General features: G+C 43.8%; 2 protein-coding genes across 2 annotated transcripts; both read left to right on the top strand.

Moving 5' to 3' along the window:
* The first annotated feature begins 14,646 nt into the window (after nt 1-14,646).
* Nucleotides 14,647-19,519, top strand: LOC125431278. The gene is made up of 2 exons (XM_048494043.1): nt 14,647-16,251; nt 19,406-19,519. The coding sequence occupies exons 1-2, from the start codon at nt 14,647-14,649 to the stop codon at nt 19,475-19,477; spliced, it is 1,677 nt and encodes a 558-aa protein (XP_048350000.1). The 3' UTR covers nt 19,478-19,519.
* Nucleotides 19,520-26,826: 7,307 nt separating this feature from the next.
* Nucleotides 26,827-50,533, top strand: KATNAL1 (katanin catalytic subunit A1 like 1). The gene is given in 8 exon segments (XM_048495542.1): nt 26,827-27,062; nt 34,867-35,042; nt 38,299-38,459; nt 39,969-40,038; nt 40,040-40,150; nt 47,065-47,192; nt 49,012-49,117; nt 50,346-50,533. Coding segments are annotated over 7 exon segments (912 nt in total). The 5' UTR covers nt 26,827-27,062; nt 34,867-34,880; the 3' UTR covers nt 50,520-50,533.
* The last annotated feature ends 21,556 nt before the right edge of the window (nt 50,534-72,089 follow it).

Genomic DNA, 72,089 nt, shown 5'->3' with positions numbered 1-72,089 from the left:
GGAAACCACACAGCACCCAACTGGCAAAGATGCTTTTTATATTTTGTACAACCAATTAATAACTATTCCTAGATTTCTTATGCAGGGCAATAAATTAGGATTACCCACTCCCATTCTTTTTGTTTCTTTTTTCTATCAATTGTGTAAATAGTTGCAAGCTCTGATTTCTTCAAAGTGGGTGGCCAGAAAAATTGGAATGTGCTGAGAGTCATGAGCTGTGATGTCCTTTGAGCCACTACTACCAGATGCCCAATTCTATCGAAATTTGCCCTCAAGGGCATGTGACTGTGATAACACATCCAATTGGATGCATCTGATTTGAACCTTAGAACCAGTCATGATGCTGGGATTTCTGGAAGGTGCTAAAGTCTTGAATACAAAACCATGGGCCCTAAGGCCCTGTGCCTTACACTGGGTGCCTCCACAATCACAGCTAAGGTCCAGAAAGTTGGATCTATGTTCCCTTGACTGAACCCTGATACCATCAGCCACATGTCACGCTGCTGAGAATTCAGTTTCCAAGTGTGTGGGGCATTGTGGTGCAGAGAGAGAAAGAGCTTCAGAGTTCTCTTTGCCTGTCTTTACTCTCTCCTAGAGATACCAGCTGGAGGGGGTCAGTTTTAAGCAGTGACGCTGGGAACGGGGTGGAAAGAGTTAAACTCCCTTGGCCCCATGGCCCCAGTCTGAACATGTGCCCCTCAAAACTGCTATTTCAGTTAAAGACCACTGGATGTTCCAGTGCTGTATCAGATTTGACCTTGAATTTCATTGAGCTTGGTGTTTGACTTCCCTGCTGCCTGGAAAAAACATTCATAAGAATACAAATGCTAAGCATGCTAATAACCTTCCCCACCCAAGAAAAATCTCGGCTTAATGTCTGGCCATTTTGTGCCTCCATTCTCTTGTAAATATAAAATAGTAGATATAAAACAGTATTTAATATCTAGTATGGCTGTCCCAGAAACATTATCTTGCTCACTCTCATGACCTTACCTCTGCAGAAATAAAAACCAACTTTTTACAATCTGGCGCTTGAAGCGTAGTTACCTATGAAATGGATCTCTGCCATAAGGATGTCAAGTCAAACCCTTCAGAATAGTGGTGCTGTGTGGTTTCCAGGCTGTATGGATGTGTTCTAGTAGCATTTTCTCCTGACGTTTTGCCTGCATCTGTGGATCCTCTGAAGTTTGGGAGACTGTGATCTGATACCATTTGGTTCCTCTCTCTTTCCTAGACTGCTGCTCCTTCCATTCTGGAGTAGGGTCCCAGCCTGTTGTGAGATTGGGCAGAATGATGTTCACATCTGAGTTCTCTGTGTACACAATTTTGACTGTTTAACAAATGCACAAAGCAAAGTGGATATCATTGGAAGGTGAAGGTAAATAAACCTTGGTGTGGTGGTCACAAAAATGGAAACCAGATCAAAACTACCAACATTGGGGAGAAGAGGGGGGCTGCAGCAATTGTGGCATGAGGAAAACATCTCCATAGTCACAGCACGAAACGCCCAAGCTTCATGCCTTCCTGACATGAGCCGGTAAATTACGAAAGCAACAACCTGCTACGAGAGATGCCTAAAGGAAACTGGGAAATGCTGGGGCTGAAACGAGAAAGGCAGCACCACAACGGGCAGAGAATGAGCGGAGCAGCAGTTCTCAACCTGGGGGTCGCGACCCCTTTGGGAGTCAAACAACCCTTTTACAGGGGTCACCTAAGACTCTCTGCATCAGTGTTCTCCATCTGTAAAATGGATAAATGTTAGGGTTGGGGGTCACCACAACATGAGGAACTGTATTAAAGGGTCGCGGCATTAGGAAGGTTGAGAACCACTGGAGTGGAGTGAAGGGAGGAACTGTTGGTATAAGCAACTTCTGCATGCCTGGCCACTGGGGGGTGCTGTGTATCTCACTCTATGCTGTTGCCTCTCTTGTTTGCCCTCCTTGTCTGGGTCAGGAGATCGCCCACTAACTTCCTTTCTTCCCCATGCTGGTTTCACTTCTGTCCTAGCCTTTGGCCTGAGTGCATGGTCAATGGCAGCCTGCCACAGTAGGGCTTTCCCACTGTAGCACTCTCTCACTTCCACACACGTGATGGCGCAGTAGAGTGCCCACTTGTTCATAGGGAAAGTATTCCTTAGATCAGGGTTTCTTTCTATCTACCTTTTTCCTGGAACAAAGCTGTGAACTGGAGATGCTTGAATAAATGTAAGTTTTACCTTTTAAATTTATCTCTTGGGAAGTTTTTATAAACTGCACTCACACACACTACTGGGCAGATCCATTCTAAACAAAATCTAACAGGAACATGAAGCCGTGGGTACGTGAAACTGTGGAGGGAGGAAGCAAATCAACTTGAGGCGGGCATAACTCACTTGTGCTGTTGCGGATTCCAGGCAAATTGGACAAAAAGATCAAAATTTGCCTGCATTGGGAAAATTTGTGGGTTTGGCCATAAAAGATGCAGTGGGGTTTGGACCATTGTGTAAATGAAAAGCACACCTGGATTGTTTGGCGAATATGTTGCGTAATTAAAAATCTGACCTGATGGGCTTGTGTAAGGAGACGCAATCGGCCTTAGCGTTCTGTTATCATCCAATGGTCCAACTGCTTCTCTAGCTGGCTTCCTGCTCCTAATGTACTTAAAAATTTCATATTATTGGTCTTGATGTGTTTAGCGATATGTCCTTCAAAATCCTTTCTTGAATCTCTAATTGTTTGTTTACATTTCCAGGGTTTTTTTTCATTATTAAAAGCATGCTACTGGTTGAAATTTTCTTTGCAAAATCTAGAAATAGCGCAATAGGTATCTTCTCCTTAGTCTAAACAATCTTCACAGGACAGAGAAGGCTTTAGAAAAACTTTTAAAAGCTCTTAAAACTAAAATGGTTTAAACTCTTCACTTGAACTTCCAACAGAAGGAGGCTTCAAAAACGTTGTATGAGAATTTTTTTTGTCATCTGCTTTCAAAAATACCCCAAAGGGGTGGAAATATTGCTCCATACTAATTTAGTCAAATGCAGACCTCACTCATCTAGAAGTTACATTTCTCATAGTGGAGCTTATAAGTTGAGGGACAGAACTTAAGGGCTTGCTAATATGTATGGTTTGAGTCAATGGTGGGATTCAGCAGGTTCGCATCACTTCGGCAGAACCAGTTGTTAAAATGGTGCTTGTAAACAACCAGTTGTTAAATTATTTGAATCTCACCACCAGAACCGGTTGTTAAGTTAGTTGAATCCCAACACTGGTTAGGGTTAGGGTTAAGTCTAGGGCAGGGGATCGGATTCAGGTTAGGGTTACATTGCGTTCTAGAGAATGGACTAGGACTAGGGCTATGGTCCGTGTCAGGTTTTGGGTCAGGTGTTAGGGCTCAGTTGACAATTTAATACTGAATAAATTCTTTTTAAAAACCAAGTTAGGGTTAGGGTTAAGGCTAGGGAAGGAACTCGGGCTCCAGTTTGGGTTAGTTTGAGCTCTAGGGTGAGGACTAGGGCTATGGTCAGTTTCAAATTTCAGTTTAGCATTAGTGTCACAATTTCTCACGGCATGATTTTTTAAAAAACAAAGTTAGGGTTAGGGTTTAGTCTAGGGCAGGAGATTGCATTCAGGTTAGGGTTATATTGCGTTCTAGGGCACAGACTTGGATTAGGGCTATGGTTCGTGTCAGGTTTTGGGTCAGAGTTAGGGTTTGGGTTACAATTTATGACTGTATAAATTATTTTTAAAAGCCAAGTTAGAGTTAAGGCTCGGGCAAGGGCTCAGATTTGGGTTAGGGTTACATTGAGTTTTAGCTCACAGACTCAGACTGGGCCATGGTCATTGTCAGGTTCGGGTAATAATTTATGACTGAATGATTTTTTCACAAAAATATAAGTTAGGGTTAGGGTTAAGGCTGGGGCAAGAACTCGGGCTCCGGCTTGGATTAGGTGGAGCTCTGGGGCAAGGACTAGGAGTAGGGCTATGGTCAGTTTCAGATTTCGGTTTAGCATTAGTGTCACAATTTATCATGGAATGATTTTTTTAAAAAAAGAATGTTAGTGTCAGTGGTGGGATTCAGCAGGTTCACACCACTTCGGCAGAACCGGTTGTTACAATGGTGCTTGTAAACAACCAGTTGTTAAATTATTTGAATCTCACCACCAGAACCAGTTGTTAAATCATTTGAATCCCAACACTGGTCTGAGTACTAACACATCTCAGTAGAGGGTGGATTGTTGTGCAGTTCATACAAGATAAGTTAATTCTTGGTGGAGATTGGAAGGAAATACGATAGTCATTCATGAACAGAAGCACATCTACAATCAGTTTGAAATCTAAGGTTAGGGAATGTATCCAGGCACAGATGTACAAGGCTGCTCTCTGTAATGTATAGTGGCTATTGTATCCCAGAGTAAGGGAATATTCTTTTCTTCCCACTGTACAGAACAACCGCTTCTGTTTAGGGTATTTCCTAGCAACCAATACTTCAGTATAGGCAAACTGAAGAATGCAAGATTGCCCCCATAGATATATATCTGACCATGTACCAGTGATGCTAACCTTTTTCTTTGTTTTTTTTTGTAGGGGCCTTCACATAAACCAACTTAAAAACTGAATGTGACTCTTCTAAAAGACAAGGTTTGAAAACAGAAATGCTAAAGGAAATCAAAGGGTTCTTTGAGATCAACTCACCCACAAGCCCTTCAAAAGGAACGTTCTGGGATTCTTTTAAAGTGTACATCAGAGGGAGTGTAATTGCATATGAATCTTATAAAAAGAAAAGTACAATCCAAAATTTAATTAAATTGGACGAGAAGAAAACTGAAACCATAAAAGCCTGTACTTCTTTGTCTTTTCCCAAGCTTCTGAGACAAACACCAAGGCAAAAGTTCAAAATCGATACAATTTAAACAGATAAATACAAAATTTGCAGCAAGGTTGGCCATAATACAAACTACATAATTTTAACGCTGAGCGCACTCACTGGATTTTTGTCCCCCTTTCCATTTAGTTGAGGGGAAACCTGTTTGTACAGAAAGGAGCTGTGAACAGCACTGACTGGCTGGCACTTGTGCCAATCATTACGCCACCTCCACTCCCTTAGAGCAGATTTTAATTGCAAAGAAACTACTTGACTTTGTTTTGTTTCTGTGAAAAGCATCAAAGAAACATTTTATCAGACAAGCATGCAAAGCACAGGGGTATTAGGAAGCCTGTCTGAAATGGTGGGAGAGGGAAGGCAAAGAAGAAGAGGCGTTTGATTCAGAGGTTACAAATATTTGAAGAGTGAAGGTAAGAAACGCAGCTCCCTCTGCAGTAGAAATACTTGCCTCCACTCCTATTTGCCTTGACCAGATGGCCCAGCTAGCCAGCTCTTGTCAGAAGCTAGGCAGGGTTGACTCTGGTCAGTACTTAGATGGGAGACTACAAGGCAGTCCAGAGTTGTTATGCAGAGGCAGACAATGGCAAACCACCTCTCAATATTTCTTGCCTTACAAGCCCTATGTGCCTTGATGGCACTTTTCTACCTTCACCACTCTTGCTTATCTGTGCATATTCAGCTTAGATTGCAAAGAAACAAGTGTCCCAAGAAGAACCAAATGATACTTCCTTACATCTAGTGCAACTTTCAAGACTGCTGGAGGCTCATGCAGGGAACTCAGTGTGAATAGAGGAAGTAGAAAACTGTGTCAGAACTGTCGAAGCACCTGGGCAGGGCAGCTTCACAGCCAAGCAGCATAAAAACATTTATGGTACCATCCTAAGCAGACTTACAGCTCTGAAGAAGAATGTAACTCTGCTTATCAGTGTCCCACAACTGGATATCCTATATAACAGTGGTTCTCAACCTTCCTAATGCCGTGACTCTTTAATACAGTTCCTCATGTTGTGGTGACCCCCAACCCTAACATTTATCCATTTTACAGGCGACCCCTGTGAAAGGGTTGTTCGACCCCCAAAGGGGTCCCCGACCCACAGGTTGAAAATTGCTGAGATAGAACAAGCATCATTGTTTCCCATATGTCGGGAGTGGTAGGCAGGAGACTAGCGCTGAAATCAATGTGTTCTTGAACTGGATGGAATTGGCAAGCATGTGAAATTGAAGAGAAGCCTCCATATCCAAAGCCAATCCATTGGATATTCAGGGGAGGAAAGGCAAGTTCTCAGGTTATGAAGTGGGTCAATAAACCTTCCAGGTAATACTGCTGTCAAAGGTGTGTTGGGGGGGAGGGGGGAGGCAGAGCAAGTACCCTGGATGCCACTCCTCAAGGGACTCCAGCATACACTTGCAGTCTCCGGGAGAAACTGCCCCCCTCCCTGAACTCCACATGGAATTCAAGAGCAGTGGAATGCTGAACCAAGCTAGTGTTTACTGGATGTGTCCTATTCCAAACTCCTCAAGGAGTTTGGGGTGGGGGGCACCTGTTGCATGCTGGGCTCAGCTTGGCCATTCAGGCGTTGAGTCTGCCGTTAAATGCTTGATCCAGCCAGGCTGAGCCCAGTATCGAACTGAGCTCTTGATCTGACCAGCTCCACCTGACCAGAGGTGAAGCTTGAGGGATGGAACCAGCAGTATAAACCTGGAGCTGGTCAGACTGAGTGCTCAGTTTGATGCTGGGATGAGCTAGTTCAATGCAGCCAGGCTGGCCCCAGCATCAAAATGGAATTTGGGGGCAGGGCTGGGTGCCGTTTTCGACAGATATGCTCCTGACTGCAGTTGGCCAAACTTGCTAATATGTTTTACAATTTAAACAAATTGCAGCGAGTGGTCTTAGTTGCCACCTGCAAATCTTTGCAGGATCATGGTCTATTGAAGGGGAGTCCAGTTTAAGTTAGAACCGTGGTCCATAAGCTTGTGTGCAATGGATTTTAATTGAAGTGTGTGCTTTTGTGTGAAGTTACCCTAGATGCAACAGAAGCTAGGAGAAGAGGGAGAATTTCCATGGCTGAAACTGGGGGAATATAAATTGTGTTCCTCTTGTTCTTTCCCCAGCTCTCCACCTATAGTTCCCACAGTAAAAGTCCCTATCACTTTCTGCTAGCGGTGGAGCTATTGTTGTGGAAGAGTAGTTTCCAACAAATGCATACCATTGATGAAGACAAATGGAGCCAACTGCAAAATCAGACATCCGCTACCTTTTAAGTTGCAATTCTGCCTGGATATAGTGGGAAGTGAGTGGAGTTTGGTTCTCCCCTACCTCTTGAATACCATTGCTACTAATCCAACACCACATTTATAACATAATGCAAGCCAATGGAATTTCTGTATCTTCCTCATATAGAAGATTTTAGTAGTGGAAGATGACAACCCTCCTTGGAAAGTCTGATGAACTAATTCCTGAGACTATGCATGGAACATTCTTGGGCTACGCAGGATTCCTTAATTTTATGTAACATAATATTAATCATATTACTAGATATACAAAAGAGAATCATAAAGTTGGAAGAGACCACAAGGGCCATCAAGTCCAACCCCCTGCAATGCAGGAACACATAATCAAAGCAATCCTGACAGATGGCCATCCAGCCTCTCTCCAAAGAAAGAGGTAGTGCATTTCACTGAGGTAGTGCATTTCACTGTCCAACAGCCCTTACTGTCAGAAAGTTTTTCCTGATGTTTAGATAGAATCTCTTTTTCTTCACCTTGAACCCATTACTCCTGGTCCTAGTCTCTGGAGCAGCAGAAAACAAGCTTGCTCCCCTCACCAACATGACATCCCTTCAAATATCTACACATGGCTATCATGTCACCTCTTAATCTTTTCTTCACCAAACTAAACATACCCAGCTCCCTAAGTGTCTGAAAAATTAGTCAATTCATAAAATGGCTATGAAAATTTTCAGTAGTCAGATTTTTTTTTGAAAAAATATTCTGATAATTCACACTTTCCAAAAGATTTTAACTAACAGAATGCACTTGGGAAGAGATCTGGAGGTGGATATGTTGAGATGGATACTTAATGGTCAGAGCCTGTTTGTGTCATATTTGGCTCCTGATTGATGGGCTGGGAGTAAAGCAGAAAGTGACCCATTGAATCCCACACTTTATCTTCATCTAGTGCTGCCCTTTTATTTTTCTCTGGATCATTCATTTGATCTTCTGCACAGTACTTTAAAAAATATTTTAATCCCAAAACGAAAGGTAGAAAGGGCAGTACAATCCTGAATTTGTGTGTGTGTGAAGAGGATAGTTGTGGCATGGCTGTCACTGTGCCTCCTAACAGGCTTGCTGTAGCAGCAGTGGCGTAGTGGTTAAGAGCAGGTGCATTCTAATCTGGAGGAACCGGGTTTGATTCCCCGCTCTGCCGCCTGAGCTGTGGAGGCTTATCTGGGGAATTCAGATTAGCCTGTGCACTCCCACACACACCAGCTGGGTGACCTTGGGCTAGTTACAGCTTCTCGGAGCTCTCTCAGCCCCACCCACCTCACAGGGTGTTTGTTGTGAGGGGGGAAGGGCAAGGAGATTGTAAGCCCCTTTGAGTCTCCTACAGGAGAGAAAGGGGGGGATATAAATCCAAACTCTTCTGTACCATGGACAGCAAAAAATAAAAATGGCACAGTCCCTTTCCCTGTGCAAACATCCTATGCAGTACAATGGGCTCTACCACTGATTTTGCTGGTGTAAGTATGCGCCTGCAAATGATCGAAAGGGCTCAAGAAGCTGACTAAAGCTGGCTCTGCCCTGGGGAATGCCACCTTTGATGCCAGTGCAGGCTCCAGTGCTGGAGGGGCACTGGTGCTGTGGCTGTGATTGCACTTGGCATCATGTTGCCAGACCGATCCCCAGTTTTAGCGTAAGTGCCCTGCGCTGGTATAAAAGTCCCTTATTTCTACGTAAAGGGTATTTATGCCAGTGCAGGAGTCATGCTGCCTCCTAAGTGGTCCCCTCCCCCTTGGATTGCACAATAAGTTTCACACGGGGGAAAAATCAGGGGTGACTTCCTAGGAGTGCTGCTTGTTAGAGCTGGAAACAGCTCGATCAAATTATACCATACAGGATGTATTTTTCAAAATTAAACATCGAAAAGTAAGAGACCCTGCAGGCAACATTAACAGCTTTGTTGTGTAATTTTCGAAGGCAGTGAGTTGCGCAGACATGTTCCGCAGACTTCTTCCAATAGCTGTGGATATGATCCCTCTATTTGAAAACAAGTAATAACACCTCTGTCCTATGCCCAAGGCACATGGCGTGCCACGCTGCACAGGAGCAAATGTTAACAGTTTATAACAAACATTCTGTGTGAGAAGGCAGCTATGACGACTGAATCCACTGCGGTGCATTTTGTTCTTGCTAATCCCAGGAAGAGAAAATTATAGCTTCAGAAGTATAGCTCGTCTGATTCAATCCTTTCTTTGCGTCAGGGCTGCAGTTTTTCAGAACTTCACAAACACAATGTTGTCTTGCCACATGCTACTAGGAGCTATGAAGTCCTTGGATTGCTTCCAGAAATGGCAGCTGACAATATTTCTATTTTATTTTGTTTTAATTGACATTTATTACCCACCCTTTACCACAGTCCCAGGGCAGGTTACAATAAAACATGCAACATTAAAATCATGACAGTAAAAGAACAATAAAACACCATAAACCCCCATTCTAAAAACACTATAAAACCCAATTCTAAAATTCCCATTCTAAAACCACAATAAAACCCCATTCTAAAAACACAATAAAAACCCAGACACAATCTAAAATCTCCCACACCCACCCACAAAAAGGAGGGGTGTATGGACATCTTGGGGTGGGGGGCTCTTGGGGGAATGTCAGCCAAATGCCCGAGTGAAGAGGATGGTATTTGCCAGGTGCTGAAACTCCAATAGACCGCTACTTGGTAAAACTAGGTGCTTGCCAAAGGTGTGTGGGTGGAGGCGGGGGATCAGATTCTGTTAATCATAAAATGATAGAATAGAAACATAGAGTTGGACGAGACCACAAGAGCCATTGAATCCAACTCTGCCATGCAGGAATACACAATCAAAACACCACTGACAGATGTCCATCTAGCCTCAGTTTAAAAACATCCAAAGAAGATTCCACCACCCTGAGAGACAGCATATTCCACTGTTGAACAGCCCTTACAGTCAGGAAGTTCTTCCTCATGTTTAATAGGTGAAATCTCTTTTCCTGTACCTTGAACCAATTACTCTTTGTCCTAGTCTCTGGAACAGCAGAAAACAAAGCTTGCTCCATCTTCATCCGCCTGAGCTGTGGAGGCTTATCTGGGGAATTCAGGTTAGCCTGTGCACTCCCACGCAGACCAGCTGGGTGACCTTGGGCTAGTCACAGCTTCTCGGACCTCTCTCAGCCTCACCTACCTCACAGGGTGTTTGTTGTGAGGGGGGAAGGGCAAGGAGACTGTAAGCCCCTTTGAGTCTCCTGCAGGAGAGAAAGGGGGGATATAAATCTAAACTCCTCCTCCTCCTCCTCCTCCTCCTCCTCTTCTTCTTCTTCTTCTTCTACATGACATCCCTTCAAATATTTAAACATCTCTATCATGTCACTTACCTTTCTTTTCTCCAGATTAAACACATCTAGCTCCCTAAGCCACTCCTCATAGGGCATGAAATCTAGATCTACCACCATTTTGATCACCCTCCTCTGGATCTGTTCCAGCTTGTCAATATCCTTCTTAAATTGCCGTGCCCAGAACTGGACACAGTATTCCAGGTGAGCTCTGACCAATGCAGAAAAGAGTGGTACTGTTACGTTCCTCAATCTAGACACTATATTACTATTGATACAGCCCAGAATTGCATTTGCTTTCTTGACTGCCACTTCACACTCATGTTCAGTTTGTGGTCTATGAAGACTTCCAGATTCCTTTCACATGTACTATTGTCAAACCAGGTGTCACCCATCCTATATCTTGCATTTCATTTTTTCTGCCTAAATGCAGTATCTCACATTTACCTCTGTTGAAGTTCATTTTGTTAGTTTTGGTCCATCTCTTTAATCTGCTCAGGTAATTTTGAGTTCTGACCTTGTCCTCTGGGGTATTAGCTACCCCTTCTAATTTGGTGTCATCTGCAAATTTGATTAGCATGCTCTCTATTCCATCATCCATGTCATTGATGAAAATAATGAATTGCACTGGGCCCAGGACAGAATCCCGTGGCACCCCACTAGTCATTTCTCTTCAGGATGAAGATGAGCTGTTGGTGAGCACCCTTTGCGTTTGGCCAGTCTACTACAAATATATCTAACAGTAGCATTGTCTAGCCCACATTTTACTAGCTTGCTTGCAAGTATATCATGGGGCACCTTGTCAAAGACCTTACTGAAATCAAGGAATGCTACATCCACAGCATTCCGTTCTTTTACCAAGCTTGCCACTATAAAAAAGGGATAAGATTAGTCTTACATGACTTGTTTTTGAGAAACCCCTGCTGACTTTTCATGATCACGGCATTCCTGTCATGGCCAGCCCTCCGCACACCATCTGACAGTGAGGGGACAATCTATGGCTTTGAGAGCGAGGCAAAAATCTGCTCACCTTGGCCTGTACCAGAGCTCTTAATTTGGCCTGGAATCCTTCCTCCTCCCACACAGTGCTGTTGGTTTACAAGGCAATTCACTAGCTTCTTGTGTACATCCTCCCCACGTCTCTATGTTATATGTTGTGTCACTGGCACATATTAGCTTATCTGTGACTTTCAATCCATGGCAACAGCCATTGGTTGGCAGTTGCTTATTTTCAGTCTTTGGCTCAATCGTAAGCATGGCTTTATTGTATTTTTGTAAAGGTTCTGAATTTAAAGCAATTGAAGAAATGTGTCATATCTGCAAGACCGCATTTCTCAATAATTCCTCCAAAGGGTACTTTGCGCTGCAAATAAAACTCACTGGTGGTCCCTGGCATGAAAAAAATCTGGTTGTCCTCAACCAGGGACTGCTTTTCCGGCCTTGCTGTATTCCATTATTTGGGCTGTGCATACTTCTGCAAACTACACATTATTTTATATTCTGAAGTATCTTGTTTCTTGGGCTTACTAAAAAAATGGAACTAAAAGCACATTAGTTATTGGCTGAGTTACTCTGCTGATGGAAACCAGAATGAAATGAAATCTTGCTTGGCCATGATCAGCCTCAAGTTATTGCCATAGCACTAGACGAAAGCGGGGTTCTCAAGAGCTCACACAGAAAAACAGATTGAATATGAACAGTCAGAGCTTTTCACATGTGCTTGAGAATTTTTGCCCACACGATCAGTCTCTTTTCCACATTATTGTCTTTTCCAGTGAGTGGGTATTTCAGAAACAAACTTGCCTGAAGATCTCAATGACTAAAGTTTTGTCACAGATTTGCTTTGAAGTCCAAATGAGGAAGGGGTGTGTGTGTGGTTTATTCATGCACCTTAATTTCTGCCTTCATGCCCCCATCTTGTGTGAGAACGAGAAAGGGGTTGATTGTTAGTTCTGTGGGAGTCTTACCTTTCATCCTTCACACCTTCAGCAGAATGATGAGACATGAACACTTTTGCAGGATGGGAGATATTTTCACCACACTATTTTTGGTTCATCATACTGTCTAGCCAATATCTAAGCTTGTAAGAGTGGAACTGCTTTTCTTCTACGAACTCTGCGCTAAAACGACAGTTGTTTGTTTTAATCACCAGCCTAGAGGTGAAACACTCCGTGTCCTAGTCTCTGAGGCAACTGAGAATTAACACTGTTTCGACTTTGCCAGAGATACAGCTCTGCCTAATTCAAAAGCTTGCATCAATAAAAGTTTGGATCCAGCAACAGGTATGGAAACAACCCGTCTGAAAAATGCTGAAGGAACAGCCCTGTATGTATTGTGCAGCAAGCTCTTACCTTGTAAGGCATATAGCCTCTTTTTTTTTCCTAAGTCCTTTCCTGTTACAAAATGTTAAAAAGCCCTCTGAGTACAGTGCCCATTGCTTCACAGTTCATCTCTTCCCTGCCTCAGAAGGCTTGCTGTCTGATTTCTCGCTCTGAGGAGATTAGATAGCCTGTCTTGAGGGAAATAAAAATGACAACCGCAGTGTGCTTTGCACACTGCTCAAATGGTTTGTTTTTCCTTCCCTTTCCTTTGAGGCCTTAAAAAGAAAAAAAAAGGAAGGAAGCTTGAGGCGGGAGGCTTGGCAGGTGCAAAGCCTTTTAAAGCAGACATCTGTTTTAGCGGCAGCTCTGACTCCACTGCAGGAGAGCAGAAAGCTTGAATCTCTCCACCCTCCTTTTTTCTTTTTTACTTTCAACTGTTCTGCAAACGTCCTAGTTCCTGTAGAAGGGTTGCACTCAAGGCTGGCATTTTGTTCTGCATGTTCAGACTTTGCACTGTCATAATCGTACAAGAGGGTTACAGAAGGTGAGGACTCCTTCCTGTTAGACCAGTAACTGTTTCATGCAGCTGTTCTTTTGCTTCATAATAGGCCAACACATATTCAGGCATTAGACTGGTAACAAATAACAATGAATGGGGGAAGATGTTTGCAATTTTTTTTAAAAAAATGAGGTGCAAGTGATAAATCCGGCTGTTGAAATACAGTTTCTTTTAGGCTATTGTTACTGCTGAGGATGATCTAATATTGGTTTTCTTTTGAGGCCATTTACAGCTTAGGCAAAGTGGGGCCCCAATACCCAGTTCGGAAACTGATGGCAGAATAGGTGACCATGCTGCACATTGAAAAATGCCACTGATTTCTGTATTATTAAAGACAAAGTGGTCTGCATTTATTGTACATCAGAAAGAGACACAATAGGCGTTCGCCATTCGTGGATTTGTGACTTGCAATGGCACTTATTTACAGTCCATCTACATGACACCAGTGATGTATTTGCCTAGGGACGAGGCGAGGGTTACCCTCTGTTCCCACCCCCCTGGCTCCCAGCCGGCAATCCCCTGCCTCCAACCCCCCCTGCCCCGCCGCTTCAGTGCTTATAAAAACAGCTCTCAAAGGACGGGGACGGCAGTCACTTCTGCTCTCCCCAGAGGGGAGGGCAGAAGGGATTGCTGGCTGGGAGCTGGGGGGGGGGGGCAGCAGCTGGGCTGAGGGGGGCTCCACCCCACTCCCAGGCGCAGTGGGGGGAGTGGCCGGAGACAATTTGTCTCCAGGCACCATTCCCCCCCCATACGCCTCTGCATGACAGAGTCTGCAGCCTGTTTTTACTTTTTACATAATGTCATCATGGTAATGACATGGTTATATTTTGTGGGAAATGTGGTTGGTGTCAGGAGGCCTAAAATAAAGGGATTGCTTTTGCTGCATTTCACTGTTTCACAGTTGGGAGGGGGTTAAAGGGTTACTGCTGTCTTAACTGTATTTTCTAGCTGCTCTGGGAAGTCTACGAATCGCAGGTGTCTTCAAGGTCACTGCCTGTGCTTCCCCCTTGCTATCTCTATGCATTTTCTGTGGAGCCCTCGTTCCCAAGGAGGGGGGTGAGGGTAGCCGAAGTGTTTTATGAGCTGTGTGTTTTGGAATTCGTCATTCTCAGCTTTGCTTCGCAGACTCATCTTAAAATAAAGCTTCTGTCCTACAACACGAGTTTGTCTTTTATTGGGGGTTCTGACATTAAGCTGAGAATCCCCTTTGAGGCTGAATTCCACGCGGACTTGCTTGCTGGAATTTCACCTTCTACAATTTTTATTTTTATTTTTTGATTTTCTGACTTTATTCTTTCTGCCTGAGGACTCCTGTGTGTCAGTATGTCGACCTCGGCTGCTACCGGAGGAGATGATACTCTGAGAGTTGAACCAGTACTCCCCCTGGAGCCTGATCTCACCGGGTCAGACTCACTGCCTGATCCCTTGGAGGGGCCTCGCGTTTCGGCTGGATTTACAGTTGCATCCGGAGGAGAACTGCCTACGACCAGCTATCTGGAGGCTCCCACTCGATTTCTGTCTGCTCCGTTGGACGCCTCACAAGGAGTTACCGTGAGGCGTCGCAGAAATGCTGAAATGCTCAGGGATTCCCTGCCGTGGGGAACGTCCAGCGCCACGTGGGCGACAGCTCCCTTGGCTGGGAACTTATCGGGGTCCGACCGTGCAGCGGACCGCGCTGATGCCTCTGATACTGCAGCCTGGAGGATACTGCAGGCTTCCGAGGAAGCTTGGGGCCTGGAAAGAGAGGAGTTTCGTCGCACCATGCAACAGATGCAACTCACGGTGGGACATTTGCAAGCCGCTGTACTGCAATTGCACCCTCCTGCCCCCGTGCCTGGTCCTGCGCCTGTGCCAGGTCTGGTACCGGCCGACGGAGCTGGTGTCCTCCCGGTGCAACCTGCCCCGCCTCCACCTGGGCTGCCGGTTCAACCACAACCACCTGTTCCGCCACCTGCTCAGCCACCTCAGCCGGCCCCTCAGCAACCTGTACCGCCTCGTGCTCCGCTCCTGGCTCCGGTGCCCGGGTTGATGGGAGTTCCTCCAGTCGGGCCATTGGGGGGTGCGTTGGCACGGCCGCCGTTCATGGCCAGAGTTCAGTTTTCCTATCGGTTTAATGGAACCCAAGATCTGTTGCCTGCTTTCCTGGTTCAGGTTAACACTCACATGTTACAATATGGGAGGCAGTACCTGAATGACTTTGAACGTGTGTGTGAGGTTGGCTCGAATCTGGATGGGCCCGCTGTGAAGTGGTACGTGGGCCTCTTCCAGCGCCAGGCCCCGGAGCTGTACAACTTCCAGGAATTCATGATGGCTCTCCGTCGCCGTTTTGAGAGCCCCTTTGTTGGAGAGCAGGCTAAACAGGAACTCATGGACATGCGTCAGGGCAAAACTCCATTTGTGGAATTTGTTGAGACCTTCCGTACCGTGGCTAGCCGGATTCCTGATTGGGACGACCCCGTCAAAGTGTTTGCCTTCAAAAAGGCCTTGCACCCTGACTTGCTAAACTGGTGCCTCATCCGAGACAACCCTCAGACCCTGATGGAATGGATTATTCTGGCTGGCACTGCAGATGCTAGGATGCATGAAGCAGCCACCCTGGGAGTGTCGTTGGGAAAAACTCCAACGCTGCCTTCACGGAAAGGGGTTTCCAGCCTGAAGCCGGCAGGCTCCAAGCAGTCCCGTCGCCAGCTCACTCCGGAGGAAAATGCTCGCCGTCGCCGTTTAAACCTCTGTCTCTATTGTGGGGAGGGGGGCCATTTTGCCTCTGCCTGTCCTGCCAAGAAGGGGGCCCCCTCCGCCTCCTCTACTCCCGCAGCTAAGTCGTCTAAGTCTGGTAAACCTGCGACTAAGGGAGGGGCCCGTGCCGCTACGGGTCTCCCTGCGGATATGGAGCAGCCGATTCCATGGGAGCCCCCGCAAGTTGAACGGGTGAGTGATCCTATCCTGCTGCCCCTTGTTCTGACTATGGGTCTGGGTTGCCCGAAATTTCTTGTGCAGGCCCTTGTCGACACGGGCTGCTCTCACTGTTTAATCCACCCACGTTTAGTTGAAGCTTTGCAACTGCAGCCAGTACTTTTGACTGAGACTATTCATTTTGATCAGATGGATGGCTCCCCTATGGGGGGCGGCCCAATCACGTCCCGCACTCCCAAACTTTTGGTTGGTTGCAAAGAACATTGGGAACGTCGCAGTTTCATTATTGCTCCCATTTCTCAATACCCTGTTATCTTGGGACTCTCCTGGCTCACTGATCATGACCCTCACGTGCGTTGGTCTCGTAGGACTTTGACTTTTACGGATCCTCCTTGTGGAGACCACATGCAATCTGAACCTCCCGGCCACTTGTTAGGTGCGTCTAAGGGCATGGCGTGCAGCCTTCAGCCGGCCAGCAGTGCTCCTGTGATTCCTGCCCCTTATCGGGATTTACAACGTGTCTTTGAGGAAACTGAGTGTAATGTGCTACCTCCCCATCGGGAGACGGACTGTAGGATTGAACTGATTCCTGGTGCGAAACTCCCCAAGGGCAGGATTTATCCAATGAGTCCCCTTGAGGATGCTGAATTGAGGGCTTTTTTGGACAAGAATTTGGCTCGGGGTTTTATTCGTAAGGCACGCAGTGCTTATGCTGCCCCTGTTTTATTTGTGAAGAAGAAGGATGGCACGCTTCGCCTTTGTACAGACTACCGCGGCCTGAACGCTGTATCTAGCTCTAATAGATACCCCTTGCCGTTAATCAAGGATTTGTTGTCTAACCTGGGCTCTGGCAAGATTTTCACTAAATTGGATTTGAGAGAGGCGTACTATCGCATCAGGATGGCTGCTGGACACGAGCACCTGACTGCCTTCAACACGAGATTCGGTCAATTCGAGTACTGCGTCCTCCCGTTTGGCCTCAAGGGGGCGCCAGCCGTGTTTCAAAGTCTGATTAATGGTGTTCTGCATGACTTATTGTTCAAGGGGGTGGTTGTCTATTTAGATGATGTTTTGATTTATACTCAGGACGAAGCCTCTCATGTTGCCTTGGTTAGGGAGGTCTTGACGTGGCTTCTTGCTAACTCCCTGTTTGTGAAGCTTTCCAAGTGTGAATTTCACAAATCTCAGCTTGACTTTTTGGGTTACCGTATTTCTGCTAATGGATTACAAATGGACCCTGCCAAAGTAGCTGATGTGCTCGCCTGGCAGCCCCCCCGCTCCCGTAAACAGCTCCAGTCCTTTCTGGGCTTTGCTAATTTCTACCGTGACTTTATTCCGAATTTTTCCTCCCTGGCTCTGCCCCTGACTGACCTCCTGCGTACTAAATCACGGGGTGCTGCAGCAGCCCGCCCTGGAGCCAGTTTGCCCTGGGATCCTTCCTGCCAGGCAGCTTTTGACAATCTGAAGGCTGCGTTCACATCTGAGCCTGTTTTGGCTCATCCTGACCCCACTCGGCCCTTTGTGTTGCACGTGGATGCCTCGGACAAGGCCCTCGGGGCTGCCCTCCTCCAGAGGGACCCCACTGGTCGCCTTCGTCCCTGTGCCTACCTTTCCCAAAAATTTTCTGGAGCAGAGCTGAATTGGACTGTGGGGGATAAAGAAACCTGTGCTATGAAAGCTGCTCTGTCTGTGTGGAGGCATTTTTTGGAAGGAGCTGAACTGCCTTTTGAAGTTTGGACTGACCATAAGAATCTGGCTGCTTTATGCACCCCGGGTCGTCTGACAGCTAAGCAGCTGCGTTGGGCTGATTTCTTTGCTAGATTCAGATTCACGGTTCATTTCTTTCCTGGCAAGACCAATCGGTTGGCGGACGCACTCTCCCGGTTGCCACGGGGGGGGGGGGATCCTCATCTCTATCTGTTCTTCCCCGCACAATCCTCTCACCCTCCCATTTGGGCTTAGTTGTTACCCGGTCTCGCATGCTAGCTCAGGGCAAGCCTGGCCTGTCTCCTCCAGATCACCTCCTCTCTGCATTCCTGGAGGCTGGCATGTCTCCGGTTGCAAAGGAGGAGGGGGGTGATGGGCTGTTCCTGCGGAATGGTCTCTGGTATCGTGAATCTCTGCTGTTTGTTCCACCCTCGTTGCGTTCTCAAATTCTCCACCAGGGACATGATGTAAAAACTGCAGGCCATTTCGGCTTTGTGAAAACTCTGCACTTGCTCAGGAGGCAGTTTTGGTGGAGAACTATGCGTAAGGATATTGAGGATTATATCAAAGGATGTCCTGTTTGTGCCATGGCTAAGACGATTCCTGCAAAGGCTCAGGGTCTATTACAGGACATCGCTTTACCTAGTGCTCCCTGGCAAGTGATTTCCATGGATTTCATTACGGACCTGCCGCTGAGTCATGGCAAAACGGTGATTTGGACTGTAGTGGATTTATTCTCGAAACAAGCCCACTTTGTTCCTTGTACTTCTATTCCCACTGCCCAGAAATTGGCTGACCTGTTCATGTTGCATATCTACCGTTTGCACTCGTTTCCAAAGAAGATAATTTCAGATAGGGGGAGCATGTTTGTGTCGTGTTTCTGGAGGGCTTTACTCAAATTGTTAGGGGTGGAGCAGGGGGTCTCATCTGCCTTTCATCCACAGACCGACGGCGAGACCGAGAGATCTCAACAGACCTTGGAGCAATACCTCAGGTGTTATGCCAATTATCAGCAAGATAATTGGGTTGATCTGTTGCCCTATGCTGAATACGCCTATAATAACTCTGTTCATAGCAGTACGGGCAAGACTCCTTTTGAGGTGGTTCATGGCCAGGCAGCTCCCCCCTTGCCTCATTTGCTGGTGTCTGACTCTTCGCCTGCACCTGAACTTCAGGATTGGATTCAGTCTGTAGCTCAGCAATGGCCGGGCATCCTTCGGGCTCTTATGAAGGCTAGGGAGGCCTACAAGCGTCAAGCGAATAAACATAGGCGTGATTTCCCGTTGGTGGTGGGTGACATGGTCTATTTGTCCACTAAGAATTTGCGCAGTGTGCACAGACCCTCCAAGCTGAGTGCGAAATATGTGGGCCCCTTCCGAATTGTCAGGGTCATTAATAAGGTGACCGCTGAACTGGACTTGCCTAAAGCTTTGAGTAAAATACACCCTGTGTTTCATTGCAGCCTGCTGAAGAAGACAAGTTCCCTGGATGTCTGGCATCCAGAGATGAAAGTGCCTCCTCCGATTCTGATTGATGGCTCCAAGCATTATGAACTGTCTGATATTCTTGATTCTCGCTTGTATCGGAATCTTAGCTTGCAGTATTTGGTCTCCTGGAAAGGTTGTTTGCCTGGGCAGAATCAATGGATCTTTGCTCATAACATAAAAGCCCCCGGCCTTATCAAACGGTTCCATCAACGTTGCCCAAACAAGCCGGGAGAAAAGCCTTAAGAGATGCAGTATGTCAGGAGGCCTAAAATAAAGGGATTGCTTTTGCTGCATTTCACTGTTTCACAGTTGGGAGGGGGTTAAAGGGTTACTGCTGTCTTAACTGTATTTTCTAGCTGCTCTGGGAAGTCTACGAATCGCAGGTGTCTTCAAGGTCACTGCCTGTGCTTCCCCCTTGCTATCTCTGTGCATTTTCTGTGGAGCCCTCGTTCCCAAGGAGGGGGGTGAGGGTAGCCGAAGTGTTTTATGAGCTGTGTGTTTTGGAATTCGTCATTCTCAGCTTTGCTTCGGACACTCATCTTAAAATAAAGCTTCTGTTCTACAACACGAGTTTGTCTTTTACTGTGGGTTCTGACAGTTGGTTTGCAGTTCCACTGCCTTCCAGTATTCACAGATTTTGCCATTTGCAGTGATCCCTGGACTAGATCCCACACAAATGATGAAGGTCTAGTGCATACACATCTAGGGTGCCGGGGCAACTGTGTGATATTCATCTCATTATTCCTTTGCCATGATTGATCATTGGGAGGTGTTGGTACATTAACTGCATGATTGCCAGGAATGAAATACCCCTGGCCTGGCCTGGCAGCTGTACGAAGTTGGCAGAGACAAGAACTGAGAGGTGGGAGGGGCATGATTATCGTCCCCAAAATTTTCCTGTGGAGGCTTGTAGGGATCCATCCTGTCCCCTCCTCTATTCAAAGTTTGTATGCTTCTGAGGAGCAAGATAATTTGTAGATCTGGTGTTTGGTGCCACAACTATGCTCCTAACAGCAGCACTATTCTTTTTCAATCCCTGCATTTCTTTTCCATGGCTGGCAATGACAAGTGCAGAGAAGAAATGTTGGTCAGAGTGGGAACTTGGGTCTAAAATCATAGATGTAAATATTTCACAGTTAGATGAGCAAGCTGTGACCCTTTTCAAGCTTGTGCATTAGGGCCATAGGGAGAAATGTGAGAGTTAACATTTCTTTCATACCAACCTCCTCCAAATTTTATATCATCTCATGAGAACCTTTTGCCGGTGACAATATTGATGGATTCTCTGATTTCCTGAAGATTTCCCAGCAATGATGGCAAAACTTCGGAATGTCACACTTCATACATTTCCTTCTTCATCAAAGATTTGTAAACAAGCAAAGACATTTTAAATTCAGTGTGCTTTTTAACATTGACCTTTTCTTTCTTTCTTTCTTTCTTTCTTTCTTTCTTTCTTTCTTTCTTTCTTTCTTTCTTTCTTTCTTTCTTTCTTTCTTTCTTTCTTTCTTTCTTTCTTTCTTTCTTTCTTTCTTTCTTTCTTTCTTTCTTTCACTGAGCTGCCTTTCAGTAGTTAATTTGAAATATTTTAGACATTCAAAATTGCATTTTTAGTTGCTTTTTGAATTTGTACTTCATTTGGGAATGTGGTCTGAAAGGCGGCTTATAAATTCAACAAATAAAATTAAACCAATCCAACAAGAAATCATTTTGCTTCTGCTTCACCCTGCATTATACAATGCTCATATTTTCTCTCAAAACAGCATTTTTATAAACACTTGTTTCTTTATTTTCAAGCCCTTCTGAGAGGTATCATAGCTATTTTAGAAATCACATCAGATTACTTTTCTAAGAAAGTTTACTAGTATCAATTTTTTTAAAAAAATTGTTTATACTTCCGAGATAAGCCTTTACTTTGGTATACAAAAATATTCTTTGGATCCACGAGTAATTTCAGTAGATCAAAGAAATTTTCGTCCACATGGAACATTAAGCCTCCTTCCTGCTGCAGCTCAATATGGCTCCCATATGCTGCTCCCGGGAGACAGGGGCCCACAGGAACAATACAGGATAGAGTTGGAGGACTCCACTAGGAAGGGAGAAATGAATGAAATTTACCTGTGAGAAAGGGTCCCAGCTTGCTGCTTAAAGAGGTGAGTTTCTACCTCATTATGGATCTTGTTCTTCACCAGTACTTTGCAAGCCTCTGTATTTGGACTAGAAGTACACAAAGAGTCATAGAACAAGGAGAGGGAAATATGCAATTCTAAGAAGCAAATAAAAAACAACCAAACTGCAGCAAAATACATCTGCTGCAAATACCCCCTTGTGAACTGATAACAGAACCATGATATTGGAACTTGAACACCTACCGCTTGCCTCATACAATGTAAACATTATTTACAAGTTGTGTTTCTTGTTAAGGTCACTAGGTGGCATGGGACTACCCAATCGAAAGCTTGCTCAATGTTTTATGCCAGTTTGGATGCTCCTAATAAAAGGTATCACATTCCACAGGTTTCATTCTTGATTTTGGATTTTGTATAGAACAATATAGCTGTATGACTTTTTAAACCCAGTCCTATGCCTTCGAATGTGTTTTCTCTTTTCCACAGTGCAGTAATTCAATGCTACTAGGGTGTTTATCGGTTCAATTGTTTCTACTGCTTTCTGAGATCGTCAGTCAAGGTGTGTATCGAATGTCTTCCTATGTCCTCCGTTTCAAGGGGTTATCCTTCTCTCCCACCCCATGAATAACACATACTTGAGCTATTTAAAGTTCTTGGGACATATCAAACTCCACCCCCCCCACCCCTGCTACACACACACATTCTTTCTAGCCTTCATGCATTTGTCAAAAATATGCTGATTTTGAATATTAAAAGAAATGTTTCATAGGCAGGTCGGAAAAATCCTGATTTTGTCAGAGCTCAGAAGCTAAGTATTTATTTCAATATTATTTATTGATTTCATCAAACGTATATGCTGCTCTCCCCCATACGGCTCATTTGGATGGGAGATGTCCAAGGAATACCAAGGTTGTGATGCAGAGGCAGGCAATGGCAAACTACCCCTGAATATCTCTTGCCTTGAAAACACCATCAGGGGTGATGTGTTGACTGCAAACAAAGATGAAAAGATCAAAGATCAAAGTGACAAGAAATAAATACTATTGGAAGACCTCCAAAATTTTCAGAAAAAAATCATCCACGTTCAGTGCTAAGCATAGTGTTTTGCAACGATATGGTGGGAGTTCTAGCAAAAACATGCAATTCATTTTTGTCAGTGGAAAAAATCTCCACTAGTCACCAAGAATTGCCTACATCCAGAGAGTGCATTCGCAAGGATTCTAGCAACAGGAACATGGTAGGAAAAGAAACAAAGTTTATATTGCCAGCAAAAGCAGACATTGGGGTTTCCCCACTAACCGTGAGGCTTTTGGGGTCTCCGGCACCATAAGCGTAAGCATGCCTGTACAGAAATCTCTGCTGCGAAGGAAGCGTTCACTTGCTGCGCAGGAGAGCAGCAGTGTATAATCGGCCTTGGTGTAGTGGGGGCGGGGGGGGGGGAGCTGCCATAAGGTGTGTGCTATTTTCAGAACCATGTTTGAAAACAGCTTTTCTCTCAACGGTATTTCAACAGTGGTCCCTTTTGAAAATGTAGGCCATAAAAGAACCCTCTGCTCTTGTCTGTACTTCCATAAATCATCCATTTGCATGGTGTATTCCTTTTATTATTACCTAAGAGTTTGAGAATAATTTATTGGGTCCTTAATCACAATGCTTTTGATAGAGGAAGGCAGCTTTGAAACCAAGTTGTGGCAAAGTTCAGATCACAGGGTTGACAACTCCAGGTTAGAACATTCCTTTGTGGGTGGGACCTTGGAACACTGCTGTTTGGGGAGGCAAGGGTCATAGGGCAAGGCTATAACTCTATTGGGTCCATGGCAAATGGCAAGTTGGGGGACAGGCAGGCGAGCAAGAGAAGCGGCAGAAGGCTGAGAGAAGCAGTGGGGAGGTGAGCAGCAAGTTGGGGGTGGGCAGGTGAGCGAGAGAAGCGGCAGGTGGTCAAGCGAGAGAAGCGGAAGAAGAGCTAGAGAAGTGGCATGCAGGCTAGCAACAAGTTGTGGGACCCGCAGGCCAGCTTCTTTGGAAGAAGGAAGGCCTCTCGCCTTCAGTGGGGCTTGATCCTGAGGATTGTGATTGAGACAATGGTAGGCAGGCAAGAGATGGGGGGGGGGTGTGTGCAAAAGGCTCCACCACGTGACCCAGGTGAATGGCACCTGGGTCAAATGACCCCTCAACCCCTGGATACACCATTATTCAGAACTCTTCTATGGGAGAAAAAGAGATTATTTGAGGACTGCCCGCTGGGGAAGAGCAGGATTCCCCAGCTTCCTTTCCAACCGTGAAGCCTCAGCCTCAGTTTACCTTGGTCCCCCTCTCTCTGGGTTCCACAGGGCAGACCGGAGGTCCTGGAGGAAAAGCTGCTCAGCCTTCCTCCCCCTCCTGTTTAGATAGCGCAATCTAGACAGTGGGGCACTCGTGGTACAGAGAACCATTCTCCACATCTAAGGTTTAAAAAATATTTATTAAAAATAAAAGTCACAAGTATCTTTTAGCACCGCACCAGATTGAGCAAGGGTTTCCAAAGCAAAGGTGATATAAACACAAATCCCCTTGTTAAACATAGGGTAGGCATATAAAACTTAGAAGGTTGCAATTCTCAAAGCATTCTCATTACCTGGCAGGCTGAGTGTGCTCCCTGGAAGAGCACATGGTCCCAAAATGGCTGCTCCCTTCAAAGCCGAGGCAAGAGGTCTGCTCCCCAGCAGAAGGAAAAAGAGAAGAAGCCTCACCCCTTCACTCCCAACAATTTATCAGATCCCAGACCCCACCCTCCTTTGACTTGGTCAGGCTGGGTCAAGATATCTTTCCCCCCTAGGTCAGGTAGCACTTTCTGATGTTTCTCTGGAATTTCTAAGTCCTCCAGGTCTATGATACCTGATGGGTGGAGGGGAGGAAAAAAAGAAAAAAGAGGAGTGCGGAAAGAGCCATTTCTCCACATACCCCTTAAAGCAGGGGTCCCCAAACTTTTTAAACAGGGGGCCAGTTCACTGTCCCTCAGACTGTTGGAGGGCCGGACTAAAAAAAACTATGAACAAATTCCTATGCACAAATGATTGTAAAATGTTTGATTTCACCTTTCAGCCTTTCTGTCATGGTCTATTTTTAGAACAGTGACCAAAGTATGTCAAGTACAGGGTGGGCTCCAAATATTGTTGGGGAGGCTGTGGAATACCTTCCCCTGTAAAAAAAAAAAGCAGAACTTTCCCAATGAAACATTCCATCTAACCCAGGATTAGGTATCTTCCTGGGTTCTTCCTCCCTAGCAGCCAGGGAGCGATTCACCAGCCTGGCTGATGCCAATGGGAGTGAGGCGGAACAGAAAGCCTGAGAGCAACACATGGAGTAGCTGAGAGGGAAGGGCGGAGCAGGAGTTGCCACCTGTAAGGTTTCCAACTCTGGGTCAGAAAATTCATGGAGATTTGAGGGTGCCATCATGTAATTGCAATCAACAGCCGTTGGGGCCGGTTCTTCCTCTCCCTTGAGCCCCCACTGCACATGAATGGAGCCATCGCAGCCATGCCTGGCGGGCCGGATAAATGCCTTCAGGGGGCCACATTTGGCCCCCGGGCCATAGTTTGGGGACCCCTGCCTTAAAGGATCATTAATGTTTCTTCAAATACACCCATGCTTGATCAGACCAAGATCTGTTCTGAAATGTGGCCCGTCAAGACCCATCAAAATTAGTAGGGCTTAAATTAAAAATAATGAGCTTGTTCCTTTGTTTCAATGGCAAATAATAAGTATGACTAATTTTAAGTTGCATTGCTCCATTTTTGTTCTATAGATTTTCCTCTAATTCTGTCCTTCAGATCAGGCAATAGCATTTAAAACAGTTTATTTTCTCATATCCTGCTTCAGCTCCTTACAAAGCAAGAACAACAAGATATAAACAATACACAGCTCCTTACAAAGCAAGAGCAACAAGATATAAACAATATACAGTTAAAAACACAAAGTTGAAAACAGAGAGGTAAACATGTTGCCAAATCCTTCAGAATCCTTTGGCAATTGTCTCTAGAATAAAACTGCCTTACGTTCCTTTCTTGTTCATGGAATTCTTGAAGATTTTAAGTGGGGCCTAAGAAACATGGAGTTAGGGGTAGACAGAGAGCTAAACAGGGATTTGATGGTGCAACTGGGTCAGAGGTGGGGCTGCACCTCCCATTGGCAGATCCTGATCCCTCACTGATGCTTGGTCGAATGTTGAGGGAAAATGAAGGGAAAAATCACTGTCAGATTGATGGCATGACATCAATTCAAGTGCAACACTGGAAGTGATATCATCAAGTTGGGGCAACACTCTAGGGGATTTTACTGAAAAGCTATGGTTCAACCACTTGACTGCAGCTTCAGGACACCAATCGAGCACTTTCATGGCTGCTTCGGGGGTTTAGATAATGAAATGTAGGTCAGTGTCAATGTCATCTATATTTTGGTGACAACCCAATCAGAATGATCAAGGCACATTAAAGTCCATTTGGGATAAAATGGGCCCTTGAGGTACCCCACACATAATGTCCCAGCTGGTTGATTCTGTCAGTTAATTGGGGGCACAGGTGGGTTTAGTGCTTTTGTGTGTTTTTTTATTTGAATACAGTTAAATTTATTGATACAAACATTTATAATAGAAAACGTACTATAAGCCATCTCTCCAGAAACTTGCTTGAGGAAGCTCAAAGCAAAATAAAATTAGTAAAATGATGAAAACAACAATGAAAGTATTAATAATCACATAAACACCCAAGCCAGGGACATAAAAACAGCCTAACACAACATTCAGTCGCCAAAAATGATGTGCACAAAACAATCCTCAGGGGCAAATATTCAAGGTGCCCTTTTGTTTATTGTGAGCTGTTTTGATGGTCTGAAAGGTGGGATATGAATTCTGGAGACCCCTCCAAAGGCTACCCTAAAGGAAAAAGGAGTGTTTTGTGTATTGCTAACATCTTGCTGTTGTGTGGAGGATGGGCTGAAGGCACAATGGGGATGGTGGTTTTGACATGAGCATAGAGCTTGTGCAGAGTGGATTCCGCACATCATATTTATAACGAATTGCACTCGTTATAAATGAATTCGTTTTCCATTTATAAGAAGGGATCCATTCCACCTCACTTTCACCAGTAGAGGCAGGAAAGACGGATCGTGTCTGGTTCAAGGAGAGCAAGATAGATTCTCGTACTGCCTGAGAGGATTCGGGTCTCCCACCAGCAGGGGGAGCGACAAGCGACAGGCTCTCCCCAGGCACCCTCCCTTCTCGCCGCCATGGCAACCAACCGCCGCCGCTGGCCCGCGCGCACGCCGACGGGGTGAGAGAGCCGGAGGGTTGCGCCCTCTCCCCTCCTTCCCCTCTCCTCTCTCTGTCTCTCTCGCGCGCGCAGCCGAAGAACGGCGCCCGGCTTGCTGCTTCCACACTTTATTCCGATTGTTTAAGAGCGAGGATGCGAAGCGAAGCTGGCCAGTTGGGAATAACGAGCAGCTCCATCGCTTGAAAGACGTTCCTATCCAGGTAAGCAAGGGAAACAGGGAGAAAGGATTTACCCCCTCCATCTCGCGAAGCATGATGGGAATTGTAGTTTGGCCGGCTATCGCTTTTCCTAGCGCCTAGAGGAGGAGCGGGCGTGAAAGAACTACATATCCCAGTGAGCTCCTGTGGGGGTATCTTATTTTTGCTCCTTTGCCATTGTTGCGGGGGGGGGGGGGGCCACTAAAGAGAGAGTCTGAGAGAGATGGACTAACTGCCTAAAAAGGCTGAAGTGGGGGTGGGGCGGAAGAGCCATAATGATAACGCCCAGATAACGGTACAGGCAAGTCCTTCGCCAATCCGCTGTCTGCCTAGATGCCTTGGGGCCTTATGACGGGGTGGGGGTGTAAGGATGGATCTACCCCGTCTCCAAGGAATTGCTGGACAGTGGTCTTATTGGTGTGAAGGATAAGACAGGGCTGGCGGAAAGCCTTATGGCTGCAAAAATCAAAATAGAACTTCGAAAATGGGGCGGGGGGGTATTCAGAAGCTGTGGATTTCTCTAGTATTTGACAGCGTAAGGAACAATAAAACATAGGTCTGTTGCATTTCTATTGAAAAATATTACTGTTTTCTTCCTAGCTCTTTTTATATTATAAAAATTGAATTTCTTATGCTGTTTTTCTTTAAAAGTTGGTGTTTTTATTATTCAGTTGATCAAATAGAATTATAGTGTCAATTGCAGAATTCTGGAGCTGATGACATCTCAAATATAAACAAACAAATAAATGAAGGCGACCCTTTTCTAGTGTCCTTGAGATATACGGTTTTGCTGCATCAAATTGGCGAAAGGAGGTAGTTGGGCTCTTGCTCCTTTCTAGGACTGCATCCTTTCAGAATTCTTAGGGGCTCTCATTTATGTAACCAGGATGATTTTTAAAACTATCGATATTTACATGGTTGCCATGTCTTGCATGTGCCTTGCATGTGAGAAATGTATATTGCCACAAACACCATAAACATATTACATCAAGCACAATATTTATCATCAGGAGCTTTTTCAACATTCAGCTATAAGCCACTGTGTGATGAAAAATTGAATAAAGGTAATAAACTTACATCCAACCCAAGATGATGTTAACTTACTTAACCCTGCCACCCCCCTCCTGATAGCTCAGCAGGACTATGATGGAGGACTATGATGACATGGCAGGATTTGGATGCGAGTGACTGTGCAGTTTGTGTTTGTAAACACTTAATGTAAATGTTTGTGATGCATTGTAAGATGCTGAGGTGTGCATTCTTCTGTGCACAGTCCTATGTGCCTGTGAGGAGGAAGAAAAGCAAAATGAATTGTAGAACTGGGTCTAATATTCACAATATCATTTTATAGTCTGGGGAAGTGAAACAATCACAATGATTGCGAGCATGGATTAATATGTGCTGTCAGATAGTGCTTCACAGATGACCTGTGACAAGAAGACGCCCTAAAATACAAGAAACAAAACTGTTTTGCTTATAGTTTTTCAAACTGGATTATCCATGAAGCATGTTACTTGTCTTAAGTGCCCCCCAATGCTTTCCTACATTTTGATTTTTAGCCTTTAGAGTATTTACTCCTCACCTTCTGTGTCTCTCAGTCAGTCATGAGTCTCGTGACACCTCTCTGGGGCCCCTTCCGCACACGCAAAATAATGCATTTTCAAACCACTTTCACAACTGTTTGCAAGTGGATTTTACCATTCCGCACAGCTTCAAAGAGCACTGAAAGCAGTTTGAAAGTGCATTATTCTGTATGTGCGGAATGAGCCAAAGTTTTAACACCTTTCAAAGTTTAACATATTTTTATTCCAACATAAGGTTTTGTGGACTAGATAGAGATGTAACCCTTCATGCATTATGGTGTGTCAAGCTGTATACAGTTTTCTGGTCACATTATTCCCAGTTATGTAATCTTAGCTTCACTGCATTGTTTTGTTTATTATTAGAGTTCTTTGCTGTTGAATTGCTTTTCTTGCTTTGGGGTCTTAGTGAGAAAAGTGAGAATGTGAAGGTGATTTGAGAAAATGAAGGTGGTGAGAATGTGCCTGAGGAAGTGGGCTCTAGTCCATGACTGTGTGTGTTGGAATAAAAAAATTGTTGATCTTTAAGATGCCACAAGAATCCTGTTTCGCTTTTGTTGCATTGGCTTAAAATTGGCTGGCCACCTGAAATTTGTTTGTGATGACCAGTGACATAGCTATAGATTTTTTATGGGGTGGGTTTGGGGGCGTGGCTACACCTCCACCTACCCTTGGGGGCATGGTCTCGCCTCCCAAGCCCCGCCCTCCCACCCTCAGTGCTTATAAAAGCAACTCTCTGAGTCCAGGGACTGCAGTCTCTTCTCCCCGGAGGGGAGGGAAGAAGGGACTAACAGCTGGGAGCCCAACCAGTGGTGTGGGGTGGGTGGGGGGTGATGGGGGGGCGGAGCGGAGCTTCAGACATGTAATGGGGGGTTGAACCCATAAACCCCCCTTACCTACGTCCTTGGTGATGACTACTCTCTTATTCCTTTGTAAAGACTTACCTATTATTCCTTTGTTAATACTTACCTCTCATTAAAAAAACACACATAATATTTTAAATTGTCTTTTAATGTGTCTCTTTTAATGGATGGCCCCAAGAGCCTTGGTACTTTATGGCAGCTGGTGATGATATTCAGATACATTAGTGGTTATAACTTGGAATTGATATCAGAAGATCAGAAGGAAGAAGAAACCAAGATGTTGGGCACAGAAGGAATTGAAACCTGTATATGAGATCAACTTATTACCTGCCCCAAGCCCTGCTATAGTGTAGCGGGGGGGGGGGGGAGGTGTAACAATATAGATGCACTGGTATGACATTGGGTCCTCTTGAGCTATATTGCTTGAATTCCAAAGGCACAAAACTTCCATACAGAACAAGAACAGGGAAAGCATTGGTCAAGGTAGCTCCAGGGGACCTCTGCCAGAGAAGATAATGAGCCAAATGAACCATTTCCCAACTAGCAAGCAAATTCCTCTTGATATTTCTTCTCCTCATTTGTAGTTTTTTTGGACCTTGAACTGCCTGTGCCTGTTCTTTGAGAACAGTTTCCTAGGATGATGATTGTCGTTATTAGATGTTGTAGGTGAGCTAATGGCAAATCGTGTCTTCCATGTGCCAAAAATAACTGGGTGACATCACCCGTTCTCCTACTGTGTTCTGTGAAGCATTCTGGGAGGCTTCGCTATATCTCAAGTGCATTAATTTGTTTGGATGATTGTCCTGAAAAGAAGCCAGCTCCAAGTAATTAACAGTTCTTTATAGTCAAGCAAAAGCGCATAGGTAGGCCAAGTTGTAAATCCACAGAGGTCATGATTTGATTGCTGTACGTAATTTCAGCAGAGAATATTCTGTCAGGCTTGGAACGCATAGAAACAGATACAGCGAACAGATTGGCCTGTAGCTGTGTGCGTGGGTTGTTGGAAAAGCCAGAACATGTGTAATGAGTGGGATTAAAATCCTGAAAACTGTTATACTGATAAAGTACTCTGTGGGATCTCTGTCAGTGCTGTTTGTGTCTTTCCATGTGTGAAAGTTGCAGTTGGATCCTTCGATGTTGTGAAAAGTCGCTCTGGCCGCTCTCAAGGCTTATTCATACACAGATTTTACCTAAACATGTGCATGAGAAAAAAAATACTTTTTATGTTGTGGGGTTCACACATCACACAGAGCTGTAAGTGGCTTGCCAAGTGCACTGTCAGTCTGAAAATCAGGACTGTTGCCTAAGGTGTGAAAGCCTGAAAAAAAACCTGGGAAAAATATTGGGGGTATGGGTGTCAGTATTTTTCCATGGTCTCTCCCCTTCCAATTTTTATGACAGATCAATTGGAAAGCTGGGGAAGTACTGACAAAACTCCTATGAAATATTTTGTCTTTTAGAACAAGTGAAATGCTTTTAAAAGACAAGGTGGGCAGGCTGTATATACAGATCTTAAATATAATATATATTTCTGCACCTAATTGGATCTTACAGCCCAATCCATATGCAAGGAGGGGAGGGACAGCTTGTGGGAGTGGTGGGTCCCAGCTCTGGCATGTTTGCCCACCCTGCCAGCGTAAAGGGACACCTATGCCAGCAGAGGGAGTGAGCAAACCAGTGGACGGGTGCCTCAGAGCTTTGTGGCGTACAAACACAGAAGGGCCTGCTCCCCCAAAGCTACACTGTGTAGGAGAGCATGCTGCCACAGGGGGGAGGGGCAGGCCAAGGGCATTCCTAGGGTGGAGCCAACTTGTGGCATAGTGTGTATGTTCCTTTAAGAGATAAGTACTTAAGGACATGTAAGGAAGGGAAGTGCATGCAGCTGTTAGAGATAGAGTGCTATAGTGTGCTTGGTTGTACTTTTAATAAACGTTGGATTACTGAGTCTGGAGGCTTATTTTGAAGACATAACACAACTGTAATCTGCTTCCACCAGGGTTTCAGCCTGAGAATGCCCTCCTCCCTGACCCCAGACTTACTCCACCAGAAAGTATGGCCTAAGTCAGTGGTGGCGAACCTATGGCAGTTTCCCCTTGCTCCACCCCCGGCACTCAGTCTCTAAAAGGTTCGCCATCACTGGCCTAAGTCTTTTTCTCCGATGGGGCTATTTGGGTAGCAGGAGGTTTCTTGGTTTTGCCTCTTTTCCACGCTTCCTAAAACCCCTTTGGAGGTGGTGTGGCTTTGCCTTCACCACGCCGTCCCCAGCCACTGTGGAGCTCCCCCCCCCCATCTGGATTGGGCTGCCCACCATCATAAAGAGAGCATGCTTCTGTTGTTCTTTTGACCTAATTCTTCTCCTGTGTCGACCTTTTCACCTCACTATAACACATGTGGGTAATATGTAGGTTATTATCCTACCTTGCAGGAGGGAAAAAAGATCACAGGGAGCAGAAACTGTACCCAAGCCTCAGAGGAATGCTCTGAAAGATTCATTGAGAAGTTCTCTTCAACAAGTGGCCACCATAAAAAGAAGACAGCAACCAATTGGAGCTACATCTAGCTGTGCAGATATTGTTGTTGACCCGTTGTGTGCCCCCTTTTCTGACCAAATAATAAGCTTTATCTTGTATACCACAAAGCTTGTGTATTTAACTCCTATTTTTTCTGCTTTTAAGGCAACAAAAATTAAGGTATATATACTAAGATAGCATGGCGGGCATCAGCTTGTAGTTTTCTCTCAAGTATTGGGTATATTTGCAATTTTACTTGCAGAAAACTCAGTTGTTAATAACTTAAATTCCATAAGTATGTCAGATATTATAATATCATATGCTGTCAGTTATAAAGGATGCATTTTTTGTTGTACAGTAGTAAAATTAGCTAAGATTTGACAGGACAGTAAGTATTGCATACATTTCAATTTCCCCCCAAATTTCCATTTTTTCTTCCCCCCCCCAACCACCCCCCCCCCCAGCAGAAAAAGCCTGTTCTTCTCAGTGGCTTCAAAATGTCCAGAAGTTTTACATTTCTGTTGTTGCTTCATCATAACACAATTCTATGTATGTTGAAATTCCATTGGGAGCTTAGCTTTCTAAAAATCTCACACTTTTCATTTTTTTAAAAGCAGCGTTTAGCCCTTAGAAATGCAGATCTATTATTGAAGCATTGTGTCAAATAACTGTTTACATTTGCAGAAGATTCCCTAGAGTGTAAAAAAACTAAATAAATAATTTCAGAAGTTGGAGGCTGCATTCAGACGTTACAATATACAGTAGCTTGTATAGTCACAGTCTGTAAATCTGTTTGCAGTCTACTTTTTATTCCACCTCTACAGAATCTCTAGAGCAGGGGTGTCCAACTCTGGTGCCCCAGATGTTCCTGCACAGTTGATGTGTATACAGTCCATGAACATCTGGGGTGCCAGAGTTGGACACTCCTGCTTTAGATGTTACTACAAATCCCCTTGCATTACCAGACCAATGGAAGATCTGGTCCACATATGTAGCTTGCTTGTTACAGGTAGACTGCAACAAGTGGGAGGGGGATGCAGGGGGCAAGGGAAAACCAGCCTAGGGCAAGATATGATTCCTCTTCCTCCTTGCTCTTGTCTAAGGGTTGTTAGTCTTTGTGTCTCCCCCCATCCCACCCCACCCCACTGAATCCACTGAATTCTTAAGCAAAGTAGCTGCTCCACTGAATGCTTAAACGAAGTTGATCTTTTCCAGTTCTTTCTAGGCCCATCTAGTGAAGGTAGTTGGCAAGGCATGGTGTCTAGGCTGCTGGTTGACATGGACAGAGCTTTTTGAAAGGTACCTTGTTGCATTGGATGAGTACAAATCCCTCGACCCAGATGCTCCAGAGAGTGCTCAAAGAACTTTCTAGAGAACTTTTCCCCATCATCTTCAGAGCCTCATGGTAGGGTGGAAGGTGAGCCACCAGACTGGTGAGGATGGTGAATGTTATCTCTGTCTTCACAAAAGGGGAGAAGGATGACCCAGGAAACTACAGGCCAGTCAGTCTGACCTCTGTTCCAGGGAAGATATTGGAACAGATTTTAAAAGGGTCATCAATCTGTGAGCATCCGAAGGACGACTTAATGATCCCAGGAAGTCAGGGGATGGAGGGATGACTCATTAAATTTGCAGATGATACCAAATGGGGGAGGAGTAGCAAACACCACAAAAGATCTGAAAACATTGGGGAAGTGGTCAGATACGAACAAGATGCAATCCAGCAAGGATAAGTGCATAGTTCTATATATGAGTAACAAAAATGAGAAGCATGCATACTAAATAGACTTCTGGGTGCATTATGTGTGAACAAGATCGTGGGGTACAGATGAACTGTAAACAAAATATGTCAGTATGATGCAATGACAAAAAAGGGAAATGCGATTTTGGGGTGCATCAACAGAGGCATAACATCCCAATCACAAGATGTCATAGTCATGCTATACACAGTGTTGGTCAGGCTTCACCTGGAGTATGTGTACAGTTCTGGAGACCTCACTTCAGAAAGAATGTGAACAAAATGGAGTGGGTGCAGAGGAGAGCAGAAAGGATGATCAGGGCCTGGAGACCAAACCCTACCAGACCACGGCCACACAGCCTGGAAAACCCACATTATCCAGTTGAATCCAGCCGTGAAACCCTTCAACAATATGTTATTTCTAGCGGCCAATAGTTGTTGATAACTCTTTGCATTTGCTATGTACTTCAAACTTGTTATGTTCACTGTAATTCGCAGCACACTGGTTTAAATATACCCTGTTTCCCCCAAAATAAGACGTACCCTGAAAATAAGCCCTAGAATGATTTTTTGGGATTTTTGGAGGATGCTTGAAATATAAGCCCTACTCCAAAAATAAGCCCTAGTTACAGATTCCCTGGCACAGCTGATCTGGTCACGTGGGGGGCACAAAAAATAAGACATCCCCTGAAAATAAGCCCTAATGCATCTTTTGGAGCAAAAATTAATAAGACTGTCTTATATTCAGGGACTCTGTCTTATATTCAGGGAAACAAGATATATATCTATACAAATAGACTGGGAACTTGAGAATGGCAGTGAAAAGATAATAGCTTATGGTAGTTGGTTCTGGTGGGTTTTCCGGGCTGTGTGGCCGTGGTCTGGTGGACCACCAGACCACGGCCCACAGCCTGGAAAACCCACCAGAACCAGTTGAATCTGGCTGTGAAAGCCTTCGAATTTGAGGAAGTTAGCTACTAAAAATGTGGCATTTCATACAACTTGGTCATAATGAGTTGAGTACAAAGATTCCATAAATATCAGTTACAGAGCTAAGTTACTATTCTGTAAATTATGTTGCAGCATGTAAAATTATCTTCTTATGATATACTTTAGGGTTCTCAAAGAAGATGAATTTGGCTGAGATTTGTGATAATGCAAAAAAAGGAAGGGAATACGCACTCCTTGGAAACTACGACTCTTCTATGGTTTATTATCAAGGTGTCATCCAACAAATTCAAAGACACTGTCAGTCAATCAGAGACCCTGCACTGAAGGGGAAGTGGCAACAGGTATGATAAAGCGGTGCTTCTATACTTTTGTGCATAATAACATGATTGTACTTATTCTAAATCATGAGTAAACCACCGACTAGCCAGCATTGGCTAGCAAGAACTGTGTAAGAGTATCTTCATCATTCCTTCAACCATTTGTCAGATCAGTTTAGCCTTTTATGTTTTTTCCCTGCTCCTAGAAATCACTTAGCATCCCAGATAGATTAAATTTGCATGGACAGAGGTCATAAAAAAGGCTTCCCCCACAACACTCAACCAAATATAGGAAGGCCTCCCCCCTTCTATAGGGCCAGCTTTACTCCAGATTTCTTCAGACAGTAGCAGCATTTGAGTCAAGAACATCTACAAATAGGTCCAGGAATAGGAGTGGGAAGGTGTGTGGGAGAACCCCACTTTCTGGAGGAATCCTAGGCCTCAGAAAAAGCAAGGCTTTGCAGAATTCCGGCAGCCCGTATACAGATTCTGCTTAATTGAGGTTAAGATTGAGTTGAAGTTTACACCTTAACTTTTTTTCTTTCAAAAGGCTGATGTTTTACTTCAAATGAATTCTACTGTTTCTTTTTAAAATGATATTTGTAAAATGATATTTTATTCGATTTTTTCCCCTGGATGTCAATTTATTATCTGATAATTCTTCATGATTCATTTATTATCTGATAATTCTTCATGATTCTGGTGGGTTTTTTGGGCTGTGTGGCCGTGGTCTGGTGGATCTTGTTCACAGTGTTTAACAGACTTCCCTCTGTGATACACCTCTGAAGATGCCAGCCACAGATGCAGGCGAAACATTAGGAACAAGATCCACCAGACCACGGCCACACAGCCCGGAAAACCCACCAGAACCAGTTGAATCCGGCCGTGAAAGCTTTCGACAATACAATGCTTCATGACTGTTATGTCAAGGAAACCATCTGCATTACCCAGAACAAGTCCCTTCCTGCTCTGTATTTCCTAAATTCTATCCTCACTTCCTCCATCTTGCTTCCTGTGTATTTCTTTGACCCCTCCTTTGCCAAGGTAGTTATTGCCTTTGCTAATCAGAGGCTTACCTGCGTGAGTCTGCTTATTTTAGAGGTGCTGTTTTGCTGGCAGTTCTCGTTTGCTATCTTGTCTTGTTTTCATCTGATGTTCAGGAAGCTATGAGCTGAAAAGTAATGTTCAGAAAGCTGTGAGTAAATAGCTGATTCACAAAAAATATTTTCTATGTAAATGCATATATACTATGTGGGCGAAATATTGTGGCATGTGTCATCAGAGCTTTGCAAACAGTTTTTACAGAGTGGCATGTATCCATTCACCTGTAGACTTAATGGAGTAGGACTGTCCTGTTTCCCCATTCTTCTGCAGACTACTGAGCAGACTACTCTTTGGATTTAGCAGATCTTCAGGAACATAGTAGGGGGCCAAAAGGAGATCTACTGGGGGTGTGGAGGTGGAATCTTCAGAAACTGCTGTCCCGTCTTCTGCAAGTGAAAATGCACTGTGCTGGAGTAATTACGTGTTGGATATATGCCAATATGTCTTTGATGTCTGCGATACTGTTGCTTCAATGTCTGTAATATCGTTGCTTTGATGTTTCTTAGTGAACGAAAAGAGGGAGAAATACCTCTTGGCTTACACAGAAAAATGTAATAAAACAAATAAACCAAAGTACTGTTAATATGCTAATCCATAGTATAATATTCCAACAGAGAGTCAAATTGTGCAATAAAACCATGTTGTCAATTTGCAGACCCATAGAATAATATTCCACAGAGAGAATAAAATAATAGCAACTTTTGTAGATGTAAGTTCCAGACATCCTTAATTGGTTTTAAAGGTATATTCTCTAATTAGCAAAAAATAGGCTTTAGGATTGGTGACATTTGTGGCTTATTTATACATTTAATTCATACAGAATATAATTTGTGCTATATGATAGACAGATCAGGCTTTCCTTATCTTTTCCAACACCATTTGGCCAATTATCCATGTCTTTTATTATTGTTCTGCATCTTTTCCAATATCATTTGGCCAATTATCAGGGAGACATAGAAATAGAACAGCAATTTAACTTTAAAAAATTATATTTATATAGTGTACATGGTGCTTTACATAGAAAGTGATAAAAAGACAGGTTCCTGCTTCACAGAATTTACAATTTAATATTTTCTGTGGAACCACCAAGCTGAGATGTTCTGGAAATAAAGAGCAATCCTTGAAGTAAGACAGAGTTTGTGATCTGATTTTGGACAGACTGCAGGATTTTTAAAAAATCTGTCATTTAGCTGATGTTTCATTAACATATAAAAGTAATTGATAAATAGTAGTTGGATTGAATAATGGAAAGGAAAGGAAAATCTTTACTTTTCATGCCTCACAAATTTGGTGTATAGTGAATCTTTTGGAAATACAAGCTTAATTCTGAATCTTAGCAAGAAAAAGGTGATTCTTAAGGAATGACTGAAATAAGTATTTCTAGGAGCAGGGAAAAAACATTAAAGGCTAAACTGATCTGACAAATGGTTGAAGGAATTATGAAGATACTCTTACACAGTTCTTGCTAGCCAATGCTGGCTAGTCGGGGCGGTATACAAATATAAATAATAAATAAATAAATAAGTAGTGCGCCTTGAGGATACAGATCCTGAATAAATATGCATAGTGAACTGGTAATGAGAAAACCTTGGATCAGTAGTGTAGCAGTTGAAACACACATGATGTCACTTGAGTGAGAGAGAAATACATAAATTGTGTGTGTACACCTACCTACACATACACACATCCCATAAGAAATGTAAGCTAAGGCCATAAGGGGCTGATTTCTTTCTTTCTTTTGGTTCTGATTTTTAAACTAGGCGTTGGATAATTTCACTATTGTATGATCTGTTTTTCTTCTTTTAGTAAAATGCCTTATTTAGCAGAAGTCCACAATATAATTTACAAATTAGAAGTGCAACATCAAGAATCTTGCAACAGTTAAGGTGTGACTAATTTGTTTTAAGTGTACTCATATGTACTCTTACTTCCGACCATAAAAAATTGCCAAGCTGTATCAGGCCAAGAATCCATCTGCAAGAATTGGAGAAATCTGCAGGCATTCGGGTGATCTACTAGAACCTGACTGGGTCCACATCTGATAGACCATATTTTGCCCACTGCTGTTTTAAGCAACATGTTAATATTTCTGACTCCCTTATTCTGGTCATTTTGCTGTGTCTGTAAATTGAATAAGTACATGTGGTGGAATTTCTGTGATCTGTTTGTTTTCCAGGTTCGGCAAGAATTATTGGAAGAGTATGAGCAAGTAAAAATCATTGTCAATACTTTAGAGAGTTTTAAAATAGACAGACCGACAGATATTCCAGTATCTTATCAGGATGAACCATTTAGGGATCCATCTGTTTGGCCACCTCCCGTTCCAGCTGAGCACAGGTAACTGGGTTTAAAGTATGACTTCAGTGTACAGTTGAAGTGATAAAGTCTGATCCGCTAAAGCTTGATTGATAATGAGTGGCTAAAATCTGTCTAAAATCCGTGTGTGTTTGAGATAATCGCCCACCCTCCCGTTCAGGGCATGTTCAACCCCCCCACCCCCACCCCCGGGTCTAAAATCCACGGTTTCTCCCTCACACCCTGAGGTTGTGGGGAAACAGCAAAGGTATTACGTACCGGTCCTGCCTCGACTCCTGAGAAGAACCGGGTTAGGCATGCAGAGTCAAAAAACAAGAAAAAAGCACCATGGTATGTAAGATCCCCAGGGCTCTATGACTGTGCAAAAACAGTCTATGAGTGTGAGGTAGTAGTTGGAGTATTAAACTAACACCAGGGAGACACAGTTTCAAATCCCTACTCTGCCAGGAATTTTTATTAGCTGACCTGGCATCTGTCACACACATCCTTTTGCTGTGAAGATAAAATGGTGAGTGAATGACCATGTTGTAGTCACTCTGCAGTCCTTGGAGGAAGGGTGGGTTAAAAGTAAATACTCACTTGTAGCCAGTGAGATCCTCTTGAGGAACAGACCTAGCAGAGTGTGATTTTCCAGCCCTCCCTCATCTGCTGTAGTTCCCAGAAATTTTGTTTTGTGCATCCTCAGTAACAGCATGGGGGCAAAGTGGGTCTCTGCAGTGGAAAGGAGGGACCTGTGGAAACTGCTACTTCCTCTTCCATTATTATTGTTAATGGAGTTCTAAGAGACTGAGCCTATTTCCAGCCTGGTACAACTTGCTGCTCCCTAATTCCATCTTCCTGGGAGGCGTTTGCTGCGTGATCAGCTTACCTTGACTGTTTTTCAGTTTGGATATTAAGCTTAACCCATGCATTATTCTAACTGTAGTTTAATGGCCAAATCATGGCTCGAGCTTTTGAATGTGCTGGCACACTGTAGTTTACAAGTGTTTCCTCTACTTTGATTTTTTTTTCACCTGCTCAATATTCTATTTCTCTGGGACAGCTGTTTCTGGGGATGAAGCAACAGCTGTAACTATGGCTTCTCAGTTCAGACATTGCGCCAAAGTATATTTAGCACGAGCCCATTTCATACCACATTTGTCAGTTCCTTAACCACTGCTGGACCCAATGCCTGAATTTGGCTTCTCAGTCTGGTTCTACCAGCTAATTAAGGTTTGAATCTTGTTTAAGAACATTCTGGGAATTGATAAGCCGTGTTGCCTAATATTTCCTGCTCTTATAAAATCTATGGCGATTTTCTTGGGTGTTTAGGGAAAAAATTGGAACTGTACAGAAACGATACAGCTAATACCAACATGGCCCTATAAAGGGCTGAAAGGATATCTAATCTCTCCCTGGTCATTCACCCACTAGTAACCTCCTCCCAGATCGACCTGCATACTTTTGATCAGTTTTGTTCCCCTCCAAAACAATGCAGAAACACATTTGCAAAACATTTTCTTTCCCTTACATTATTGCTTTCCTTAACAGAGCCCCACCCCAAATAAAATCGATCTTAACCGAGAGAGTAGAAACCCTTTTGAGAAGAGAATCGCCAGAAGGATTTGCAGCGGAAGGGCCCTGTGGAGGCAAGAGCTCAACCAATCTCAAAAAACGAGAAACCTGCCAGCAGCCGAGAAAGAGAAGCTAAAGCTAAAGGAAAAGATGAAAAGGTAAGCATCTAGGGGGGTGGTCGGGGCAGGAAGGCATGTTTTCCTTTGGCAAGAAAGGCCAGCACATTGACCATAAATACTGGTACCCAGCAGTGCAGGAAGAAGTTTCGGTTTCCGGGACTGCTTTGCATAAGATTGTTACTTACTAGTTTATAATTTTTGCTATAGGATAAATCATTCATGCAGTGTGTTTACATTGCTATATAAAATACACACGTGTAAAGATATATTTTTTCATCCAGAATGTGTCACCAGCTCAGCTGCTAGGCCAGTGTTTAAAGGGTAAATTTGAATCCTAACCTCCTTTCATTCTGCTCATGGAAGGATTGTTTTTGTGACTTCACTGTTGTAGATCCTTTTTTGCCCTCCATGCTATTGGGGGTATGGTTTCAGGGAACAACATGAGGACATAAGAACATAAGAACAAGGCAGCTGGATCAGACCAAAGTCCATCTAGTCCAGCTCTCTGCTACTCGCAGTGGCCCACCAGGTTGACACAAAGTTCTTCATCTAGCATTGCTCTGCTTGGCATTACATAGGCTCTGTCCTCGTTTTTATAGGACATACGGCACAGGACATTTTTTAAAAATTCAGATATGAGAGATTTCATACAGATTTGGTATTACATTATATGCATTTTAATCCATACATTTGGAAGGCTGATCGCCAAAAGGAATTTAAAAGGAAAGCTGAAGGAAAATAGAACATTGGCCCCTTTCCTATCATTATATGTGAACATACGAGAACTGAATTTTAAAAGCTTGTTCTACCTTTATAGTAACCGTAATGTCAGAGGCTAATGGGGTCTACTAGTACAGTTGTTCTCAGATGAACATTCACCTGTCCTTCAGTGATCTTGCCCTCTCCTCTGAAGCTCCAGCCAACAAATAAATTATTAAATTATCTAATTCTGAGTCGGCCAAGATTTGCTGACAAAGCTAGAGTTCTTTCAAAGTGTTGGGTAGAAGCAGCTGCTGTCTTTACTGCTAGAGTTTTTGAAGATTAACTACTGACAACCACTAAAAGTTACATGAGATTGGAAATCTGTGTCCCAAGAGCGGTAAGCATAAGTGTGGGATGCTGTATGCAGAGGGCAGAGCTACTTCTTCAGTTTAGTTCCGCAATAATTTTAAAATACTTCTCCCCTCTCCCCTTTCCAGTGAGCTGCCATTTTGATAGGGAGAACAGCCTCAAAGGGGAGGTCCTCAAACACCTTCTTCTTATGCTTTTTCCTGTTGAAAAATGCTGTTTTTATACCCTGCTGATTAATATTTATGAGTTAGAATGTTTTCTATGTGGAGATGTTAGATACACTAGAAAGCAGTTGTGGTAAGCTTCTAGAAAAGAAAATAATATTTAATTACCTCTGTTCATGTACTTTGATGAGTACCTATTGTTGCCATTCAAAATGTTTTTCGAACTGTATTCGATTTGTCCTTTTGTGCACTGTTATTGGTTGTTTCTTTGTTTGACTTGTACACCACTCTGAACCCTCTGGAGATAGAGCGGTCTATTAAATCAATCAATCAATCAATCAATCAATCAATCAAACAAACAAACAAATAAAGATCATCATCATCGTAATAAATCTACCATAATAATATTGACATACAGTTTAAAAGGCTATTTCTACTATGGTGTAGAGGGTTGTGTTATATTTGGTCAGGGTAGTGTAATCCAGGGGTGGCATGTTTGTTGACTTTCGCCATCAGAGATGGCATAAAAGAAGTGTATGCTCATATCTTTGGATTTTGCAGTTTGGGGTGAATTCAGGGGATGTTAATGATGTAATGCTTCAGAGATGTAAGGTGTTCTGAAGCACACCAGGGAGTGCCTGGGATTCTGACAGCCACTTGATAGCCAGGGAAGTGAGCCATAAAATGCACAAAGAGCTCAGAGAGAGCAGAGATGTATTTCTGCAGATAGATAACCATTTGCTGTAGCTACCAGGGAGGGCAAGATGGATAGTTGTTGTAAAACATGATCTGGGTGGGAGATTAGGGTGCAGCATCCCATGTGGGAATGAGTCCCCTAAATCTGGATTGAGTGAGAGGCTTCCTGCGAACAAAAGTATTAAATTACTGGTAACATCCATTGGCCTTTCTTCAAATACTGGAGGTTGGATTCCTTTGGAAGGAGCATGTGGGAGTTAGGATGTGGATATGTTCCACAGACAGCCGGAGGGAGGGGAAATCAGAAGTAAATCCTCTTTATTGTTAAATTAGCTTAGTGTGTTTTTCATCAAGTCTGTAACCCAGTAGGCACGATAGTATTTTCCTCGTCTTATGCTCTAGCTTAATCCATAGCAGTGAAGTCTTTTTATGTTTGAGACAGCAGTCTGTGATTCAAGGTTCTCCTCACATGCCTTAGATCCCTCCCTCACACCCAACATAGACCAAAGGCACATTTATGATGTATTTTGTCCCCCATACTTGACTGAGACACAAGGGCCTTTCCCCACTCGCTTGATCCCCTATGTCGCTGCCGCTCTTTCAGCGCCACGTACTCTTGGAAGGCTTCGGTGTCCCCTAATGACCCCTCAAGCTCTTGTTCGTCATCAACAGGCTACCGCTTTTCTCCAGCTTGGGATGCTGTAGTGCCGAGGGGGGGTTTAACCAAGGGCAGTAAGTCGGAGCAGCTTCTCGCTGTGGTCAGCCTCTTGTCGTGCGGAGCTCTTTGAAGGACCCCGGCAGACTATTTTGAAGAGAGTAGCGCGGGGCTTAAGGTAAGTGGGGAAAGGCCCACAGACATAGAGCTGGGAGTCTCTCTTATCCTGCACATCTCCAGGTAGTAACACTGGTAGTGTGTCACATAGATGGTGAAGTGACGTGTGACAGCAGCAGGCACATTTGCATAAACCCAGGTCTTCTCCTGTTGTGTTCAAAGCAGGGGTTAGGGGAGTCTTGTTTTAAGAGCTGAATTAATACTTTGGGGTGGGGCAGAGTGCTAAAGATTCTATCTACTCCTCACCTTCTCATCCCAGGTGGTTTTCTTCTCAGCTGAATTCCGATCCTGCTGACTATTATTTCATGGTATCTGCCTATTTTCTGACCACCGGAGAAAACAGTTTCTGCCCTGCTAGGTCCAGAGAAGGATTAGCTTTTGCACCAGGGCTAGGGTCAGAATCAACCACACTTTGGAGCCCCTTCTGGCTCTGTCACCAGATCTGTAGGTAAACTCGCCCTTGGAAGAAAAGGGCTTGTGGTGTCACAGGGTTTCCACCTGATCGTGGGACCCCAGAAAAGCTATGGAGGCTGTTAGAGGGACCTCCAGGTTGGGTTCTTGCACGTATCTGAGGCGTCATCCACTAACAGGACGCAGACAATCCTCAAACCCATATTTGTAGCAGGTTTTACATTAGGTCTCCTCTGCCTTTTGGTAAGGTGTATTATGGAATCGGATGAAGCCTGTGCTGAAATTATTCAGAGAACAGCTGTTATCTCTGGATATAATGCTGCTAGTAATCCTAAAGCAGGGTCACCCTAAGGAGGATTTTTGCTTACACCTTCATTCAGAGCTGCTGTTCAATGAATTTGGTCACTAGGTGGCAGAAAGAAAATAGCCTATGGTTGCCATTGCAAAAATGGAGTAAGAATTCTGTTTTGAAATCCCTCTGAGGATTCACATCCTGAGCGACTGAACATGAGAATGGCATCTGGCACATTGTGTGTGCCCCACTGAGTTGCTTCAGGGCACAGGCTTTGCAAGCTGTCCAGGTGTGCAGCACGGCACACGTTGAACAGCTTCTCCCTATTTTCTTGTTTGCGAAATGTTAGCATTCTTTTGGCAACGATTTCCTGTTCTGGGATTTTCTGTGTGAAAGAAAAGGCATGTCAGAGATTTGTGAACACTGGTCAAAGTGGGTGGAAAAGAAACTAGAAAGGCACAAGCTGGTCTCCAAGGGCTACAAGAACAAATATCCACAAGAGAAGCACCACCAAGGGAGCCAGAGTGGTTTAATTTTGGCCAAGCTCTGGAGTAATTAATTGGTTAAGAGTTGTAGACTTGAATCTGGAGAACTGGGTTTGATTCCCCACTCTTCCACATGAGCAATGGACGCTAATCTGGTGAACTGGTTTATTTTCCCATGCCTACACATGAAGCCTGCTGGGTTACCTTGAGCTAGTCACAGTTTTCTCAGAACTCTCTCAGGTTGATTCCCCACCCACCATTAGATGCACTCTCCTCACGGCAAATACCCCAGGGTCCTGCAGCACTCCCCACTACACCCGAAGCAGTGATAACGCAGCTGACAATGCAGTCACTCCTCGACTTCTGCCAGCTCCTCCCACCCCTCAGCTACAAGACATCATCATTTCAGATCCTGGTCAGAAGTACACCTTTTGAAACCGGCGACGCCAAACACGGAGCAGTAGGTCCCTCCACTTTCACTTTTTTTGGGGAAAGGTTTCAAGCTCATCTGCACCGGCAAAGCCTTGTTGTGGGGTAGGAAGCAGAAGTAGCGAGCTGATTTATACTCCCACCTTCCCTCCTGTAAGTGAGACTCACAGGTGGCTTACAAGCTCCTTTCTCCCTTCCTCTCCACACAACAGACACCTTGTGAGGTAGGTGGGGCTGGAGAGAGTCTCCCAAGAACCGTGACTAGCCCAAGGTCTCGGGCCAGCAGGAATGTAGGAGTGGAAACACATCTGGTCGCCAGATAAGCCTCTGCCACCTCAGGGTGGGAGGGAGTGGGGGAATCAAACCCGGTTCTCCAGATTAGAATCCAATCTTCTTCAACCACTGGCCACCAAGCTCAAAGGGAGTTTTGCACACTGCGAGACTCTTTTTACAGGAGGGGAAAGTATGGTATGGACCAAATTTCTTCTCTGTCAATACCAATTTAGACACCTTCTTGTTACGCTCTCCTGGGCTTCTTATATTCTTCCAGTCTCTGTGCCATATCTGTGCCCTTTTTTCATTTGGTATTTCTTTCCTTTCTATTGTGAAAGGACTACATAGAGAACAAATTGCTTCCTAATTCTGCATAGTTTAACAGAAAAGAACCAGAGTTGCTTTTCAGCATCATTGAGTAGCATTCGTACACCCACAAGGCACATAGGTGGTCCTTTCTGAAGTGTTAAAAGCGTTGGCTTTTAAATGACGAGACAACTGGTATGAGCATGATTTAAGCTCAGCTTGGGACATCAGCTTTAGCATGCTGTGAGTGTAGGAGTGCTCCAAGAAAACAACCTTTATTGGGAGCTGGTGTAAGGGATTCATTAAATTGTTACTTCTATGATTTGTGTCCTTGTGTTTCTTTTACATTTGGGATCCCCCTTAGTGCTCCCATCTGTGCAATTCCCACCACGGCCAACAAGCCTCTACCGCTAAACTGAAGCTTCATCTCAATACTGGTGTCCCTTGAACACTTTGAAGAACCATGGCTGCCTTGCAGATGCACACTTGAATGGCATTGTTCCCCAGCGCCTGTCTTTTTTCTCCCATCAGTTCCTGTTGCTTTTCAGTTCAAACAGCTTGCATCACATTAAAAAACAACAACAACAACACAGTAGCATAGGCCCCTTCCGCACACGCAAAATAATGCATTGTCAAATCACTTTCACAACTGTTTGCAAGTGGATTTTGCCATTCAAGCACAGCTCAAGAGCACAATTCTGAAAGCAGTTTGAAAGTGCATTATTCTGCATGTGCGGAATGAGCCTATAGACTCTGTGCAATTCACAGGGACACTGAACAGCAGCAGTAGCAGGAAAACAATAGCATTGAAATGGCAACAGTAGAAACTACTCTGGAAAAGACCTTGATAGAATAAAATAATTGAATAAATGTAACCACAAAAAGTTGGAAGTAAGAAAGATGGGAATTTTTTCTCCCAGTGGCCAAAAGATTTCAAAGATGGTGGCAGGCAAGCATCCCTAGTTGGCCCATCTATTGAAAAGGCTCTTTCTTCAGTACCCATCTTATTTCCGATGGTCAGGGCACTTTGAGAAGGGCCTTCAGTCGCACTCTCAACAGGGCAGGCAGGTTTAAGTGGAAGAAGGTAGTCATTAAAACACTCTGATTCCAGTAAAATCCCATTTGGGATTTTAAAGGTCAACATCAGCCTTTGTAACTATTGCTTGGAAACAAACTGGAAGAGTGAATAACTATAGCTGCTGTGTTTTGGACAAGCTGAAGTTTCTGAAAACGTTCATTCTGGTCTTCTAGCCTGGAAGTTGCCAATGCATGAATGCCTTGTAGTATGATCATTCTTATCCAGGAGGGGGTGCAGCTGACATACCAAAGTTGGTCAAAGGTACTTTGATCTCCAGATGTTGCTTGCATTTGCATAAATAATGGAGGATTTATCAGCATCCACTTACAGATGTCCCTTTCAAGGGGGAAAGCAGTGAATCTTGGGATCTGTAATTTCGTAAGATTGCTAAGAATTCTCAGTGAAACTCTGATCCCTAGTGTTTTAAATTATGTGTTTTGCCATGTATTTTGAACTGATGTGAATGCTTCTGGTTCCCCTGAATATTTCTTCAATGTCTTAAAAAAATCTTTATGGTTCTACCGTGTTTCCCCGAAAATAAGACAGGGTCTTATATTAATTTTTGCACCAAAAGATGCATTAGGGCTTATTTTCGGGATGTCTTATACCGGGAAATATGGCACCTCCCCACACCATTACAGGGCTCTCAGCAACCCATTGCTTCCCAGTCACATGTAATGCAAGCTGCATCCTCATCGGTATGGAGCACAGGGCACTGTCTGTGATTCGTGATCTGTAACTACCGGTAGGGCTTATTTTTGGAGTAGGGCTTATATTTCAAGCCTTCTCCAAAAATCCTGAAAAAGCATGATAGGGCTTATTTTTGGGGTAGGTCCTATTTTCGGGGAAACATGATATATCTTAAATTAGGGTATGATTATGGATTTTGCTTGCTTTCAACATGTTTGAAACTTAGGGAAAGAAGATTTCGCAAGATGGCGCTGGGGATGGCGATATTCAGAAATTTGACGGTGCAGGATATGACAAAGATCTGGTTGAAGCTCTTGAAAGAGACATCGTGTCGAGGAATCTGAGTACTCACTGGTATGTTGTGTATTTGGTAAAATAGATGATACTGGAGTTTACATCTACTGCAGAGCCAAGCTTGCTGGATCTCGATACGAAAGCTTTCCTCCTTCCAACCAATGATTTAATAGCTGTTCTTATGTCTTTATAGGTATTTTAACTGTTATTTTTAATTTGTTGTAATGATGTGTATTGGCTGGAGGTTGGTTTGAATGTCTCCTGTGTTTTAAATACCGTATATACTCGTGTATAAGTCGACCCGCATATAAGTCGAGGCACCTAATTTTACCACAAAAAATGGGAAACTTCTATTGACTCGCGATAAGCTGAGGGTGGAAATGCAGCATCAATTGAGGGATCAGGTAGGTTAAATGTTTTGAATATTTATTTCAAAGAAAAACAGTAAACTCTGTACGTGGAAAAGAGGGTCAACAAGAACAACAATATGGTATCAACAATAACTTTAAAAAAGTACAAAACCTTAGCTCAATCCAGCAACCAAGCTAAAACAATAAGAGTCAAAATCCTTCAAAACTGATTCCCTATCATCAATTCAGCGTCCAAAATGTAACCCAACTTAGATTTTAAGAGGGATATTATCAGAAAATGAAAAAATCTATCATTAGCTTCCCATTGTAAACAATGTGGGATGGGGTATCCCTTTGTCAATCAACTTTGATCTCTCGACTCAGTCCACCAAACCTGGCTGGTATCATAAAGAGACTCCTCCTGATGAGACCAGCCAGGTTTGGTGAAGTTTGGTTCAGAGGGTCCAAAGTTATGGACCCTCAAAAGGGTAGCCTCATCTACTAATAGCTCCCATTGAAAACAATGGGGAATGGGGGCACCTCCTTTGGGGGTCCATAACTTTGGACCCCCTGAACCAAACTTTACCAAACTTGGCTGGTATCATCAGGAGAGTCCTCTGAGGGTACCCTGAAATTTTGGTGCATCTAGCATAAAAACTGCGCCCCCTGCTGGCCGGCAAAGTAAAAACACACAAAAATTTTTAATGACCCGCATATAAGTCGAGGGGAGCTTTTTCAGCATTAAAAATGTGCTGAAATTTTGACTTATACATGAGTATATACGGTAGTCTCCTGTGTTTTAAATAGTTAGCTGCCTTAGCAGCCCCTTTGAGAGCAGGAAGGTGGGATATAAATTTCGCAAACAAATAAAAAATAAAACATCTCAGTTTTCTTGACCAGAATAAGGAGGGTGCTCAATGATCAAGCTCTATATGTGTTGTGACATTTTCCATGTCATGGGTAGCCCTTAGGTCAGGTTAGGACTGCCTGAGCTCCAAAGCTAAACAGACACACAGTTGATCTGTAGGACCCAGGGACACCCATGTGTAATGACAGGTTCATCCATATTTTTCTAGATTTAACTCTATATGCTGTTTGGATAAGCAAGCAAGGTTTGTCTCCTCAAAAATAAGACCTGCCCTGAAAATAAACCCTAGCCCATCTTTTGGAGCAAAATTTAATATAAGACCCTGTCTTATTTTCGGGGAAACTAATTCTTGAGCAGTGCTATGAGCATAAGGTACATTAGACACATATTTAAATGTGCAACAACACTCAGGAGCATTTAAAGTGTTGCTTTGAGACTAACGCTTTCAGGAAAGTTTTTTTTTTAAATTGAACAGCCTGTGGTAGGGTTAGTTGAAAGTCGTTTCCCTCCACCCCCTTATATCTTTTCCATATACAGGCCAGTGGCTTATGCCATAGCTGTCTCAGTCTTTAAAGCCAGCAGAAATAAGAGTTGTACTTTTACGTTAAAAAACAAACTTAAAAAAAAACATGTCTTCTAAATTAGTGTTCATTTTGCACAGGGATGACATTGCAGATTTGGAAGAAGCCAAGAAATTATTAAGGGAAGCAGTTGTTCTTCCCTTGTGGATGCCGGATTTTTTCAAAGGGATCCGGCGACCTTGGAAGGTGAGAACTGATGGTTTTTCCTGTGTGTGTTTGAGTATGCATGCATTTATATCTACAATATGTACTTGTGTCTCACATCTTAGTGTATATTTGCGCATTTCCGTCTATAACTAGCCAGGTTATTTAGTACTTGCTGCAATTCTCTCTCATGGGAGTATTCTGTACTTAGGATGGGGGCAGGAAGGTGGCATGGTACAGCCCAATCTTATCAGATCTCAGAGGCTAAGCAGGGTTGGTAGTTGAAAGAGGAAGACCGCTAAAGAAGATTGATGCACCAGTTATAGGACAATTGCGTCTCCAGATGTTGATTGTTCCCATCATCCCCTGCCAGCATGATGCTGGCAGGGGATGATGGGAACTGTAGTCCATAACATCTGGAGGGCCGCGAGTTTGACACCTATGCTGTAGAGGAAGACAATGGCAGACCACCTCCACTTCTCACTTGCCTTGAAAGCCTCCATTGGAGTCTCCATAAGAAGGCAGTACTTTACACACATACACAAGATAGTTTGCTACCAGCGACGCATGTAACCAATGGGATTGTGACGATCTCTAGGTACCATGCTGCTTCCTGTTGGCCAGATTAACTTGTGGAGTTTCAGGTTTAGTTTGGCCATCTACATGGTTGTTTTGAGGCACTCTTTTGATGGCACTTCTTTCGTTCATCAGAACCAAACAGATGAAACAGATGAATTCAGAAAGGCACAAGGGCTTTCAGCTAATGCTGAAGTCAACAGACTGTAGCAAGGACATCAGTTAACAAAGCAGCAAGTCCATAGATTTTTAAATGATGTCCTTTCTGCACTCCGCTGGCTTCAGCATCAGCTGAAAGCCCCTGTTCCTTTCTGGCTTCAACTGCTTCAGGACCTTGGTGAACCAAAGAGGTGCCATCCAAGTGTGTAGCATCAGTGACACTGCAGTTCATTTTCTCACATCACTCTGGCAATGTTGAAACCTCAAATCACATTGGAGATCTACTAGTGTGATTGTTTCTACATCTGTGTCTGTTTTCGTGCCAGCTGTACTCCAGCTGCTAAGGTAAAATTGAAATGGTCCTTATACCATGGCAGTGGAAGTGGCGTGAAACATATCACTTACTGCCACTACTTCAGCAAAGCCTTACCCAGTGGTCTGGCAGCGAATGATCTAGTCAGTCATTTATGTTTCCCCTGTAAAGAAGACCTCTGTACCAGGTTGCTCACTGTGAATTTTGCAACCCTCTTTGCAGACATCACTGCTTACATTTGGTTTTACTTGGGACATTCAGTTTTGGACACAGCCAGCAAACCATCAACAGAAGATAGTGGTGGATGTGGATTTGCTCTGTACTCAACTCCCTTCAGCAGTCCCTTTGGACTCTCTGAAAGATTTCATGAAGTTATTGAAACAAAAAGCCACATGAGCTGCGGGGTGAGGATCTGCAGTGTGTGTTGGGGGAAGTCAATAAAATCATCCCTCTTCTCCTTCTTCTGTTGGCAGGGCTGTGCTTATGGAAAAGGAAAGGGGGCAGTTTTGTTCCCTCTGCATTCCCCCCGCCACTGACTCACATCATTCTTTCTCCACGTGGGCCCAAAGGGGCTTCTGCAACTGAGGGAAATGTGGAGAATATACAATTGCCTTCTGCTTGCAGTTGGTTGGATCCAAGCCAGAAGTTAGGATGTTGGGGAGGGGTTGGTACTGTTTGTTTGGCTCTGATCCACATTGTTTGCTGTTGAAATGGAAGAAATACTTTGGGGTATGAAAATGGCTGCTTGTAAATCGGACCTGTGCCCTTTCTACTTGGTGGAAACCAGTCTGGAGACCCTGGGTCATATGCTAATTAGCAGTAGAGCTTGGGTGTTGATTCTGTACGTCACCAGACAGCATTAGTCTTTGTGGCCTCTGCCCACCTCAGTTTTAGCTCTGGTGAGGAATTAGAACTGTGTTCGTGGCTTTGTTTGATGCAGACTTAGAGGCTGTTTCTGCACGGGCGAGCAAGCGTGGGGGCATCGACATAGTTGCAGTCGGTGAACCCCTGGGGCTGTGCACATGCCGTTCTGCAAATGGCCCCAGGGCCCCAGCGGCCCACAGGGCAGCCTTCGCATACAGCACACCACTTCCCCCCCCTGGGGGGGGGGGGTTAGTAGATGAGACTGGAGGGGTATTTCTTATCTTCTCATCCTTTCAGGCATCTGACTTGTAAAAATATGACATCATTTACAAAGAAACAAAGAAACACCTGTAAATAGTAAAAACAGATTAAAACGACAGGCCTGGCACAAACCTAAAACAGATAGCAAGCCGAATGAATAAAATCAACAGTAAAATCAAACATGAAGCTGTTCAAAGAAGAAAATTCTACTTACCTCTAAAATTGCCAAAGACCTGGATTAAAAAATGTATTGTCCCTTTGGCAGAGACTTAATCTGAGACTTTCTCTTTATGTCATGGAGGTAAACATCATCTGGTAAATATCACACCATTATGCCATTAGCACCTCAGCACTGAACACATATATGGGAGGCATCCAGGGGAGCAATTCTAGCCAAGTCTGGTCAGGAATAATGATTTTGAAACTAGGGAGAGGGGATTGCATCAGCGATAGAACACTGAAACCCTGGGGTGATTGAAAAGAATACTAGGAGTAATTGCTGCAGGTATGTAATCAGGAACTGCTGCAGTAAAGATTATGCATCATTGCAGATCAAATTGGGCAGAAAAATGTGGTTCTTTGTGTATGGAGGGTATGCTACATCTTTCTGTTCCTTCAGGTAATGGCACCTGCTCAAGGAATTGTTTTGGTTTCTATTTTGTGGAATAGCAGAAATGGAGGCCAAGACATTTTTGAATTTCCATGTCAGAATGTAACTATGACCCTACTTCCATGGCCAGGAGAGCAGAGTTGCCAAGATTGGGTTGGTAAATTCTCGGTGACTTCAGGATGGAGCCTGGGAAGGAAGGATTTGGGAAGAGGAAGCATCTCATTAGAGTACCATGCCATACAGTCCACCTTTCAAAGCAGCCGTTTACTCCAGGGGAAATTATCTTTGTAGTTTGGAGATCCATGGTAATTCCAGGAAATCTCCAGGTCCTACCTGTGTTTATACCTCTGTAAAAGATTACCACTGAAGAAGAAGAAGAAGAAGAAGAAGAAGAAGAAGAAGAAGAAGAGTAGTAGTAGTAGTAGTAGTAGTTGTTGTTGTTTGGATTTATATCCCACCTTTCTCTCCTGTAAGGAGACTCACGGTGGCTTACAAGCTCCTTCCCCTTCCTCTCCCCACAACAGACACCTTGCGGGGTAGGTGAAGCCAAGAGAGTTCTGAAGAACTGTGATTAGCCCAAAGTCACCCAGCAGGAATGCAGGAGTGTGGAAACACATCTGGTTCACCAGATAAGCCTCTGCCGCTCACGTGGAGGAGTAGGGAATCAAACCCGGTTCTCCAGATTAGAATCCACTTGCTCTTAACCACTACACCATGCTGGCCTAATTGGAAGAGAGGAGATATTTTTCCCCTGTTTTGACCCAGCACATATTTGCAAACGAATTAGCAACAACCTGTGCAATCAGACCTCACAGTCTGCTTCCCTTGCTCCTTCTGCAGTTTGCAGATAGTTGGGTTGAGGCACAATTTGCTAAATGCTAAATGCAGATAGCACAACAGCAGTTTTCCCTCCAGCTGTACATTATCTGTGACTTCCTTACTCTACATATAATTTTTTTTTTTTTAAAAATAGAGTGCTGTCTTCAAGAAATAACACTTCTTTGAACATATGTACCTCGGTCTAGGAAGGTATTTCTATATGATGTTTGCACAAGAATATAGAGAAGTGCATATCAAAAATGCACACCCCACTGAAAGCAATGTGGATAGACAAGATCTATATTAGTAAATATATATAACTATATTTGTACCTGCTGTCAGCAAGTGATACTTACCCAGATACTTCTTTCTGCAATCAGATTTTTTTTGTTAGGTTGCAGTGATGCTGACTAGAACTTCATGAAAGATTAACTGTTCTTTCTCCTAGCTGCTTTAATTAAATTATAACTCATAAGGAAGTTTCTTGTTATTATTTAAAACGGGGGTGATAAAACAGAATGTTTTTAAAATAAAAAAGCACTTTATTTAAAAAATTTAAAGCCATGTTTTATTTTAAACCATATTGATTTAAAGAGGCCATTTAGAATTCAATTTGACTGTCGTATCAAATGCATTATAGGGGCATTGAACTATAATTTATTAAGCTGTTTACAATATAAATATGCTAAATAGTTTAATTTGTAGCAAGCCTTTTTTTTCTCTTTCAGCCTTGCTGTTTGCCTTCTTTGTTGAAGGAAGCAAGGAATTCCTTGAGAACGGTGAAATTCTGCATCTGCTCACAGTTTTGTTCTTGAGAGAATTGACTATCAGAGTTCAATGCCTGAATACACCGGTTAGGCGCTAACTACTACAGCATAAACCTGGAATAGGAAACAATGAAAAAACATTGCCAGTAATTGTCCTGTCTAGAGCTTTCAATCTCAGGCATGTGGTAGAAGAGTTTGGATTTATACCCCCCCCCCCCATTTCTCTCCTGTAGGAAACTCAAAGGGGTTTACAATCTCCTCACCCTTCCCCCTTCACAAGAAACACCCTGTGAGGTAGGTGGGGCTGAGAGAGCTCCGAAGAACTGTGACTAGCCCAAGGTCACCCAGCTGGTGTGTGTGGGAGTCCACAGGCTAATCTGAATTCCCCAGATAAGACTCCACAGCTCAAGCGGCAGACCAGGGAATCAAACCCGGTTCCTCCAGATTAGAGTACACCTGCTCTTAACCACTACGCCACTGCTGCTCTTGTCTGTGCTTTGAAATGTAAACAAGGGCCAAGCAACACTGGCAAGATTTTATTCTAGCATAAGCTTTTGTGGACTGAACCCAACTTCATCATTGCCTCTGATCAGCTAAAGCCCATGTAAATTTGGACGAATAAATTCTTAATCTTGAAGGTTCTATTGGACTCCTGTTTTGCTGCAATACATTTAACATCATTATTATTTTGTCATCAAGTCCCAGCTGATCTTTGGTGACCATGAACCAGAGCTGGTTTGCCATTGCCTGGCTCTATGTACCCTGGATTTCCCACCCAAGTACTAACCTGGGGTGACCCAGCTTAGCAACTGAGATCTGATAAGACCAGGCTACCTGGGCTATCTAGGTTAAAATTTAATATGGTTGAGTTGGGGGGCAAAGCAGGCGTTGACTGCTCCACTATTTGGCCATATAACAAGACACTTGGTGCTAGATAGTTAATTATTCACTATTAAAAATATTGAGAATCTTTGAGCCTTGACCAGTGTGTAAGGAGATGAAATAAATGGAAGACATCCGCCAGTCTTAAACTAGAGGTCAGGAGACAACAAAGGCTCAGCCCTTTTTTGGATAGTGATTATTTAGAAATCATGCCACAGCTTGTACAAAGAGAAAAAGGTCCTGCTGCTATGGTTGCCAACTTCTAGGCAGGACCTGGATATAGCCCAGGGGTCTGCAACCTGCGACTCCGGAGCCGCATGCGGTTCTTTCATCCTTGTACTGCAGCTCCACATGGCTTGGGTCCTCTCAGCCTCCTTCGGAGAGTCGCCCTAAGGGTTAATGGGAAAGAGTCCCCATTCCTAGAGAGGCACAGCCTGAGATGGCTATCCCAAGCCACTTCTGGCTTCCCTGTCCCAGCTGCCTGGTTGGCTGACTGTGTTGTCGCTGCTGGTGCAGTGGGGAGTGTTGCAGGACCCCGGGGTATTTGCCGTGAGAAACACGCATCAAATAGTGACTGGGGAATCAACCATAATCTTACACACTGATACGGTCTCTCCCCTCCCCAAATCTCTCCTCCCTAGGCTCCACTCTCAAATCTACAGGAATTTTCCAATTGGATAAGCACATTTTTGCCCTAAACCTACCTAATTTCGGATTCAACAAGAATCATAAGGTCCTAGTATGTCATCTGTTTGTACCAATGGGAATAGGAAATTAATTTTTAAACTAAAAGCAATTCAAATAAACAAAATACATTCAAAATGTTTTGCAGAATCAGAAAATGCTGATTGATAAATAACATGCAGATTTCTCCAAAATCTGTTTAAATGCAGTCTTTACTTTTGGAATCTTATTGGAGTTTCCAAAAGCCTATTGCTACTACGGTAATGATACAGAATTAATTACAGCTCTGAGTACTGTGGCAAACGAACAAAAACTGAAAATCTTGTGCTAATCATGGATAAGAAGGTGTGGTCCACGGTCCTTTTAACTAAGTTGACTATAATAAAAGGAAATTAGAAATTTTATTTTTTTAAAAAAAGTGTTTCCTGTGAGGTACACAGGTTAGATTTTATTCACACAACATGTCCGTGAAGTGGTGGTGCCGGATCTGTTCGTTCTCATTGACCCTTCTGATACTAAGGAACCTGACACTAAATCTTGCCCACTTTAAGAGGTTTCTGAATGAAGCTGAAATGATGTACCAAGAGCTGATTTCCCATAAACAGTTATTCCCTGGGTTTAAGCATGGTGAAGCTGCCCTCTACTGTTCTGGTTATGTAAGACTATCCAATTGTTTATTGTTTAGGAAACAACATCTGTTTTAAAAGCTGCCGCAGTCATCTTATAAGAATTCAGCAGCCTAATAGTCATGTCAGCCTTGAATTGTTTCGGCTCTGCAGAATTCTTTAATCAGGGACCAGGTAGGCAGCAGGGATGAAGTCAGGAGACGACAAAGCCCAGGTCTGGAGCCTCTTGTATGCCATGCCCAGGATCAGGGTTGGACTGTCCTGTAAAATAAACATTGGTAAAATAAACAAGTATAACTCCTTTACAGAAATAGATGTCTTTTTCCCTGTATATATATGTTAGGCAGGGGAACAGAAGCCTCTGTTGCAAAAACCTTTGGATAGAAGTCAAACATTACCTTGATCTAGAACAGGGGTAGGGAACCTGCGGCTCTCCAGATGTTCAGGAACTACAATTCCCATCAGCCTCTGTCAGCATGGCCAATTGGCCATGCTGGTAGGGGCTGATGGGAATTGTAGTTCCTGAACATCTGGAGAGCCACAGGTTCCCTACCCCTGATCTAGAATCTCCTGTAGTGTTTCTTCTGCAAGAGAGAAGACAAAATGGTATCTCAGTTAATATGTTATATGTCAATATGGTATGAGGAAAATCAAGGTGGGGCAAGTAGCGCAAAATAACAGAGCTTGCTAAGTACAGATGCAAGAAGACATTAGTTTATTTATTCAATCAATGGCAGTTAATTTCACCAATTATGAATGCTAAAACGTGGATTTTAATTGGTGCTGCCCTTGTGCAGTGGCATGCCTTTAAACCATCTGGGCTCATTACTTGATTCAGGTACTATATTTAATGTGGCCTTACAAAGAACAGAAAAGGTGTCTGAGATTTATTGAATGATATGATAGTGCCTATTTTGAAATGAAGTAGTCTTTATGGAGTGCTATAACTAACTGAACATGTTAAAGGGGAGAGGTATACACCATGCAAGAAAAAAACTGACTGGAACTGAAGGAACTGGGGGAAATGTGGAGAAAATATGATTAGCAGCAGTGGCATAGTGGCTAAGAGCAGTGGCTAAGAGCAGGTGCCCTCTGATCTGGAGGAACCGGGTTTGATTCCCAGCTCTGCCGCTTGAGTTGTGGAGGCTTATCTGAGGAATTCAGATTAGCCTGTACACTCCCACACACCCCAGCTGGGTGACCTTGGGCTAGTCACAGCTTTTCAGAGGTCTCTCAGACCCTCCCACCTTACGGGGTGTTTGTTGTGAGGGGGGAAGGGCAAGGAGATTGTAAACCCCTTTAAGTCTCCTACAGGAGAGAAGGGGGGGGGTATAAATCCAAACTCTTCTTCTTATGAAAAACATGCAATGGTTTCTACAAAACCTGTACATATTGTCAGAAATTAGAGTCCTTTAATTTTCCATGTAAGATATTGTAAGTGGTCAAAATGTTGAATGATCAGAGAAAGTGAGGAAAAGGCTACAGAATCTGGAACTTTTCTGTCTGGAAAAAATGGCCAAGGGGAGACATGATAGAGATTTATAAATTATATGTATGAGGTGGAGAAAGTGGACAGAGAGATCTTTTTCTTCTCCTATAATAATAGAACTCAGGGGCACTAAATGTAATTGTTGGCAAATTGGCTCAGGTCAGATGTAGGGGTGAGCCCGCGAACCCAGCAGAACCATAGAAAGAGCGCCTGGCATGCCGGGTGTCGGCCTCACGGCCTTCAAGGCACATAAGCTCCCCACCCCTCAGTCCCCCCCGTGGAGTCACAGGTCATGAGAGATGCCTGACTCATCGGTCTCCATGTCCCAGGACAAAGGGACAAAGGGGGCTCTTTGCCCTCCAGGGTGTGTGGATTAGACCCAGGCGTCGGATGCTTCCCTCCTGCATTCAGTAGCCCGATAGAGATCATGCATCACATGATGATCTCCCGCTCTCCCGCCTCCTGGTCCGCCCACATTGCCCCCCCTCTTGTAAACCCTAATAAACGGAGGCAGAGCCTAGCACACGGCAGAGTTGCCAGGGATCCAATGGAATCAGCATTCTCCTGCCGCTGGCGCTCTCCACCAGATGGAATCTCCACGTCTCGTCTCTTCCTTGGGGCCTCGTGGGCAAGACTACAGTCAGACAAAAGGCTTGTTTACACAATGAGTAATTAAACTATGGAATTCACTGCCAGTGAGGAGTAATGTTATGAACATAGATAGCTTTAAAAGATGGCTAGACAGATTCATGGAACAGAGGTCCATCAATGTCAACTAGCCATGGTGATTGAAGGGAGCTGCCATCTACCAAAACTCTGAATACTGATGTTATGAGGCTACACATCAGTGGAAGAACTCGACCTCTATGCCATCTATTCTAAGGCAACTGGTTGCTTGCTGTGTGAAAAAGGAAGCTGGACTAGATGGACCACTAGTCTGATCCAGGAAGCTCTTCTTATGTTCTTATGAACTGGTTTCTGATTGGTCTCCTCATTTGAATTCAGTGACACCTGACTCTGGATGTTTCTGGGTAGAGCTGGGAAAAGCAAATTTTCCTTTTTTATTATGTCTGTTTCTGCTCTTAGTGTATATTGATTAGTGTCCAAAATCTGTCTTTTTGAAAAAATTATTGCTGAATATATGTCACATGCTGAAATTCAATGACAAGACCATGTTTGTTGTTTGCAAAACACATTAGAATAATTCTTATGAAAAGCTCTGTGCACCAGTACTGCCTTGTAGGTCTTTATCATCACTCTGGGAAAACTCAAGCACTCTGAAGCTTCTGTCATACAACAAAGATAGGGTTGCCAGGTACCTCCAGATAGGGTTGCCAAGTATTGGGGGGAGGGTAGGATTGCCAGATCTAGGTTGGGAAACTCTTGGAGATTTGGGGATGGAGCCTGGGAAGGCCAGGGACTTCAGTATGTTGCCATAGAGACCACCTTCCAAAGCAGCCCTTTTCCATGGGGTAACTGATCTCTCTGTAGATTGGTGATCTGTTGCAATTCCAGGGGAATCCCACCTGGGGGCTGGCATTCCTAATCAAAGGAGGTCTTGACACAATCTGGGTGAGCCAGAATGAGCCTTCATTGTGGAGCTCAAAAAGAAATAAATTTAAAACAGAGATATATTGTTGAAGGCTTTCACGGCCGGAATCACTGGGGTGCTGTGTGGTTTCCGGGCTGTATGGCCGTATTCTAGCAACATTCTCTCCTGACATTTCGCCTGCATCTGTGGCTGGCATCTTCAGAGGAAGGTCTACTCTTGTCACTTTTTTCCTTTATTCGTTTCCCCTTTAATTACCTTCTCATAGATCATAATAGATTGGGCCAAGTGCAATTTCTGCCAATAGATAAGCTGTAATTTCAGAGAAATGCAGGTTTTATTGCCTTGGTTTACTGAATTACACACCGTTACTGAAAAGTGTCAACAAACAAATAAACCATCCTAGGGTTAATTCCCAAGTAAACAGTTGAAGACAGCTATTGTTTGAGTTGTATGGAAAGTTTAAAACTAAAATAAAAATTTAATGGGATGTTTTCATATGCAGCCAACTAGATAGCTGTATTTAATCATAGTTATCATATATGTGATTAAAAATTCTACCAACATGTTACTTTAATAAACAGCTATTGGTTATTAAAATGTATTATTAATAAGGTGTAAGATATGTGTATTCTGTGTAATGAGATTAGCTAAATCAGAGTCCCACTGAAAGTCTGAATTAAAAACAGTAGGCCTCATGGCTGTATTTTTGTCCATGTATTTTTTTTTTTTAGGTGGTGAAGTCTGAATGTGGTCAGTTTGTTATCTTGTTCCGACTATTGGAAGATTGTGCAGGAAACAGTCCCCTATATGAACATTTTCAGTTTTACCAAGTTAGACAAAATACTAACTTTGAAGGTTCTGGATCTAGTGTCCTGCTGTTATATGCCGTCCTGAATGCTGTTACCAGGCTGCTGTACTTGGTGCAACCTGCCAATTGGGCTACCTGTGGCGAACTGTCCCATACAATACAAGAGCTGCATCAGTGCAGGGATGGAGCGAGGGGGGAAAGCGTCTGGTGCACTGATGCGTCCTCTGCCCCCGCTACGCCCCTCCCCCATCTGCCCCTTCCGCCATGCCCCCGGCACGCCCCCGAGGGGCGTGCGCAGGGTGCGTCTCGTCCCCCCTGGAGTTACGCCTCTGCATCAGTGTCCTTGAAATGCCCTGGGAAAAAAATTATTAGAACCACCTAGGGAAGCACCCCCTATGGTCACTGGTCCCACAGCACTGAGTAGGTCCTGGGTTGCTCTTTATTATTATTTTTTAAATTTACTGTGCAGAGAAAAATCTGTAATATCTATAATAATTTAAAAAAACTGCCTTGAGTTTTCTTGGGCATTAGTTGCATTGCAATAAATGATAAAAGGATGCCATACATTAACGAAGAAGCCTGGTTAACCTTTTTGTACTTTCCATAGTGCTTTATAATGTTTGAATTTATTAGCATAATATGCCGTATTTTTCTTATCAGCTCTTGCAGAAGCACTGTTGGTATGGCGCAGTGATTAGCGTTTTGGTGTCGGGACAGGAAAGGTTCTATAGCTGAAGGATGTTGAATTTTCTTTCAAACTTTTCCATCTAATATGTAAGCTGTCATTAATATATTCCCAATTTACATATGAAATTCATTTATTTTTACCATCTTCTTTAAGAAACCCAATTATAGCCACATAGGATGTAGTAGCACCTCCTATCCAGCAATGTCTTTTAATTGTATTGTTTATTATCTCTTCTAAGATCTTTTAAAAGACTTTCTAAAAATATATATAGAATCCCACATTCCCATTTATCTGCTCCCCAGCCCCAAGAATAACCTGTATATAGTCACACTTTAGGAATTTTCTGTAGTTTCTAAGGCCAAGACCATAGAGACTAGGGTAGACAGCCTAGAGCATCAACTGGAAGTGACATCAAACCCTTCCCAAACTCTCTTCTTCTCAGGCACCTTCCCCAAATATGATATTTGCCAAAGCAGTGTTGGGAATCCTGTATTTTATATGTTATGTGAACTTAGACTTGTCACAGATATTGGTCTTTGCACCAGTTCCATCAGCTCCTGGACTAGTCTGACTTAAATCTAATAACTGAGAATGGGTTGTTGGGTGACTCTGACCAGCAAAGACAGCAGAGGAAATAATCATAACTATCCTAGCAAGTAACTGATACCAAACAACATGGTTACCTGGGACATTTTTTTTCTGTTGGCCAATGTTTAGCCACCTTTGTATTATTAAAGATATTGTAATCCTTCTAATACAGCAAATGACATTAGTGTTGGCATTAGGCTCTGAGTGGCAACCGGAGAAAAACAAAATTAAAAAATGGCTGTCAGGCAACAGGATAATCATGCAGCTTTCAGCCAATTTCTAGAGAATGTGAAGTTGCTTCTGGGGTTTCCAAAAATGATAGCATGCTGTTGGCCAACCCCCCTTCCATGTCCCGCTCTCCCGCCCCGCCCCACCCCGCCCCGCTTCGCCCTACCCCACCCCACCCCATCCCAATCCCCTGCTGGCTGCTAGGCTAGGTCTGGCAACCCTAGTTGGCATATTCCCATAATAAGAGCCAGTGGGCAAAAAGTTGCAAATGTGGGCTCAAATTTATTGGAAGCTTTCAGCAAATTTATTGGATGCCTTCAGCCAAGAGTCATTGTCTCTCAGGTTAATATTCCTCATTGGGCTATTGTGAGCTAAAATGTGGTCTGAGCATTTGGAGAAAAGCCTAGATACAATCTAATAAATGTTATTTTAAAATCCAATTCAGTTCTGATTGTCCCATTCAATATTTTTTTTCTTTATGTGCAAAGTTCTTAAGAAGATTGGGCTGTCAGGAAACTTTTTCCAATATTCCGTCTGTGTTTGTGTCAATTTAATTTTAATTGTCTCTATTTAAACCCTAGAGGCTATAAATTAAAGATGGCTGTTAAGAACAGTGAAGTAAATTGGCTTTGCTTTCTCATTTATTCAATTTTACCCCCCTTTTTTTTGCTGAACTGGCATTCTTCTGAGTTGTAGCGTTTGCTGAGGTATTTCCCCCAGGTTTTATTTTTAGTGTAGTTGAACCACAGCAATTAACTCCATATATATCAGTTTATTTTCTGGTGTTTTACTTAAGGCTGGCCCAAGGGCTTTTCATGCCCTGTGAACACTTAACACAGACCAGCCAATAAGATTTCTCTTAGAAGAACTACCTTTTCTTGGTGAATAGTTGCTTTCCACCACTCACTTCCGTTCTGTAGTATTTAATCAGTTCCCAAGAGCACATGAATATAGATGTGGTAGTTGGAGAGAGAGAAAAATACTATGCTAATCAGCAGATGCCTAAAAATTGAAAGACTAGAAAATGCAGCCGGGGGTGGGTGGCCAAAACATAATTGAGTATTTCATCTTGATATGAACAATAGAACTTATTAGAATAATATTTAAACAACATTTCTACTTGCAACATTTCGTCCTCTCTGGAATCCAGAAGGTACCAGGTGCCACCTCACATAAAGCATATGTTTAGGTACCCACCATGATGTTACTACTGCACATCTTAAAAATATAGATGATTGTGGTAGACTCAATTGGCCAGGATACACTTGTCAGGAAAGTGGGATTGGCAACACAACAAGTGTGTTGGAAGTGAAGAACTGTGCCAATGTTTCTTTGTAATAAACATAACAGTACTCCAGAGAGAGTAGTAGAACTTCTAAGATGATCAGGTCAGATTCCTCCAGATTTTCTTCTTTTCTATTGCTGTCTCTCTCTTTGTCTACCCACAATGATCTGTTCAGGGACTTCCTTCCTTCCAGCTGCCTCTTTCTGTCTCTCTCTCTCCCAATCTTGATGACAGCAACATGTGGGTTGCCAATCTCAAGGTAGTGGCTGGAGCTCTCTGGCTATTGCAACTGATCTCCAGGTGACAGAGATCAGTTCTCCTGGAGAAAATGGCCACTTTGGAAGGTGGGGTCTATGACATTATCCCCCACTGAGGTTCCTCCCCTCTCCAAACCCTGCCCTTCTCAGCCTCCATCTCCAAAATTTCCAGGTATTTCCCAACCCACAGCTGGTAACCCTATATGTTCAAAAAGGGCCGGAGCAAGGGGGAACCACACCCCTGCCACCCCCCACCAGTCCCTGGAACGCCCCCTCCACACCCCTGCACCTGCATGTGCCCGGTGCGTCGCACCCCCCCTCCCATTAGTTGATAGTTTCATGGGAATGTCAACTCAATGCATGGCAGCTGTGAAAAAGGCAAACTCTATGCTGGGGATCATTAGAAAAGGAATTGAGAATAAAACTGCAAAGATTGTCATGCCCTTATATAAAGCCGTGGGTGTGACCAAGCAGACTTGGAGTTACTGTGTTTGTTCAGTTCTGGTCGCCAGAACAAAAAAAGGATATTGGAGAGAGAAAAATTGCAGAGAAAGGGCAAATGAGGGATGGATTGAGGGACTGGAGCACCTTCCTTATGGAGGGAAAAGGCTGCAGTGTTTGGGACTCTTTAGTTTGGAGAGGAGGTTGGAGCTGAGTGGGGGGATATGGATTGGAAGTCTATAAAATTATGCATGGGATAGAAAAGAATGTTGACAGAGAGAAATTTTTATCTCTTTCTCACAATACTAGAACCAGGGGGCATACTTTGAAAATGCTGAGGGGAAGAATTAGGACTAATAAAAGGAAACACTTCTTCACACAACATGTGATTGGTGTTTGGAATATGCTGCCACAGGAGGTGGTGATGGCCACTAACCTAGATAGCTTTAAAAAGGGCTTGGACAGATTTATGGAGGAGAAGTCGATTTATGGCTACCAATCTTGATCCTCTTTGATCTGAGATTGCAAATGCCTTAACAGACCAGGTGCTCGGGAGCAAGAGCCGCAGAAGGCCATTGCATTCACATCCTGCATGTGAGCTCCCAAAGGCACCTGGTGGGCCACTGCGAGTAGCAGAGTGCTGGACTAGATGGACTCTGGTCTGATCCAGCTGGCTTGTTCTTATGTTCTTATGTTCTTATCCTCTTGGTGCTATGCCACTGTGTTCAGTTTGCCAAACCTCCTGAGAACCCTCCCATCACCAATAACAAAACACCAGCGTAATGCATAGTGTGATGTCACTTCCAGAGAAAACCTGGAAGGAAAGTCACACAGCTGTAGGAACTGCTTGAATTCCCTGGAAGTGATGTCACCACACATGCCCTTTTATGTCTCCACCTGTCAAACTCCCATTGGATGCCAGGTATGCTCCCAGCATCTCTCTCTGTCCTCTAGTGCATAGTGGGACTATGATGTCTTGCAATTTGGATGCTATACCTCTGTTGATACACCCCAAGATTGCATTTGCTGTTTTTGCTGCTACATCATGCTGGCTGGTCATGTTTAGCTTACAGTCCACCCATAACCAAAGATTTTGTTTACTTACACTGCTACCCAAAAGTATATTTCCAATCCAATATGCATGTTCCTCACTTTTGTTACCCATGTCATGGCCCTGTAGATTGTTAGCCAGGGCCCTCCATATTTCTTCCGGGGTCACCCTTAGGGGCAACCCTGGGAATTGTTTTGCTTTGATTCCAGCTTGTACCAGCCTGCCTCTTATCTTACTTGTTAACGGCTTCTGCAGCTGGGAGAGGGGGAAGGTTTTAAATGCCTGATTCTCACTGTCTGAGGAATGTGTGTGAGTGTATTTTTGCCCAAAGGTGGAGTAGGGGCGTATGTGTGGAAATGACATTGCCACTGTGGGGCATATTATGTTTTGCCTGTTTTATTGTTTTAAGTTCTGACAATAAAAAGTGATTAACTTTTCTATGTTTGGTCGTGGTGGGTTTTCTGGACTGTGTGGCCATGGTCTGGTGGATCTTGTTCCTAATGTTTTGCCTGCATCTGTGGCTCTTTTCTATGTTTGTAAGCAATAAATAAGAATTCTGCTTTCAAAGTACCAATTTGTTTATTGGACAAGTCTGGGGTTGTGACAATCCAGATGTAGAACTTGGCACTTATTCTTCTTGAACTGTGTCTTGTTGATATCCACCCACTTTTCCAGTGTGTTCAGATCTCATTGAATTCTATCTCTATCTTGTGGTGTGTTCACTCCTCCCAATTTGGTGTCATCTGCAAATTTTATTAGTCCCTCCACTGCCCTCATCCAGGTCATTTATAAAACTATTGAAAAGTACTGGGCCCAGAGCCAAGCCCTGTGGTACCCCACAGGAGACCATTTTGTGGTCAGATAAATGCCATTGACAACTACTCTTTGAGTACCATTCTCCAACCAGTTCCCTATTCAACCCTACAGTCCACCACGTTCATCCAGTTTACCCATGAGAACATCATGGGGAACTATGTCAAAAGCTTTACTGAAATCCAGGCAAACCACATCGACAGTGTTCCTCGATCCAATAAGCTCATCACTTGATCAAAGAAGGAAACAAGGTTGATCTGGCAGGACCTGTTGGGGACAAATCCATGCTGACTTCCCTAGATCACCATGTCCTTCAGATGCTTCCAGACTGATCCCTTCATAAGCATAAGCATAAGCATAAGCATTTTATTGTCATTGTGCACGCACAATGAAATCTGCTCCAGTATTTTTCCTGGGTCAGAGGTCAGACCGACTGGCTTGTAGTTTCCTGGATCAACCTCCTTCCCTTTTTTGAAAATTGGGATAACGTTTGCCCTCCTTCATTTGCCTTTGTACAGAACATTTACTTTTTCTTAAGATAGCTATGCATTTTTAATCAAGTTTTCTATTATCTGGACCACTTTGCTAAGCTATTTGACATATATGCTAGAGAGAATCATTTTATAGGACTTTAAATTGGGATTGTTTCCCTTTCATGATATCTCTATGACATTGATAAAGCATATTAAATGTGAGAATGCCCTCTGGTTATTCAAATAGAATGGCTCATCTAACTGGAGTGACTGAAATCCTTTGGCTCAACCACCACATATTTTTCTTACATTCCATTCGCTCTTTGTCTTTGTCACTTTGATTCAATTTTAATTAACATTGCATGAGAATATTCTCAGATATTGGTCCTATTTGAGCCATGAAGGTTTATAAAGAGATCCATTGCGGGTGGAAGAGACATTTGTGAAAGTGGTGAAAAACTTCCGTTACAGAGCATTACATTTTTTTTGTCAGAATTACAAGGTGAGCAATAGGTATCTTTGGTGACTGGCAATTCAGTCCTAAACCTTGGACAGATTTATGGAGGAGAAGTCGATTTATGGCTACCAATCTTGATCCTCTTTGATCTGAGATTGCAAATGCCTTAACAGACCAGGTGATCGGGAGCAACAGCCGCAGAAGGCCATTGCTTTCACATCCTGCATGTGAGCTCCCAAAGGAGCTCTGCGAGTAGCAGAGAGCTGGACTAGATGGACTCTGGTCTGATCCAGCTGGCTTGTTCTTATGTTCTTATGTTCTAAACCAGGGGTAGGGAACCTGCGGCTCTCCAGATGTTCAGGAACTACAATTCCCATCAGCCCCTACCAGCATGGCCAATTGGCCATGCTGACAGAGGCTGATGGGAATTGTAGTTCCTGAACATCTGGAGAGCCGCAGGTTCCCTACCCCTGTTCTAAACCGAGTTGCACCAGCCTAAGTGAACTGAAGTCAGTGGGAAGTCAGATTATTATTGTTATTGTTATTATTATTATCATCATTCGTCTGCCTATCTCACTGGGACTCAAGGGGGATTACAAGCACGATAAAACTTTTCAGTCAATCAGTAAATTAATTACAAGATATAACATTTGTATCTGAGCAAACATTCTGAGTAAAACAAAAGAATGCCATTGAGCTGGGGTTGCAGAACAAGGTGGAGGGAGGGGGAGAAAAGAAGCAAAGCAAACAAATATATCTTAAGGCATCAAGACTGTCAGTGTAGGAAAAACTATATCCCTAATAAATGCTACCTCCTGGGCTGATCCATTGCATGGCAACTTTGCTGACTCTGCAAGAAAGCCCAGCTGAACCATTCTGGCCCCTTCTGCATGGGCCAATAAAAACGGGTTAACAATGGTAGAAAACCTGTTTTGGGGGGTGGGGACTTTGCATAGATCCTGTCCCTAATGTTTTTTTTCTTCCCCACCTGGCATCTGCATAGCCACGCAGGTGCATAGGGTTGAAACATGCAACAGCATGGCTGTGGGGGTCCAGCCATGCATGCCTGCGTAGCTGCGTTTCAGTTAAAGATAGGTTGACAACAAAAAGACGCACCTCCAAGTGAAGGTGCGATGGCAACCCGGATTGCTTCTGTGGGCTCCCTTCGCTGCCTGCACGGAGGCACGTGAACTCGCCGACTGGAAAGTGGGTTGCTTTATCCCGACTGCAACCTGCTGTGCTTTTGCTGTGCGGAACGGGCCTCTGTTTTGCATATTTTGGGAAACAAAAGAAGTGTGGAGGCTTTCCTAATAGCCTCAGATGTCAGACTGTTCCATTATGGAGGAACCACCACAGAGGATGCATGTGAGCAGGCAGTTACCAATCTTACCTATTATCAGGGTGGCACCTTTAGAATACTTTGCTCAGGTGAGCAGAGCTGTTGTAGCAGAAGATAGCAGCAGAGGCAGTCCTTCAGGTATGTGGGTCTAATGCCTTCAAGGCCTTTTAGGTGATAGCCAGCAATTTGAATTGAATCCAGAAACAGAGGGGTAATCAACGGAGTGTCTGTGCCCAGAAAACGGTTTCGGGAAGCTCTGGGGGGAGGTTTTGGGAAGCATTGCAGGGGCATAGAGCTACTGATTTGCCAGGGAATTCTCAGTTCTGGCAATGCCAGGCATGTATACTATTCACAACTCTCAATGAATAAAAACAGATTAGGCTGACATTCAAGTTTGGATGTACTGCGGAGGCTGATAGGCACAACATTAGATGACATTAGTATGAGAAAATAGCAGGAAAAGTTACATTTTGCTAATTGAGCTGATACACAGGGAGGGGAATGGGTTTCAACCTTGGCCTGTACATCCTCAAGATTCTGTCCTGGTTTCTTAATCTGAGCAACCAATGCTTACAGAAGAGGACAGTTTTCTACCTGCCTGCCTGCCTGACTTATTTGCTTTGCTTTCCCAGTGGGCCTCCTTGGATGAGCTTGGCCTCCTGCCTCCTGTTCTCTACCTTGATTGTGATTACAGAACACTAAGCTGGCACCAAGAAGTTCTCCTTCAGAGAGCATTAGACAAGATTAAACAGTCCTAAACAATGGAATGCTTCTTTTGAGGCACACCTTGGGAGCATGTTTCCAACTGTTGCTAGGAGCAGGGGGATTTACCTACTCTGTGTTAACAGCCAAACTAAAGCCATCGTTCAAGCACCACATCCTGCCATAGGAACCTGCCTGACAAGGAAAATTTTCATCTGAGACCCTGCTCTGATTTTATTGGGAGACATCACAATTATCCACATGCCACCTATGTAGACATTCAACAGATTTGTTTGGAGAGGTCCCTGCTAAAAACTTAATTTGCAGTCATGCATGGGCCCAATTTGGATTAGTGTGCAGAGAGAAGGGGCTTCCCCTTCTCCTCCATGCCATTTTTGTCAACCTGAAACAGTCACAGGAAGGCTCTATTTAACTGCCGGGAAAATCTACATGTAGTGTATCAACAATGGGGCAAATAGCAGCTCCTCAAGGCTATTAGAGGTTGGGATCACAACGTGTGGGGCGAGCCTTCTTATATACTGTGATCCTGGTCCAAATTTATCCCAGTGCATGTGTGGAAATTAAATTCGCAGCATGGAAAGCTGGATGTAGATCTAATCTGAAACCCTAACAATGGCCACATCTCTACCATGCAGACTTTCTACTGTGTAAATTGATTTTTGTCCTGACTTGGGTATTATGTTTACAGCACTGCCTCAGTCCAGACTTATGCTAACATGAAAGGATCCTTTCATCTGGGAGGGAGCCTAATGCTTATGTTTAATCTCCACTTAATACCTGGGCTAAATCACTGAGGAAGGGACCGAACATTAGAATTACAGTGAAGAGGGACATCATTTCTGAGATGGAACTGAGGATTATGATATCAATAACGTGGCGGAGAGAGTGTTTGCTTTCAGTCCTCGAATCTATCTCTTCGATAGCTGTCATGACATTATACATTTTAGTCAACAGTCAATTAAGTTAGAAAATTATATGCTTTGTGTTTCAGTAAGAAGGCATCTTTGCACACCAGCAATTTATTTGTAATGGTGATGTCTCACAAATAAAGCGAAGAATGGTTTTGTTCTGAAAACGAACTCCTCCAGTAAAATTGCTTCTACCAGGGCTTTTCTGGCACCTGCCAAATCCTTTGCCCAGTAACACTTTTGATTGACCATTGAAGATTTGACTGGCTTTTAAAAACATTGCTGTGGCAACAGCTGCCACCACAGTATAAGAATATTCACTGAGGCCTTTTACACACATGCATTCTCCCTAGCAGTGAGCTCACCTTTTCTTCGCTGTAGCCTTTCCATTATGCATTCATTTTGACCTCTTCCAAAGTCACTGCACTGCAGATCAGAGAAATTGCACGGTTTTCAAAAGCTGGTAAACTGTGACTTTTCCTATGGCTGGAAGCGTTACTCTTCCTTTAGGTTTTGTTGCTCCTCTCTGCCTCCCAGGCACAGAATTTGGAGAAAAAGGACGCTGGCTGCTGGCCCTTGGAAAGCTCTAAGGAAGTGTAAGCGGCACAGGGAAGAGATGAAGAGAGTGATGGGGCAAGAGCTTGTTTGGGGTTTCTCTGTGCAGTTGCACATTCTGGTCACACAAGGAGAAAGCGATGGCAGGGCAAAATGGTGATCAGAGCAGCATAGCTGGAGGACACTTTGCAGCAGGAGCCTCTTTTCTAAACAGGAAACTATGGGGAAAAACTCGAGCGAAACACCGAGCTGTGCCACATGCAGTAAGTGCACAGAAAGTCAAGGTAAGCTGGGGCAGCCCCTTTGTTTCTGTGCCCACCATGTTGCGTCAGAATTCTAAGGGTGCCTGAGGGCTTAAAAAGTCTGGGTTCCCCCATCTTAAACTGTGTCAGAGTGAACTTCCCTGACAGATAATGAATTCTGGGTTTCTCCTACTAAAGAGCAATAATGGGTGAAAAGAATCTCCATGCTCCCGTGCCTCCCTTTCATATCTGTTAGCAACAGCTGGGCAGACTCTCCCTTCCTTCCTGCACCAAACAAGCACTTGCTTTAAAATTTAATAAGTTGAAAGCCCCCTATGTAGATATCTTTTTTTTTTTTTTGCTCTAGGGAGCTGTTCGACCGAATGAGCCAGCAGTTCTGCCGCACATGCAGCTGTCTGCAATACTGGAGATTCGGCAGAGCTCAGCGTAGGAAGGCGTTTGCTGCAAAGCGAAGAACAGGACCGGTGAAGGGCTCATTGCAGATATTCCCTGTTGCCGCCTCTTTGTTTGTTTATTTTGGTTTGGGTTTTTGGGCAGCTCCCCCGGAAGCTCGATACCAACTCCCTGCCACAATGCATAACTGGCTACCGAGGGTCTATCCTCTATGAAAGGAAGGAGCTGTGATTTATTTTAGATTCACTTTGGAGAGGGGATGGGGAAGAGAGAGGCCGACTCTAGTGGTTATCGCTCATAAATTTATAAATAGCCCTTCCTGCTGTTATGAGGCAGCTCAGAGAAGCCACAAAGAACAGATAGGCTTTCTGTATCATCCTCAGCTTGATGACAGCCAGGCAATGAGGATCCAGCTCTTACTGGTCCATGGTTACATGCATGGGTTACTGGCACTGTGTTGTTTATAACATACCAGTCCAGGGGGACAGTCATTAGTCACCCTGCACAGCATAGACAAAGAAAGATTTATACACCCCTTGAAACTTTTTTTTTGTCTGCACACTGAGTGGCAAGTGGGTAAGGAAGGCTGAAAGTACATGTGGGGCCACTCAGTATTGTAGCAGATAAAAAGATGGCAATAAAGGGGCTGAAAGGCAGGGAGAAGTTTAATGTCTGGAAAGACTCATACAGAAGCACTTGCACATAATTCCTTAATCCCTTGGTAGGTTTTAAAGCAGGTTTGAAATGCAGTTTCTCTTAGGTTTAGTTTACAAAACTCACACTCATAAAGACTGGGAAATTGGCTGCCCATGTATTTGTATTATCCTAATGATCTCAGTGATTCAAGTAAGTGTACTTCCGCCTATGGGTTATTCACAGGTCACAGAGTTTCTCCATGGAACTATGGATTTTAACTAGCAAAGAATACAACTTTGCCACTGTATTCATGATCCTTTATTTATTTATTTATTTATTTATTTATTTATTTATTTATTTATTTATTTATTTAAAACCATTTTTATGCCAACTTTCTGCCCAGGTAGGTTCTTTAAAGCAGCAAATGAGTAAAAGAGATTAAAAAATCAATTTTTGAAAATAATTCATGTGTATAAAACTGATAATTAAAAATTGAGATCAAAGCAAGACGAGTCAGTCAAGGAACTTACAGATCAGTATTAGAGATCAAACTTTACCTGTGTAAGATTCCAAGTCTGACCCCTTTTGTTTCTACTTAGATATCTGCAGGCAGGTGGAGAAAGACTCTGATTGAGATTTTGATAGCCATCAGTAAGAATATTTATTTATTGAATTAATTAAACCACACTTTTATCCCCAATGGGGACCCAGATCAACCTATATAATTTTCCTTTTCTCTATACTTGCAATAACCCTGTGAGGGGGGTTAGATCGAAAGTGTTTGGCAGGCTGAAGGTCATCCAGCAAGCTTCCATGGCAAAGTGTGGATTCAAAATTGAATCTCCCAGACTTAAGTCCAGGGGTCTCCAAACTATGGCCTGTGGGTTACATCTGGCCGCCGATTCACCCAGAAACAGCTGCAGCCCCAGAGGCAGCCAAGGCTGGGGATGAGAAGGAGGACCGTATTGGCCAGGGCCGGCCAACCCAGCTGGGATTCTGTCTGCAGCCAAGGCCTCTGGGCCTGAGTGGCCCAACTAGCAAGGCCTCAGTGAGCCAACCAGGAAGGGGTGTGTGACGTGCAATTGTGAAACCAGTCCTCTTTCCCCACTGTGTGGAGGAGGAAAAGGGCTCAAACCTCAACCAGCCAATTTAAGTCCACAACAAGCCCAATAGACAGGCTGAGGGCCAATGAGGGAATGGGAAAGGGGTCTACATAGCTGAGACGGATCAGCTGACAGACTGAGATGGGGAAGGGGGAGAGGATCAAGAAGGGATAAAAAGGGAGCAAGGGAAAGCGGGGGGGGGGGGCGGTGAGAGACAAAGGACGGACACAGGAGGAGAGAGGAAGAAGCCAAGAAGATAGCTGGAGAAGGATGGAGTGGAAGGCAGAAAGAGCTGAAGGAAGCCAAGGTGATGTGAGTGGAAAGGTCCCCCAAACCTGGCTGGAGGTTGAGAAGATGGCTCAGCACAGTCAACAGCTTCCCCTGGTGGGGCAAGAGGAACAGT

The sequence above is a fragment of the Sphaerodactylus townsendi genome, linkage group LG04, assembly GCF_021028975.2.
Source record: "Sphaerodactylus townsendi isolate TG3544 linkage group LG04, MPM_Stown_v2.3, whole genome shotgun sequence".
NCBI lineage: Eukaryota > Metazoa > Chordata > Lepidosauria > Squamata > Sphaerodactylidae > Sphaerodactylus > Sphaerodactylus townsendi.
Note: the sequence above shows the minus strand (reverse complement) of the source record. Positions and strands in the feature narration are given on the sequence as shown.

Bases quoted from the DNA above. Each gene is read 5' to 3' on its own strand.
- LOC125431278 (XM_048494043.1), top strand. From the start codon at position 14,647: ATGTCGACCTCGGCTGCTACCGGAGGAGATGATACTCTGAGAGTTGAA. The intron at 16,252-19,405 runs GTGAGTGATCCT...GTTTCATTGCAG, and splicing joins AGCCCCCGCAAGTTGAACGG to CCTGCTGAAGAAGACAAGTT.